The sequence below is a fragment of the Pelophylax lessonae genome, assembly GCF_965119305.1.
Source record: "Pelophylax lessonae genome assembly, chromosome: 3".
Taxonomy (NCBI): domain Eukaryota; kingdom Metazoa; phylum Chordata; class Amphibia; order Anura; family Ranidae; genus Pelophylax; species Pelophylax lessonae.
The window spans coordinates 135111214-135183302 of NC_138770.1; positions in this window are offsets into that span (position 1 = coordinate 135111214).

The following is a 72089-nucleotide window of genomic DNA, read 5'->3' on the forward strand; positions in this document are numbered from 1 at the left end:
TGTAATTTCTTCAGTGTTGTCACATGAAAAGGTATAATAAAATATTTACAAAAATGTGAGGGGTGTACTCACTTTTGTGGGATACTGTATAGATATAGATCAGATGGATATAGGGTATACGCAAGTGATCGATAAAATACTCAATGACCTGATATGATGTAATCAATAGCCCTATATATAGATAGAGATCTGATGGATATACGGTATACGCAAGTGACCAATAACAATCTCAATGACCCGATATGATGTAATCGATAGCCCTATATATAGATAGAGATCTGATGGATATAGGGTATACACAAGTGACCGATAAGATACTCAATGACCTGATATGATGTAATCGATAGCCCTATATATGGATAGAGATGTGATGGATATAGGGTATACGCAAGTGGCCGATAGAGATCTATGTATGGTATATGGTCTATGGTATGCACTACTGAATATACTTCACTATCTGATCTCTTAACTTGTAAAAAGCAAAAATCTCTCTCCCTGCCTAACTGCTAGCAATGTCTCACTGCACTGTCTGAAAAAACGCAAAACACTTTGCTCTCCCTGACTGAAAATCAGGATCCTCTCTCTCCCTATACTCACACTGCTACGAATGTCTCACTGCACTGTCTGACAAACTGAAAAAAAACGATTCTCTCCCTGTCTCAAACACGTTCCTCTCCCTGTCTCCTCGCCCGCACAATCACACTACACGCAGCCTTTATATAGTGTGGGGTGTGTACTTAGCCCCTGAGACATGATTGGCTATAGGCAGCCTGTCTTTTGTCCAATTATGGCAAAGATCATTTGATTGCCCAAAGCATGAGGTCAGGGTGCATGCTTTGGCCAATCACATAATGTGCTGTAAGCGCCGCGCGTGCGCAGTGCATTATGGGCACTCAAATTTCCCGCGAAGAAGCACATTTGTTCGTCATTCGACAAACGATCGAACGACCGATGTTCGACTCAAACTCGAAGCTCATCCCTAGTAGTCATATCTCAAAAAATTCTAAGAAGTATCTTTTTTTCTTACTGTATCTCATGGACGAAATGTGAGAAATAACGTATATATCATACAATCATTCCATAAACACATACCATATACACCGCATATATCATTTGAGGAAAATGCTTATAAAATAGTTTACCATTTGCCAATAAAAAATGTCCCTGGATTAATTTTGAAAATTTGGTCACCTTATGCTAGGACTTAACTGAATTCCCACAAGTGCCTTTATCTGCTCTTCTGGATAGCACCAACTTTGTTCAGGCATCATCCAGGGTCAGCATTTACTTCTTGCACTGAGATGCTGACTCAGAGGTTACACAATCATATAAACTTGTGCCTGTGCAGGTCTTGACTAACAAATATTTGACACACAGGATTGAGATCAGCGTAGCGCCTGGGCAGGAAACTCAGTAACACCAAGCCTGTAGTTTCACCAGTCTCAGCATTACTGAGCTGCACTGAGGATGGAGTGGCCTCAGTACTGCCCTCCACCATGCCTCTATGTCCTAGACAACACCTCAATTGTCCCCATGGGCTGCTCTGCTGACACAGTTTAGCCTCTGCTGTAACCTCTTAAGCCTCGTACACACGCATTGATTGTTGGCCGACCGATCGGCCGTCTTTTGTCCAGTGTTGTTGTGTTGGTTGAAATGTGCTCTAGACTGCACACAAATTTTGTCGGCCAACAACAACCAACTGCAGAAGTGATGTCATGTGCTGGTTTGCTTTCCGTGTGTTTTTTCTTCTCTGAGCATGCCCAGTCTTGCTCATCACATTTTTGTCTGCCGAAATATGTACTAACTGAAGAACAATCGGCTGTTCTGGTGACGGCCAACAAAAATTTTATAGCCTGCACACCAGATTTTGTAGGGCCGAAAAGTCGCAGTCGGTTGTCGGAAGCATCATACTAACAAGCCGACAATTGGCCGCAAATTCACGGCCAACAATCGGTGCGTGTGTACGAGGCTTTATTTTGTGGCTTGCCTTGTTACAATGTTGCAGTCTAAACACTTGAACAAAGTAGACTAAGGAAAGGGTTCCTCTTGCTTGCAGCAGACTGATGACATCATAACTTGACTGGAGCTCATGGGCTGTTTTTGATAGCAAAAGGTAGAGCTTTTGCTTAATTGCTCAGTCACTGTACACGTGAGGAATGTATTCTTGCAGATTTATTGTTGGAGGGTCCACTTTAGAATACATATTACTCAGAAATCCACTTTCCAGCAAATTTAAGTCAGCCCAGATCTTCATGATCCAAAATGTTCTAGATGCTCTCAAAAGAAAGCAATGAAGCCCAAGCAGTAACTTGAGAAAAAAGTGATGTAATTACCGAGACTATAATGTTTTAATTATGGAAACGATTGAACAGAAGGTTTGAATTTAGAGCTGATTTTTCTTCATGCGGCATGAATGCTTGTTCTCCAATGAGAGGAAACTGTCAAATGTAACTATTTCAGAATGTTAATCCAAAACATGGGACTACTGAGAGCCCCGGAATGACCCTTTAACAATGCTTAGTTTATTCTGGGTGGCTGAGGAATTGCCTTGACTCTTGCTCATTTCCCAATAATTAGTGATAATTGTTCCATTCAAACCCAGAGAAGGAACAACAGGCTCTTTGAAAGGACTGGGAAAAAACTTTGCTCAGCCACAGTCCTTTCCGCTGTGAGGTGAGAGGAAGTGTGCTCAGAATTACTGTAGTTGGACCTTGTGGCTTCATTTTAATTGGCTTTCATACTGAAGGGAAGGAGGAGGCATAGATTGTCTCTACCTAACAAATAGCGATACATACAATTAAAGGCGTAACTACAGGTGCCTACCAGGATTAGACATCGACTGGATCGGGGAATGGAAGTCTGTAGGCACCTCCAGGATCCTGGTCAATGCACATTGATCTGGACAGATCCTTTCAGCCATTTATTATTTACGATTACTTTTACGAGATGACTCTCTGCAGTGCTTCCTTGTCCTTCGTTAATAGGTACAAAGATGGATGTTCACCCAATGAAAATACTGTGATGGCCCTATGCTGCGTTGGACTTAAAGCGGAGTTCCACCCATTTTTAATACGTTGGATTACATAGATGTATGTAATCCCCTTTAAAACAACTTTTACCAATGGAAACTTTTTTTTTTTTTTTTTGCTAGTAAATACCTTATTTTCTTGTTTATCCCTCCTCTCCTCACTTCTGGGTCCGATCGGCGATGACGTCATTCGGCAATTCGCAGTGTGTGCTGGGATGTATTCCATGCCAGAAATCTTGCAGTATTACCCAGGAGCTGAGCTGTACTGTGTGTATTGACGCCGTGACCTGCCCCGCCTCCGCCCCGCCTCCTCTCAGTGAGTTGTACTGTATGTATTGTATTCAGGCCGTTCTCTGCCCCGCCTCCGCCCCGCCTACTCTCAGTGAGCGAGGACTGAAAGCATTATATCCTCACTGAGCTCACTGAGAGGAGGCGGGGCGGAGGCGGGGCAGGTCACGGCCTCAATACACACAGTACAGCTCAGCTCCTGGGTAATACTGCGAGATTTCTGGCATGGAATACATCCCAGCACACACTGCGAATCGCCAAATGACGTCATCGCCGATCGGACCCGGACGTGAGGAGAGGAGGAATAAACAAGAAAATAAGGTATTTACTAGCAAAAAAAAAAAAGTTTCCATTGGTAAAAGTCGTTTTAAAGGGGATTACATACATCTAAAGTTACGAAAATGGGTGGAACTCCACTTTAAGAAACCAGTAGGATTCATTCCACCAGAAGCCACCTAAAACAAAAATGTAGTGTGGCAGGGCTTACAGCAGCAGCATTGCCCCTTTTGGTACTATTGTGGTCCAACATATGGTAACTTGTAGTTCTTGGTAATGTAGGGCCCCCTCGAATACCCACCAAGAATAGAGTGGAATATAGGTACATTTCCCTCCTTAAGGGACTCTGGGGATAATGCAGCCTGGCCTGGTCAAAGTACAGTTCCATCTCATGGCCATTTCTGCCCCTTACGGTGCCTGGCTTGCTGATTTCCTGCAAAGTGCCATGACCAGGAATAGTGCACCAGTGAAACAGATAAAATCAAGTCCACACAGAGAATAAAAGTTTTTCCTGTTTACCGACAAAATGAAGAAATACAAATGACCACTGAATGTACAGGTTTAAACAAGCTGGCAATAGCCACTAAATATAGAGATTAGGTGAAGGCCATAAAATGAAGAGAGCTGAGACCTGCGCCCAAGGAGGGGTGAAACCCAGTTTCCGCATTCCAAAAGCCAAGGAATGTCACAGTGCAGATTCCCATAAGGGAGAAGTTCATATTATTTTGCCCCTAAAGGGAAAGCCAACATGAGTTTGGTTGGCTACATCTGTCCCCAGGTTAAGTCCACAGAGAATAACTACAGAGAAGAACTACCCACAAACAAGGCCCCATTCCCAAGTCCAAGGGGAAGGCTGGCAAATAAGGGGCTCCTATCACTACCCAGGACACTATCCCCCATGAAACCCTGAAGAAGTCATGAGGAGGAGCCGGTGATGTCACTTCTGGTCATGTGCAAACAGTAAGTTTGGTTAGAGACCCTATGTTTTTGGCTGGAACACTGCTCTATGTTATTTTTATTTACGTGAGTGCATATTTAAGTTGGTAAAAAGTTTTAATTTATATTACGGGTGCAGGATGAGAATTCTCCTATTCCTTTTGAGCCACAACTACATTGAAGAAAGTCAGGACAGGTCTCTTAAAGGGACCCTGCACAAGAAGTAGCTGCTAAGAGCTAGAATCACACAAACCATAACTCCCAACTGTCCCTAAATTTGAGGGACTATCCCTGATTTGGAACAAAGTCCCTCTGTCCTTCTTTCCTCCTCATTAGTCCCTCATTTTGGTCTGATCCATATAGTTTTATATAAAACTCACTATTTATCTTTCGAAAAGTGTTTTACAGTGCTAAACCTTTCATCCAATTTCAAAATTGCTGCATTTGCAAATTACAAAACCCAATATAAAGGAATAGTAGAGGTTAAAAAAAAAAGCACTTGTGGCTTTAACTATTTTTTTTTTTTATATATAATTCTCCTTTAAGGGGGCGTGGCAGGGGATGTATCATATGCCTACATACTTTTGCTAATAAGTGTCCCTCATTCCCATTTCAAAAAGTTGGGAGGTACGCACAAACCACTTTTCAAAAGTGCTAATGACCTATTGAGTTTAGGTCAACTATCAAGGTGAGCTGACATTTCACTTAAAGGTGGAGTAGCAGCACTTGGGATTGGAGCACATTGTTTCTAAACACACTTTTTGGAAGATTGGTGTCATGGAATAAACACTTGAACTGTTTTACGGTATTTACGCCTGAAATCTGGATATTGCACATCACTATATCACATTGTGTTTGCTTTGAATTGTTAAATTGTATTAGGTTGTGATTCATTTTTCTTCCTTTTATTTATCTTGTACTGCATTATTGGTACTGTATATGCCATAGATATAGGAGCACGTGATAGTGTAATCTATTTTGTCTGATTTTTTTTTAAAGAAACTGGGTACCATTTATTTGTTTATACTTTACCTCCCATAATGGTAACATCTAGTGGAGGTCCAGTGGTATTACCACAGGAATTACTCATCCTAATATATCCTGCACTTCCCAACAGAAACAACAGATTTTTATGGAGCCCAGCATTTATTATAAGTTCAAATGACACTTTGCCGCTACAATAGTGTGCTCATTGCACATAGCATCTTCTCAAAAACCCTCTGAGGATGATATATTCATTATATATGATATACAATTCATCATCATTCATTTTCAGTGAAGTAAAATAAACTGGCTACTGGGGGCTACTAGTCAAATTTAGTTCTGCTTGATGGTAGACAACCTAGCTGATTTATAGTTTACTTGTTCATTTGGGTTTTCCTCTAAATTCTGAAGATGTTATTTTTCCTTCTCCAAGTAGGTTTTTCTGGTATCTTTGGTATTAGTAAAAGAAACTACAGAAAAACTGACTTGTGAATATTCATACTTCCTCTAGCCAACCAGTGGGAGGTTTATGGCCACTGGTGCATGCTAGGGAAAGTGTAAATATTTGGGGAGGGCCAAGTGATCACTCTCCCCCCCCCCCCCCGGGCTCTGGCCTGGGGTAGGTGTGTGAGGAGCAACTGAGTAATTAGGCCTGAAGCCTGATGTCTGGACATGTGCTTGGAGCAGAAGAAGTCTGCCTGTCAATTGCTGGTGCTCGAGGCTCTGTAGTCTGGGAGTCTGGCTGAAAACAGGAGCGGAGCAGATGATGTTTGAGATGAAGTACCAGAGGTCACTCTGCCATATGCGATCCTGGGTGATGAACTTATGGAGCACCTAGGAAAGCATCAAGATGTAAAAATTTGCTGACACTTGGAAAGATTTGGTTGCTAACAGAGACGGATGCTATTAGGAAGGTGCAGATATGAATATGCTAAAGGCTCTTATCTGTACTGGTGCCTCTTCTTTTTGTGCTATAAAATCTGCAGGCTAGTAAACTCCCTATCCCTCTCTCCCAGGAGCTTTGAATGAGAGTCAATAAACCACTTGTGTTGGGACCCTAATGTGATTGGCACCCATCTGTTCATTTCCCACTATTGCCTAGGTAATCTACGCACACCCTGAGATGAAATGTTAGCCAAACCCTGTCTCTGGTGCATACCACCATGCTTCCATGGGTCAGGGAGTGCTACATTGGTTTAAAATTTGCACCACTGAAATCCTGAGACATTTCAAGAGACAACATATTCAAAACCTTTGACGGTCATGAAAGTTGGGAACAGTTGTCCACAGTGTCTTCCACTTCCTTATTTATCAGCCCTCACAGAGTTGATAGTATTCCCCCAGACAGTACCTTCATCTGCTTTTCTCACCAAAAATACAGCACTGTTGTTTTAGGCATCACTCAGGGTCAAGAGCTACTTCCGCTTATTTGACCCAATTCTAATGCCTGCATTTACAAATGTGTGCCACAGATCTGCCCCTGCTCTCAGCTTGTGACGACAAAGTTGCATTCTGATCACTGGGGAGAGGGGACAGAGGAAATTCTTCCTACTGCCTGCAGCAGACTGAGGACATTGTTTCAGCCTAATTAACCACTTTAGGACTGCTCACTGTGCTGCTACTGCTGCGCAGTGGCAGCCCTGTGTCCAGTGACGTAGACCTAGCTGTCTCAGCGGCGCGCGTGCGCTGCCGGAGCCTCTTCCCGCTGTGCTTAGACACAGCGAGAGTCGGGCCGGAGGAGGAGAGGCGGTGATAACCGCCTCTCCTCCCCGATCATCGGGTAAAGAATAAGAAAATCCCCCCCAATTGTGTAAACAAAGTGGGCGGACCTTCTCTGTGACAGACAGGAGGAGATCATAGGATTCAGCATAGCTGAACCTGCGATTCTTGTCTCTGTCACAGAACCCCCTCCCCCCACACACGTCAGTAAGCATGAGGCATACATTTAACCCCTTGATCACCAACAGTGTTAACCCCTTCCCTGCCAGTGTCAATATTACAGTAACAGTGCATATTTTTAGCACTGATTACTGTAGTAATGTCACTGGTCCCCCAAAAGTGTCAAAAATGTCAGTTAGGGGTCCGATCTGTCCGCCGCAATGTCGTAGTCCCGCAAAAAAAATCGCAGATCGTAAAAAAAAAAACAATAAAAATGACAAATCTTTCCCGTAGTTAGTAAACGTGATAACTTTTGCGCAAACCAATCAAAACACACTTATTGTGATTTTTTTTTACCAAAAATATGTTGCATAAAAAAATTGGCCTAAAATGTTAAAAAATTGGCCTAAAATATTAAAAAATTTTGATTTATACATTTTTTTGGGGGGAATGTTATATATCAGAATGTGAAAAATATTGTTTTTTTTTTCAAAATTGTCTCTCCTTTTTCAAAAATTAAAATCGCACAGGTGATCAAATACTACCAAAAGAAAGCTCTATTTGTGGGGGGAAAAAGGGACAAAAAATTAATTTGGGTACAGCGTCGCACAACCACGCAATTGTCCGTTAAAGTAACGCAATGCCGAAACGCAAAATATGACCTGGTCAGGAAGGGGGGGTAAAATCTTCCGGTTTTAAAGTGGATACAAATATGCTCATTGAGAATTTTTTTGTCAAAGACATGTAGATAAATACATTTTGGCCTACATATATGACAAAAATTGAATATATTAGGTATTTGTTAACAGTCAAAGTAGAAATTTTTCTCACAATTTTTGCTCTTTTTTTATTAATATGGCAAAAATAAAAAGCGCAGAGGTGATCAAATCCCACCAAAAGAAAGCTCTGTTTGTGGGAAAAAAAAGGACGTAAATTTTGTTTGGTTACAGCATTGCATGACTGCGCAATTGTCAGTTTAAGTCGTGCAGTGCCAAGTTGAAAAAAGTGGCCTGGTCATTGAGCAGCCAAATCTTCCGGGGCTAAAGTGGTTAAAGAAGAACCTTAGGCAAAACATTTTTTTTTTTTTTTCATTTTGGATAGTGCAAGAAAGGGTTATAACCCCTGTCAGATTTTTTTCGCCATCTGTGTCCCATTGCAGAGATTTCCCTTCACTTCCTGTCCCATAGCCAAACAGGAAGTGAGAGGAATTCCAGGTCACCAGAACTAGTGTCCCATTTGGAAGATTTCCCTTCTATTACTTTTCTAGAGACAACCTACAATTTAGGACTTTCTGTTTCTTTAACTTTTAATGATAATGGTAAACAGGGCAAATAGAGAGGGTGAGTCTCCCTAACAGGGGGCACAGGCAGTAATAAAATCAGAAGCGTTCTAATCCCTCCCCACTCTATCCAAATTGTAGAAAAAAAAAAAAAACGTTTTGACTTTAGTTATACTTTAAGTCACTTGACTGGAGCTCAAGGAAAGCTTTTTATTGATAGAGGGTAGAACATTTTAGAAAAATTATACTATTGCTAAATATTGTGACATTTCAGGATTTTAGTCATACAGACTGGCAAAGTTACGGAAAGGTCTATTTTCAAAAGTTTTAATAAGTTAGAAGACAATCATATCAGTTTAGGAAATAAAAGGCTCCCAACATGGACAGAAAGAGTCTTTATCTCCAAATTTCGAGGTGTGTCAGTGTATGGGCAGCCTAACCGCAATGTAATAATGGGGAATATAAACAAAGGGCATTCAGCACAAAGTTTTGATTAGATGTTTATAGAAGACCCTCCTATCAGCAAATAAATGGCATTGCTTAAAGGCGGAATGCCAAACATTTGTACAATGCTGTCCAGGGCAAGAGGAGTGCGAGCAAAGTGCTGTTATGTTGATGTTAAAGCAAGCAGCATTTTAATCTGGGTTTACATTATAAGTGCATTATCTGTACCTTTATGTATCTATTTTCCAAGAAAACATTTTATAGCTCATATAGTAAGAATAAAGTTGAACATAAATAAAAATAAGGTATCAGAGTACCTAGAGAGCTATTTTTAAATATCAAAATCAAAATCAACTTTTAACTTGTATTTAAGTGAATGTATCTATTTAGAATGTTTTGCAGTTTGTAAAGCAGGATATGGATAACTGACTGATAATTACCACCTTATTTTGACAATGGATCTTTTTTTACAAATAATCTGGTGAAATCTCTTTGTTGTTAGATTTTGCACATTCCTCTTCAAAAACTGATTTCCACAAGCAGGAATCAGAGCCTCCAGAGCGATTTGAATACATTGATAACTAAAAGCTTCTTGTGGAATAATGTATTGTGATATGTGTAAATAAAAGTGTACCGCGCTAATGATAAATAAAATGTGTTTAACCCAAATGCTGCTGTTCAAAAATTAGGTAAACCAAATTTCTCAATATAAATACGTCTTTGATAACGCCCAAAGGGAAGGGCGAAACGCGTTGACGCAATTTCCGACTTACAGGCATCGTTACGTCACTTCCGGTGCGGTGGAACGCACGCCGGGACCAAGGACACATCCCGAGCGCACACCGCGGCCAGGAAGCGATACCAGATCAGCTCCTTATCTTTTACAAGCCTGATTTTATTCTACAAAATGTGAGTGTTACTCTATGTGCAATATAAATAAAAGTCATATTACGGAGTTACACTATTGTGAGTTTTTCCCTTTATATATGCATACCGGGCCATTATATCTATTGAGAACTACAGATATCAGACCTCCAAGGATTTTCCACCAGGTTCCTCACTGGGACACAAGCTCCTTTTGACCCTCTTAGCTATACAGCCCAGGGGTCATTTGAGTCCGGTAAGTTGAGCATCCAAAGGGGGAGGATTGGCACATCCCACTGCACTGGACTGCTGGCATGATTTTGCACTTCTCTCCTGGCACTTAAGCATTTTTGAATTTCTTTGGACACTTGTTGATAGCACTATCTATATATATTTATTGGACTATCACGTTGAACAATTTCACATTTTTATTATTATGATACCCTGACAAGGGGTATCCCAAATTTATTCTTTAGCAATTTTTGCACATGGTTTGCACATTGCACTTCATGATCATTTATATTTTTAATTATTTGGTGTGATTATTTGCTAGCATCGTAATGTATTGTGATAGAATAAGTGGCACCACCAAGAACACCTTCAGGGCTTCATGTTGACTGTCATGCTGTTCTGTTCTACCCCTAATGTAGAGGACCCATGAATCCACTGTTTGGAGTGGTCAATTTTCAAACAAAAATAAACTAAACAAAAAAAAAATGATTTCAGAAACTTTTTGCACCAGATTTTAACTTTAGCTGTAGCACTTATTTTTCTACCTAAAAAAAAAGTTTACATTTTTAATTAAGGATTGGCCCACCCTTTGCAGCTATAACAGCTTCAACTCCTCTGGGAAGGCTGTTCACAAGGTTTAGGAGTGTGTCTGTGAGAATGTTTGGCCATTCTTCCAGAAGCACATTTGTGAGTTCAAGCACTGATGTTGGATGAGGACTCCTGGCTCGTAGTCTTCACTCTAATTCATCCCAAAGGAGTTCTATCCGGTTGAGGTCAGGACTCTATGCAGGCCAGTCTAGTTCCTCCCCCCAAACTCGCTTATCCTTATCATGTCTTTATGGACCTTGCTTTGTGCACTGATGCACAGTCATGTTGGAACAGGAAAGGGCCATCCCCAAACTGTTCCCGCAAATTTGGGAACATGAAATTGTCAAACATGTCTTGGTATGCTGACGCCTTAAGAGTTCCCTTCACTGGAGCTAAGGGGCCAAGCCCAACCCTTGAAAAACAACCCCACACCATAATCCCCCCTACACCAAATGATTTGAACCACCAGTTTGTTTAGTGTGCCGCTCAGGCTCGATCACTGTGGGGAGTAGTATGGGTGATGTTGCGTCCGCTGCAAAAGTGCCAGCAAAGGATGGAGCTTGTTCCATCTCCTGTAGTCACTGGAAGGAAGAGAGGAAAGATCCATGCCACACATCCACAAAGTGTTATGGTGCTATTAGAGAGTCACTTAAGCACCATATGGGCCTATATACATTTGTCAGAATTCAAGTGGTTCATCCTGGAAGCAGTTTCCTATCTTTTGCACCAAAATTACTTTCTTTTCAACGCAAAATGGTACATACAGAAACAGGGGGCCTTCATGCGTCCTAGATTCTCACCCACCTATGCAAACTTATACATGGGTTGGTAGGAAGAATAATACAATGCAAATAACCCCCATAGTGACTATATCTTCTCATACTTCTGATACATTGATGATCTAATCTTCATCACTAAACAAGAGTTGTCAGCTACTGAGTTTTGAAAATAACTCAATATGAATGAATTGAACCTAAGATTCACACATTTTTTGGACCTCACTTTGTCTGGATCTATTCAAGTTAATACAGTAACAGTATGGGTATATAGGAAGATCACCTGAAAGAATGCCCTTTTACGCGCATCAAGTTGTCATGCTCCTCATATCATTAAAGCAATGCCTTGCGGTCAATTCATTAGTATAAGACAAAATTGCTCAAACTCCACAGATTATGACAAAGAAGCTCATCTATTGGAGCAGAGACTTTGTAAATGGGGTTATTGTATTGGGGTTATTGGGGTTATTGTAAATTACTAGTCAAAAAAGTCCTTTGTCAGGTTGGGAAATTAGACAGGACCAACCTCCTAACTGACCACCCCCTACAAAGAACTGGGCTGCTTGATCAACTTGTGTTCTCTACCAATTATCGTTCTCAATTCCAGAATATCAAAAACATAATCTCAAAGCACCTTCCTGCCCTACACAGTGATAACAGTTACCAGGCTATTCTGGAGTGAGGGGTCAGATATGGTGTGAGAAGAGCACCGACCATAGATGACATGACTTCCCCCAGTACGTATACCTCCAAACGTACTACATGAATTTGACTAAATATCACAGGACTCTTCAAGTGTGGCATCATGAGATGCTCCACTTGCAACAAACTAGGAGATCCTCACATCATAACCTCTTGCTCCAATGGCTTGTCTTTAACCACCAAACAATTGGTCAATTGTCACACCAGATACATAATATATGTGGTTACCTGTATGGCATGCAGTGTCCAATATATTGAAAGGACTACCAGACTACTGAGTGATAGGATCATCTCTCGGATATCAGGACTAATAAAAACACAAATTTAGCTGGACACTTCAATCATCAACGAAACACAGAAACCCTCAAAATAATTGAAAGAATAAACAATCTGATGTGCAGAGGGGACCTCTTCTCTCTCGTATGCAGAAGAGAGATCTATTGGATCTTTAAGATGGATGTCAGAATTCCAAAAGGACTCAGCCATGAGTGGGATATCACTCACTACTATGAATAACTCATGTTGGAGTCCATTCCTATATTTTCTCTTTACTTCATAGAAATTTATTTTTCTTTTTCCTTCTCATTTTTATATCAATACACAAATACAAACACTTAGAACAGCTCTACCTTATAGTTACAACTAAAGGTTTGAATCTCCTTGAGTGTTTTTTAGTATTGTGGAGATCCTTGCAAATGTACCTAATAGTAACATTTTTTATATTATACCAATAGACATCTTTAGTATATACAGGTGCATCTTATAAAATTAGAATATTATCAAAAAAATATTTTTTCAGTAATTCAATTCAAAAAGTGAAACTCATATATTTTATATAGATTCAAGAGTGATATATTTCCAGTATTTCTTATTTTTAATTTTGATTATTATGGCTTACAGCTAATGAAAAACCAAAATTCAGTATCTCAGAAAATTAGAAGATTACATAAGACCAAAAAAAAAGGATTTTTAATACAGAAATGTTAGCTTACTGAAAAGTATGTCCATGTACAGTATAGTATGCACACAATACTCGGTCAGGGGTTCCTTTTGCATGAATTACTGCATCAATGCGGCGTGGCATGAAGGCGATCAGACTGTGGCACTGCTGAGGTGTTATGGAAGCCCAGGTTTCTTTGATAGTGGCTTTCAGCTCATCTGCATTGTTGGGTCTGGTGTCTCTCATCTTCCTGCAATATTCTCCATGGGGTTTAGGTTAGGCAAGTTTGCTGGCCAATTAAACACAGTGATACCATGATCATAAACCAGATATTGGTACTTTTGGCAGTGTGGGTAGGTGCCAAGTCCTGCTGGAAAATGAAATCAGCATCTCCATAAAGCTGGTCAGCAGAGGGAAGCATGAAGGGCTTTAGAATTTCCTGGTAGAGGGCTGCCCTGACTTTGGACTTGATAAAACACAATGGACCAACACCAGTAGATGACATTGCTCCCTAAATCATCACAGACTGTGGAAAATCTTGCATTTCATTCGGAAATCAAGGTCCCAGAGTCTGGAGGAAGAGTGGAGAGGCACAGAATCCAAGTTACATGAGGCCCAGAGTGAAGATTCCTGAGTCAGTGATGATTTAGGGAGCCATATCATCTGCTGGTATTGTCCACTGTGTTTTATCAAGTCCAAAGTCAGCGCAGCCCTCTACCAGGAAATTCTATAACACTTCATGCTTCCCTCTGCTGACCAGCTTAATGGAGATGCTCACATTTTATGAAGAGTCCTGACCTCAACCAGATAGAACACCTTTGGGATGAATTAGAGTGCAGACTGCGAGCCAGACCTTCTCATCCAACAGTACCTAAACCTCACAAATGTGCTTCTGGAAGAATGGTCAAACATCCCCATAGACACACTACTAAACCTTGTGGACAGCCTTCCCAGAAGAGATGAAAATGTTAAAGCCGCAAAGAGTGGGCCAACTTAACATTGAACCTTACGGACTAAGACTGGAATGCCATTAAAGGTCATGTGAGTGTAAAGGCAGACGTCCCAAAACTTTTGACAATATAGCGTATGTGCAAAAAAAGAGCAATGTCAGACCACCTGACCCCCTTTTCCCAAAAGCAACCTGTGTGCCAAAATAAAAAGCAGCTCACACAGAAGCACCCTGGGAGCTGCAGGAGGCCATGCTGTTGAGCTGACTGCCTTGCTGTATAAAATGGGCATCCAGAATGGAAGAGGTGAGACATGTGGCATGACAACCATCAGTTATCTGATGGTTGAAAATGAAAATGAAAAGTCCAAACTAGTCTTTCTCAAGGGTTCCTCCAAAGGTTGCTAGGGGTTCCTTGAGCAATAAGCAATTTTGGCACTCTCTAGTGCTAACTGCTGACACAAGCTATCTTTTTAGCTGTCTATAAGGACAGGGAGGCACTTACTACTGACCAGGCAAAGAGAATTCTTCCCATTGACCATCACAGTAATCTACAATGAACTGTAAATATAATAATAATTAGCAAGGTTCCCTCAGACTAGAAAGTTCGTTTGACAGTTCCTCCATGTTAAAACGGTTGAGAGAGGCAGGTCTAAATTAATCTTATTAGTTAAAGTGGTTGTAAACTCTTACATATACCCAGTGAAGTGACTGGCTTCAGGTGATACACAGAGATTAAACAAATCCTCCTATATAAGTTGTACCTGTTTATCTGCAGTCTTCTCTTCTGTACATCTGTTCAAAAGTGCTGAATTTATAAAACCTGTCTGAGCTGTCAGAAAAAAGGGGACGGGGAGCTGAAATTACACACTGCAGAGCTTGGTGAGGAGAGCTCTTAGAGTTGATTGGAGGGAAGGGACTCACCCCTTCACACAGCACACAAGAACAGAGCTGAGACTGTCAATTACAGGCTGTGTGTTGTAGCTCAGTCCCCTTTCACCTTTTTTATTTTGGTGTCAGGAAAATGTGTCAGCAGATTGCAAAGGAACGAAGCAGCTGACAGAAATGACACTTAATGCTCATAATTGAGACAAGTACACACTATAATTGGATATGCTTTGTTCATATTTCATGTCTGAGGTTTACAACCGATTTAACTGCCAAAACAATAAAAAGCTGTATCCTGATAACAGTAAGAATGGTATGATTTATATGGAAATGCACTCGCTTCTGAACTGGTAATGCTAGGTTTTATGTTTTTTTTTTGTGTCTAACTTCTTTCATAAGTGAAAAGTAATATCATAAATTGACATAATTATGAAAAAGTAAAAACCTGTAATCTGGTGGTCAGTGAGAATGGCATAATTTATTTGGTGGGAGGACAGGCAGTCACTCGCCTTTGCATTTTTAATGCTTGAATATGGGATATTTAGGCCATCTTCTTCCACAAGTTAACCAGAAAAGCCTAAAGTATTCACAGCAAATGACTGAGTAAGAATTGAAAATCTATAATCTGGCCTGGGCCACAGTAAAAATGCTATAATTTATTTGGGGGTCAGTCTGTAGGCGGGGTAGGGCTGCAGATACATTTTTCCTCCATGTTTTCCCATTAACTCGTGGGGCGCAAAATTTGAGTCACATGACAGGACTACCATCCAGGTGGTTCTTCTGGGCTACGATAGGCACTTGGGATAGGATCAATGTATGTGATACCTTTGTTTTTTGCCATTTTTGTCAATGCCCTGGCACCAGGCTAAGGCGGCTGTGGAGGAATGCTCAACCTTAAGCAAGCCTCATCTTTTAGAGATGAACGTACACCATGTACAATTGCACCAAAACTGTTCTCCAGTTTACTCTCTGGTCCCTGTGACAATGTCCACCTTCTCTGTAACTTGCATTTAGGAGAGAAACGCTGAGCCTTGTCCACATCCATCTGTCCAACGTATCACCGCTACTTCACTCTCAGAAGAGGTATGGGTTCCTGTCGTGCACCCAGCGCAGACTCTACATGTGCACTAACCTTCACCTGACTCTTCAGTACCTGTATACAGGCTGGGGACCTCTGCGGCGTGAGTCGCTCCCCTTTCCATGGGAGACAGACAACGGAGAGAGTGTCAACAATAACAACGCCCTCCTGCAAGAGGCTATCCCACCTGCCTCAGGCACACAATGACAGGCTGCTTGGTAGACTTCCGCTACCATGGGTAACCACTTGTATCGACACACTGCATTAGCTTTGGTACTGACGTCTTCATAAACCAGTGTGTCTAGTGACCCAACCTACAGACCATGTGTAAAGCTCACTTGCATTACACCCCCTTGAGTAACTTCAGACCAGGCAGTCTGTTTCAAAGCTTTACTTAGAAAAATGAATATATCAAAGTCTAACATGCAAGAACAAGATTTTTTCTACATCCCTTCTTCTAACTCAGGCTGTGTTCTGCTCCAGCATACTTGCAAAGGTAGAGTCTATGTACAAAGAATAGGATCCATTGGTGGCATTTTCCAGTGCTAAAATCTTCGGGGATGCATGCCAGGTCTTGATGACCTTCTACATCACGGCAGTAGCAAGCAACTTTCCTTTGCTCTTCCCAGGTGTGGCTCTCTGATCTTCTCCCTTACGGGGTTCTCTTATGGGCACTGGGCCTCTTTGCTTAGGGGCTCTTTTACTCCATCCACACTGGCTCCGAACCACTGTCCCTCTTTTATATCACAGGACCAATGGGTCAGACCTAAAGATAATCCGCAAAACCAAAGAACTGGGGAAGTCATTAACATTTACTCTCCCATCCGGGGCAGCGTCTAACTAGCGCAACTTCAAACCACTTACAAGTCACTCAACTCTGAACTATTCATGCACTTAATTGAGAAAAAAACAGAGAAGTCTAAAGTAATGTCAATAACTGACTTACTAAAAATTTTAAAATTATATTGTTTGAGAATTGTAATGTCTGCATAATATATGTAATAATGTAAATAAAACAATAAATCGTGCTAGACAAGTGAGATTAGACCAAAATAAATAATGATAATTAAAAAAAAAAAAGAGTTAATGAATTCTTAGGTGCAAAAATAGTTGACATCGTGACACAGAGAAATCCACATCTGATAGGGAAACTGCTTACCAGAGATGAGTAAAATAATGACATATAACTCAATCCTCCTATTTCATTCAAGAAATGTAGAATCCAGTTCAGATATTATGGCGTCAGAAATCCCTCAATATGGAAAAGAAAGGAACGCCATAGCATAAAACCACAAAAAATTATGACATAAAAAATACTCTAGAGAGGTGACCCAGCAACTCCAAAGTGAATGAAAAAAATATATATATAAAAAACACCTCAATCTGAAAGAGGAGGGGTAGGAGTAGGTACTTCTTACCAGAAGAAAGAAAAGATGTGCATATATGAACCTCAATTGGATGAAAAAAAAACGGGAGGGCACACAGTGGGACTCTGATGGAAAATGGAGGAGAGAGGGAGAAGCACACAAATAATTCCGCACCCGGTAAAAGTGAATCCTTACCAAACCACAGTAAGGAAAGCGCTTCAAAGGGCACAGTTTATGTTGATTGAAGATTTAAGGGAGATCGAACGATCAGGCCAATCTTTCACATAAGGGCATTCATAAGTGATAACTCCACATTCATATAAAAAAAGAGGTGGACACAATAGCAATGGCACCACATGGAAGAGAAATGTCAGGCCTGAGAAAGAAAATAATTTCTTTACATAAGACAGGTAAAGGTTACAAGAACATCACCAAAGCTTTACTAAATCAGTCAGAATGCTGTAGCAAAAGTGATACAAAAATTTAACAAAAATGTAATTGCAACCGTCTCACAGAGACGTCCAGGCCATCCATGAAAGTTAACACCTCGACAGGAAAAACTAATTGAAAAGGATTAAGAGAGGTGCATGGAAGCCAGCCAGCCCCCAGTCTGATTTACTCACCCTCCAGTCTGCCACCAACCAAGTAGACCTGTCTCATGATATAAATAAAGAACAGGGGTTTAGTTGACACGCATTTGCAAACGCATGTGTAAGCTGCAGGGCCACTAAACGGCACCCTGTTTTACCTGCAGTCCTAACACTTTTAATTTGAGTGTCTCCACACTGGGAGCACATGGTTGCTAATGGATGGATAGGAGGCAGGTGGGAGGGAGCAGCCCAAACCTCCCCCAACCCACCCCCATCCATGACTGGTCTAGTCTCTCAAAACTCTAATAGCGATGATCTTGTGATGGTACAAACTGAAAACGACCAGCTAAGAAGCATACACCTCCAACCCCTTGGCGGATGCAGTGTAAAACACAGATTGGGACTTTATATGAGGCAATTGGCCTGTATAGCACAGTGCCTCCATCCCTAATTTCATAAAATATTTGGAACTTTACATGAGACAAGCAAGTCATGCTATGGTCTCCATCCCTATATATGAAAAAACTGGGGTCAAATCAGACTGCATCCACCAAAAAACGCACGAGAATCGCACGGTCGGACTTTAAATGAAGCACAGCCTGTAGGCAAGGTGCCTCCATCCCTGGTTACATAAACAATGTGGGCTATGTGGGACTTTAGGTGAGACACCAGCAGGTATGCCCAGTGTCTCCATCCCTGTATCAGAAAAAACGAATTGAAAAGGATTAAGAGAGGTGCATGGAAGCCAGCCAGCCCCCAGTCTGATGTACTCACCCTCCAGTCTGCCACCAACCAAGCAGACCTGTATCATGATATAAATAAAGAACAGGGGTTTAGTTGACATGCATTTGCAAATGCATGTGTAAGCTGCAGGGCCACTACCCGGCAACCTGTTTTACCTGCAGTCCTAACACTTTTAATTTGAGTGTCTCCACACTGGGAGCACATGGCCGCTAATGGATGGATATGAGGCAGGTGGGAGGGAGCAGCCCAAACCTCCCCCAACCCACCCCCATCCATGACTTGTCTAGTCTCTCAAAACTCTAATAGCGATGTTCTTGTGATGGTACAAACTGAAAACACCTTGACAGAAGCTTCTTTTGATGAGAAGTATTGAAGAAAATCACCATGCAAGTTCAATGCAGTTAGCTAAAGAAGTAGAAAGCCAAACTAGAGTGATTGTTTCCCGTAACACAATACAGCGTATACTGCAGAGGAATGGCATGCATGGGTGTCGTCCACAAAGGGAGCCTCTCCTTAAGCCCATGCACAAAAAAGCCCCCCTAGAATTTGCCAGGGCCCATGCTGAAAAAGAAGACTACTCTGGAGAGATGAAACCAAGATAATAATTTTTGGAACTGATGGCTTCAAAAATGTATGGCGTCACAAAGGTGAGGAGTATTAAGAAAATGCATGGTGCCTACAGTGAAACATGGTGGTGGCAGTGACCTTCTGTGGGACTACATAGGTGCTGCTGGTGTCAGGGAGCTGCACTTTATTGATGGTATCATAAATTCAAAGATGTACTGCTCTATATTGAAAGAGAAGCTGCTACCATCACTCTGAGTTCTTGGCCGTCGTGCACTTTTCCAACATGACAATGGTCCAAAACACACATCTAAGGCCACTGTTGCATTTCTGAAGAAGAAGCGGGTAAAAGTGATCTGAACCCAAGCGAACACCTATGGGGAATTCTGAAGAGACATGTTGAGCATCACTCTCCATCCAGCATCCAGGCTCTAAATTAGGTCTTTCTTAAAGAATGTAAAAAGATAGATGTTGCAATATGTCACCAACTTGCTCATTCCATGCCTAGAGGACTTGGCGCTGTCCTTACAAATCATGAAGGTCATACAAAATACTAGATGTGGTAGTTTTTGTTGCAGGGTGTATTCATGTTTGCATCAACTAATTTAAGTAAAAATTAAGATTATGTAATCCAAGTTATATTATTAACCTTACTTTCATGTAATGAGCGAAACAAATGTTCTATAAAACTCCGTTTTGTCAAAATTTTGGAAATTGTTCTGGTGTTCATTGAGATATTGTTTAAAATCTTACTTTTCAAAAGGGGTGAACTCATATGCTGAGCACTGTATATATATTCTGGATTGCTGTAATTTGTGGGATTTGGGAAGCCATTTTTTTGGTAAGTAAACCAGAAATTCCTAAACTGATCTGAATAATTAATAGCATGATATTAAAAAATGTATGTATGTATTATAAATTAATAATAATCAAAAATATATAATGTGTCACAGTAACGATGCTATAATTTATTTGGGGATCAAGCACTTACTTCTGGACTGGGTAAAGCTTAGATTTGTACTGTAGTATTTATACATATATAGACCCCTGATGGTTTAGCCATATCATACAAAGTGGCACTACTACATTAGCTTTAAAAATTATAGTGCAGTTGGCTGCCAATATAGTTCTACTTAGGGTTAAACTTTTTGGCTTCAAAGAAAATTATCCATTTCTATAAAGACCATGCCCCCTTCAAAATATATAAATGATGATTCAGCTGAGAAGGAAGAACTCATTGATGTCAAAGGTATAGCATATGAGAACTGTCTTACTTGTTGCTATAGAATTTTATACGATCATAACTTTCAGTCTGCTCCATATACAAACCTTTTGGCAGTACATAAAGTGCTGCTTACAAGTGTCCTGTGAAAGAATTTTTTCAAAGTAGAAAATTGAAAAAATACAGATGAATGACTTTATATGGACTGGATCTTCTAGAATTCCTTAGTTTAGTAAACATTGAAAGGGAGATCAGCTAAATATTAGTTTATGCTGACATCCTTGTTAAATTTGCTCTTTCTCCATCACTTTCACTAGAGAGACATGGCTGCATGTAAAAGGGCCCCCAAGTTGGAGGCTGTTAAGCCGATTCCTGTGCCAGCAGGCCGCCTGTGGAATCGTGCAACACAAGGGGTTTGGATTAGAAATCCATCTTACCTAGGGGGAACTCCTTGCCATCTTATGACCACAGGGCCACCATAAACACCTACCGGTCTCCTGTCCAAGTGATTTTTTAGGCCCATCTGGGTTTGCATATTGCATATCCCAGCTTACGCAATAATAGAATAATGGAATGTCCAGTCAGCACTTGCTTTTCTGAATGCTTTACTTAACATCCATCCCTTTTCAAAATCTAGCTAGTGGCATAACAGTTATCCAGATAGAAGGTCATGTTATCCTACACAGAAGGGTTGGCACCCAGTAATCTGAGTCTCTGCATGGCTACCCATCCAGTCTATCTCCTGCAGGGATATTTCAGAGGCCCAAGCTGGAGAAAAACATATGGTAACCACACTATCACAGTCTGGAGTCCTTCATGGAGGTTTCTTCCGATGCAACATCCTCCTACCTAGAGCTCCTTCCTTCCACTTTATATATCTTAGTCACAGAGAGGAAGTCCAGCTCAACAATGGCTGGATACTACACTAGTGGGACACTAAACCCCTGTTATATTTATAACTAATGTCAACCTTCAGGACTGAGAGATGCAATAGTTTCAGCTCTGTATCATTTGACCATCACCTTTATCATACTTTGTGACTCTGCCCTTATAAAACATAGGCCTCTTTCACACGGGCGTTCCATATGTCCGTATATCACCCCATCTGTTTGCGGGTGATATACGGACATAATGAATGTCAATGGGATTGCGGATGTCAGCGGATGACCATCCGCTGACATCCGATTTGCGTCCTTTCAGTTCTGTTCCGTTTTTTGGAACGGAACAGTACCCTATTTTTCTTCCGTTTAAAATACAGAAAGGACGCAAAATCCGATGTCAGTGGTGTCATCCGCTGACATCCGCAATGCCATAGACTAACATTATGTCCATATATCATCCGCAATCGGATGGGATGATATGCAGACATACGGACTGGATGACACAAGTGTCATCTGTGTCTGTAAAAAAAAAAAAAACAAAGTGCCGGAGCGGATCGAAATACGGTCCGCTCCGTGTGAAAGAGGCCTTAAAGAGTATACCGTACATGCTGTGCAGTCTTCCTAAGTATATGCCCTTGGCATGAAAAAGGAAACACCAGTTTTCAGGATGTATAGAACATAATACTGTAATATGTTGTACATTAATTAAAGACTTTTAGGGCTATTTACTTGTCAACTACTTTCACCTTGCATTATTAGTTGGTCTGCTGGTGTTAGAGAGACCTAAAGTGTGGTCTTATCTCTATCACTGGCTGACTTTCATCTTTTATAATTAACGTAGTGTCATTTTATTTTTTGCTGTTTTAAACTTTCATGATTACATGAGGGAAAAAATCAATAAGATAATAAAATAAATAGAAGTCAAATCTGTAAATATGCTGCCCTAGGCCAATGCATAATTGACTTCCATTTAAACTGTTCCTGATGTGTGCGTGTAAAACTGTTGTAGGAACATTAAATTAATGTTGTAAAGAGCTACACTGTATTAAACTAATAATAATTAAAGGGAAACTCAAGACAAAAATATTTATTTTCCTATTAATAGTATGTTAAATATATTTATCTTTGATATTATTCATTTTCTGGCTAGCTGCTTGTGTAGCTTAGAAAGTCTTATCTAAGGGGCGTGGCCTGGCGCAGCATGTGAGAGGACGTGTGTGAGAGGAGCTCCGCCGGACCGATATCCTTCACCGCTAATCCTGCAGCCCTTCGGGCACGATAATCCTTCCTTCACCTCCCGCACACCCGCGGCACCGACCTCCGCATGTCTCCGCCGAAGAAAGGCTCTGAAGCTGCGGCAAAACTGGCTGCATTCCGGAGGCTGGAGAAGGAGGCCCCGATCCAAGATGGCGCCGGCCCGTCGCTCGTGGTGGAGGAGCCTGAGAGCCCTGCTACATCCAAGGTTTTGGAAGCGATTGCTACTTGCCAGACCATGCTGACTACTAAAATCGAGGAGGTGAAGGTAGATATATCTTTGATGCGTCAGGATATGCAGAAGCTGAGGGACAGAGTTGGTGAGGCTGAACACAGAATTAGTGAGGTGGAAGACTCCCTCCCCCCATTGCAAAGCTCCTCAGACAGGCTGCAGCAACAAGTACACCTTATCCTCCAAAAACAAGATGACATGGAGAATAGGCTGCGCCGCTGTAACCTGCGGTTCATTGGCCTCCCGGAGGGCTCTGAAGGTGCTGACCCCTCATCATATTTGGAACAATTGCTCACTCAGACTTATGGCAGAGAATCCTTTTCACCCACTTTTGTTGTGGAACGTGCACATCGCCTCTCAGGGCGCCCCCCCCCTCAGGGTGCACCCCCCCGCACGTTCATCGCTAAATTCCTGAACTATCGGGACCGAGATGCCATATTGCGCCTGGCCAGGGTTAAGGGGAACATTCCATTTGGAAATCACAAAATAGCGATTTTCCCCGACTTCTCTGCTGAGGTCCAGAGGCGCCGCAAGAGCTTTTTGGAGGTCAAACGCAGACTGCGTATCAAGAATATCAAATACTCCATGTTGTATCCGGCCCGTCTTAGAGTGGAGGGCGAGGACCGAGCCCACTTCTTTGAGGATCCGGAGGCCGCCATCTCCTGGCTAGAAGGACTGGAAGCTAGAGCCTGACCACCTTGCCCTGGCGACTTCATGATACTTTCTCCCTGATGGCCTATACCTTAAGCTGCTGCAAGGGTGGAGGAGGGGTTTTGTAGATCCTGTGGAACTCAAGACTTTGCATCCCCCTTCCCCCCCCCTCCCCCCTCATTTTCCTGCACTATTGCTCCTGTGTTTGACCGGCGGAGCGCCCTAGCTCCACAGATGGAACTGATTTCTCTGTTCTCTTCCTATGGACTTCCACCTGCCCATAGGCTTTGCTACCCAGCGATACACCTGTTGGTTTTCGCCCCCTACACCCGCTAAGGCGTGTGTTTGTGCCCAACTCCCCTGTTGCCCCCTGCGACTTCTGCTGGACCTGGGCCCCCGGGCCCCCTTGTTTATTCTATTTGTATTTTGCTGTATTTTTGCTGCATACCTTGGGGGTCCCTGGCCTCCTGATCTTGCTCTTTCCCAGTCGCATGTGGGCCTGTTCTGGTTGAGGCACTTGTTTGGGAACATGCCCGCACAAGTTGGGGTTGGTGCAGGGCAGGGAGGGGGGATTGGGGTGTTACCATTGTTTATGGTTTATATTTGGTACAATCTCTATACTGTTTCTGTTTTATGCACATTGACCTCAAGTAATAATTATTTGCTCTTTTGCTGCCGTTTATCGCCGCTGGTGTGTGACCGTGGACTTGTTGGTTCCGCGGCCTTACTGCCTGAGATCCTGGGAGCCTCCGCTCCGCGCTCTGTACTACCCCTGCCATGGCCGCATTGAAATTGTTGACGTGGAATGTCAGGGGTATGCGTGATAAGATTAAACGAACGGCTGTCTTTAATGTCCTACGCCGTGTACGGGCTGATATTATAGTTCTGGTGGAGACACATTTGGAGGGCCGTGTACAACAGTCCCTTAAACGTCCCTGGGTTGGTTGGGTGCAGCACTCTGCTTATAGCTCACACTCCAGGGGTGTGGCGCTACTGGTGGCCAAATCGGTACATTTCCAGCTCCTAGGATCTCAGGTCGACCCAATGGGTAGATATGTTTTTCTCAAAACGTCAGTCTATGGGGAATTGATGCTACTGATGGCTTTCTATGTGCCCCCCCCTTACTCTGCTGTGATTATTATGGAGGGACTGGCGTTTATGGCACAGAGCCCAGGGGCCCCGGTGATCTGGCTGGGTGACTTTAACAATGTGATGGACTCGGGTCTGGATAGGTCCGGTGGCGCCTCCCAGGTGCCGCCGGGGTCGTCCCCGACCAGGTTCTCCCGATTGTTGGAGAGCTTTGGTTTGGCCGACTCTTGGCGCAGCAAATACCCCGCGCAGCGCGCGTACTCCTGTTTTTCGGCTGCGCACCACTCTATGTCACGCATTGATCTGATATTGCTGTCTCGAACCCTGCTCCCCAGGTTACTGACGGCAGGCTTCGCCCCACGGACTCTGTCTGATCACTGCCCTTATTGGATACTGTTGTCCTTGCCCTGCAATAGACCTCCCCCGGCCTGGCGCCTGAATCCCGCCTGGCTCCCCTTGGTGTCGGATGGGAACGACATTGAGGGGACCTGGACACAATTCTTTTCTGACAATGAGGGCACTGCCTCCCCGGCTGCGGTGTGGGAGGCGTTTAAACTGTTCGCCAGATCCACTATGATTTCCAAAATCAAGGCTGTTAGAGCGCGGGCTGCCGAGGAGATCTCCAGGGCAACGACAAATCTAATTGAAGCTGAACAGGCCTTTATGGGGGACCCGACTCCGGCACATGAATCTCAGTATAAATTGACCTCTAAAGTCCTTTCCCAACTTGACTACGAGAGGGCGAAATCTAAGATGTTTTTTCAGAAGCAGAATCTGTTTGCACATGGTGAGCGGGCGGGGAAACTCCTCGCATACTTAGTTCATTGTGAGGATAGGCCCCCGGTAGTTATTACTTTGAAGGATGACCTGGGTAATGAGATCGCTGATCCTGCTGCGGTGACACAGTGTTTCCGCTCATTTTTTAGTACTCTTTACACCTCTAGGGCTCCCGCTGACTGCACTGACATGCATGACTTTTTGGACTCTATTGACTTTCCCACTTTGACACCCGACCAGTTGGCGACCCTCGAGGCACCCATCTCTGTGGAAGAGATTGCAGCAGCCGTGTCCAAGTTCCCTAGGTCTAAGGCCCCCGGCCTGGACGGCCTCCCGATTGAATTTTTCTCCCAATATTCGGAACTCCTTTCTCCTAAATTATTGGCTTTGTTTCAATCTCTATTCAAAGATGCAACCCTACCCCCTTCTATGCGGGAGGCGCTAATTGTGCTCATTCCCAAGCCGGGCAAGGATGTACACGCCCCAGAGTCTTACCGTCCCATCTCTTTGCTCCCAGTAGACACTAAAATCCTTGCGAAAATTTTATCCCTCCGCCTTAACAAGGTGATCCTTTCACTCATACACTCGGACCAGGCCGGGTTCATGCCTGGGAGGAACACCTCATTTAACCTTCGCCGGTTATTTATGAATCTCCAGGCACGGCACGACGGAATGGGTGGCAGGGTGGTGGTCTCATTGGACACGGCTAAAGCATTTGACTCGGTAGAGTGGCCGTTTCTGTGGACCTGTCTGGACCGGTACGGCTTTGGACCTAATTTTATTAAGTGGGTCAAACTTCTATATAGCGCCCCGGTAGCTAGGGTCCTGGCAAATGGCTGGCAGTCGACCGCCTTCCCTTTATCCCGTGGCACTCGACAGGGGTGCCCCCTCTCCCCCCTGCTGTATGCCCTGGCTGCGGAACCTCTGGCGATGGCCATTAGAGCACATCCCGGGATTCGAGGCCTACGTAAGGGACCGTTGGAGGAGAAGATCAGCATGTATGCAGATGACACTTTGTTATATTTGGAAGACTCTCGGGAATCCCTACTCACGGCCCTTTCTTTAATTGAACGGTATGGTCGATTCTCCGGTTTTCAGATAAACTGGGATAAGTCACAAATTCTCCCGCTTGACGAGAGCCCACAGGCAATCACCCCCGCAAGCCCAGCCCTACAATGTGTATCCCGCATTAAATACTTAGGGATTCAAGTGACAGCTAACTCAGCAGATTATGTCCCGGATAACGTTCAACCCCTGTTCCCTCTGCTTAAGGCTAAAATTCAAGTATGGTCCAAATTACCTCTGGGAGTGATGGGCAGAGTCAATTTAATTAAAATGATTCTCCTTCCCAAAATACTTTATGTTGTATGGCACTCTCCTATTTACCTGCCACTCAAGCTGTTTAAGCAGATGGAATCACTCCTCAAGACCTTTGTTTGGGGTGCTAACCGGCACAAGATCTCCTGGCGCAAACTCAAGAATCCTACAAACCTAGGGGGATTGGCCCTGCCGGATTTTAATCTGTACTATCTGGCAGCTCAGTTGTCCCAGTTCTTTCACATAGATAAAACGGATAGAGAACGTTTTTTGACCCTGCTCTGCCCTGGGTGGGCTCATCCCCTCGGGGACCCCCTCCTAGTTATCCTTAGGGGTGTCAGGGGCTCGCCGGAGCCCTTGTGCCCCAGATCTCTTCTATACCACTATTGTCGGATCTGGGAGGTGGTAGCGTCCAGGCTTCGGTGCCCTCCATTTCACACATTCACCCCTCTGTGGCATAACAGCGCATTACGCGAGTTCCTTTCCATCCCTGACCTGTCGATATGGAGCGGGAGGGGTATTCTTCTCCTTAGCCATATCTCCACGACCACTGGTCTGCGGTCTTACGAGGCCTTGCAGGATCAGTTTGCGATCCAGGGCCCCATGCACTACAGATACTTACAGCTCTCCCATGCCTATAGATCTCAATTCCCTGATGGCCCTCCTGAGTTAGAATCGGTTACCACCCTTGAGATTGTTAAAAGTACAGCACCCAGTCACCTTATTTCCATGTTCTACTCTGAACTTCACACACCTTCCTCGACCACCTTGGCTTTTGCACTTAAGACCCGCTGGGAGCGCAGTGTGGGGGCCATGGAGGATGAGGAATGGGAGGATGCCCTGGAGACGTGCCGCAAAGTGTCGCCAAAACTGTCGGATCGCCTAACTCAGACCTTTATAATACACCAGGCTTATCTCACCCCACTTAGACTGTCCAAATATCACCCTGACTTGGTCCCTTCTTGTCCTATGTGTGGAGACCCTGACGCCTCCTTCTTTCATCTCTTGTGGAGCTGTCCCCAATTACAGACTCTATGGCAACAAGTAGTCACATTCCTCCATGACAAGATGGGGTCTCCTCTGCAACTCTCCCCTAAGGAGTGTCTCCTGGGGGTTTACCCAGATGGAGAGATGCCCAAATCCACTGTCATATTTCTTCAGGAAACTTTGTTTATAGTACGTAAACTGATAGCCAGGAGGTGGATGAGACCTACTCCTCCTACTCTAGGTTTGTGGATTAAGGAGGTTAATAGTGTCATCCCATTTCATAAACTTTTATATAAACATAGGGGGTGCCCTCAGAAGTTCAACAAGATTTGGGACAAATGGGTGCAGTGCCCTGATACGGCTCGGTAATGCAGTGGGTAACTATTCTATGTTGACCGCCCCTGGTAAATCAATATTTTCTGTTCGAGGGTTGGATCGACGGAGAGCCACTGACTACTGTTTTGTTTTTTACTATGTCTGTTCTGTCTCTCGGTGCTGATCATTTTGTATATTTGTATTTTTGTACCCCAATGTGTTATGAACCTGATTGCAGTTTCAATGCACGGTTTATTTTTGTATTGTACCAAAAATTTCAATAAACCTCACTGTTTTGAAAAAAAAGAAAGTCTTATCTAAACCAGACAAGCTTCTTCCTGTTCTTCACCGACAACGCTATCTCCCTTTATCTGAATTTGCTAAGCTGTCTTTCACTTCCTGAAAAGGTTGTCGATCTTTCATACACAGGTATGCCTAGACCTGCCCAGCCCCACCCCCATCCCTCCTATCCTTCACAGAACATGATCTCCTCCTGTCTTCATAGCCTCGTTTAGGCCAACACCTTCTCTTGAGAGAGAGAGGGGGAGGAGTGAGAAAGAGGGGGGGGTCACGTGACCGGTGCAATATATAAAAGAAATAAGGTACAAAGGAACATTTTTGAAAGTTTAGAAGGATACAGATCAATATCTATTGCTCATTACATGCGTGTTTTAGGCTCCATTTCCACTAGTGTGACTAGTCATGCGACTTTGGACATATAAAGTCGCATAACAAGTCACAGCCTATTGATTTCAATGGCACCCGTTCCCATCTTTGAAAATCAGCGACGTTGAAAAGGTGCCTGCACTACTTTAATGTGACTTTGATCCAGAAAGTGTAAAGTTGGATCAAAGCTGCACTCAAAGACTTACTTTAAATCGCACATCTTAAGAGTCCCACTAGTGGAAATGTAGCCACAAGGACAGAGTGCCACTTTGGAGTTTGACTTTGATGCGACTTTGAGTGCAGCTTTGGTCCAACTTTACACTCTCTGGATCAAAGTTGCATTAAAAGTTGCATCAAAGTAGTGCAGGTACCTTTTCAAAAGTTGCTGTTTTTCAAAATCGCATAGATGGGAACGGGTGCCATTGAAATCAATGGACTGTGACTTGCCATGAGACTTTGTGTGTCCAAAGTCACATGACAAGTCACACTAGTGGAAACTGATCTTTAGTCTACATTTCCAGGATTGCGATTTAGAGTGCGACTTTGATGCGACTTTACACTCTCTGGATCAAAGTTGCATCATAAGTTGCATCAAAGTAGTGAAGGTACCTTTTCAAAGTCGCTTAGATGGGAACGGATGTCATTGAAATCAATGGCCTGTGACTTGTCATGCGACTTTGTGTGTCCAAAGTCACACGCCAAGCCGCACTAGTGGAAACGTAGGCTTAGTGTGGTTGCCTGTACTATGATCATTGTAGACTGTGAGCTAAGACCCCAGAGCACTTCCAGCTACATCGACAGCCCCCCCCCCCCCCCCTGTGTCCAGCTTCCTTCTCTTGTGGTAGTCTACATTTAAAGCCCAGCACAGCTATACTATAGTCCCAGTCTTCTGAGAGCTAAAAGTGCACAAAGGTGAGGTGCACTCCAAATGTATACTGAGCTATTCTGAGCAAATGCTTTAGTGACCAAAAGGCAGGTAGCGCTGTCATCCAAACTCTTCAAAACCAGCACATCACATGCTCAATATACAGCCGTTTATTAGTCACAGATACAAAAGAAGACAGCAACAATTTGGACCCTAAAGCAGCCCCTTTATCAAGCAATTTTGATTCTTCTGCATGCAAGCGTTTAATTTTATTTTCTAAATCAGCAGTATAAAATGGGCATCTGTGGGTGAGTGAGTAAGAAGTACAATATTATAGAGAGAGATAGAAAAGATAAGCAAAGCATTCTCTTTCTTTGGTCAAATTGTTTAGATTGGGGTGATGTTCCTATAGAGGGTGCTCTGATCTTTGACACTAAAATAAATCGTTGGTAGGGGTGATCGAACGGTTCGGGTCGACCATCGGTTCGACCCGAACATTGGCTGTTCGAGGTTCGGCCGAATTTAGAACTTTTTGCTGAAAAAGTTCGAATTCGGCAACCAGAACCGACCAAAATCCAATGGTTCAGGAAATGGGCTTTAAAAGCCCGTGATTGGACCAGAACCATCAGTAAAAGCCAATTGAGGGGGCAGGAGAATGCTAGGAATGTGATTGGAGTGACTAGGGGGTCCATAGGCCAATCATTAGTGAATACGCCCCCCAGTATATAAGATAGCCCCCGCCAAATTCCTAGCATTGTTATACAGGGACATGGAAGAGAGTGGAAGCAGTTCTGTGACTTCTGTTACAAAGTGTCATTTAGCAATTTTTAGTGTGAGGAAAGGGATATCTAGTGTAGTTAGGGTGCTATTTTCCACTATAGTTAGCTTTAATTATTCAGTTTCTGTAGGGAAAGTGTTAAGTGTAAGGGGACCGTAGTGTAGTGTAGGGTTAACTGACTGTGACTGCTATGGAAGGGTGACAAAACCCTTCCATATCAGGGTGAACGCTATAGAGAAAAGATTGTTTCTCTTGTGTCACATTCAGTGCACTAATATGGCTTCGCTCCTGTCAGCATTCTTTTTGCTGCAGGCGTTGATAGTGCTTTTTTGAGGATATGTTTGGAGTCAGGCATGACATCTGAACATGTGTATAGGGGTATATATACACACACATGTATGTATATATACACCTGCACATATATAGGTGTGAAAGTAGCAGAACACTATACTTTCGCTAATGAAATAATTTGCACTAATATGGCTCCGCTCCTAACACACCTATATATGTGTAAGTGTAAAATACATATAAGTGTGTGTGTATATATATACCCCTATACAGAAGTTCAGATGTTTTGCCTGCCTTCAAAGAACCCAAAAAAATGCCCAAAAAAATGCCTGAAAGAACAAATCTGGGCATTTTTTTTTTTGGCGCTGGCATTTTTTTGGGCATTTTTTTGGGTTCTTTGGAGGCAGGCAAAACATCTGAACTTCTGTATAGGGGTATATATATACACACACACTTATATGTATTTTACACTTACACATATATAGGTGTGTTAGGAGCGGAGCCATATTAGTGCTAATTATTTCATTAGCAAAAGTATAGTGTTCTGCTACTTTCACACCTATATATGTGTATGGGTATATATACATATAAGTGTGTGTGTATATATACCCCTATACAGAAGTTCAGATGTTTTGCCTGCCTCCAAAGAACCCAAAAAAATGCCAAAAAAAATGCCAGCACCAAAAACAATGCCCAGGTTTGTTCTTGCAGGCGTTTTTTTGGCCATTTTTTTGGGTTCTTTGGAGGCAGGCATGACATCTTAACTTCTGTATAGGGGTATATATACACACCTACACATATATAGGTGTGAAAGTAGCAGAACACTATACTTGTGCTAATGAAATAATTAGCCCTAATATGGCTCCGCTCCTAACACACCTATATATGTGTAAGTGTAAAATACATATAAGTGTGTGTGTATATATATATATACCCCTATACAGAAGTTCAGATGTTTTGCCTGCCTCCAAAAAACCCAAAAAAATGCCCAAAAAAATGCCAGCGCCAAAAAAAAAATGCCCAGGGTTGTTTTTGCGGGCGTTTTTTTTGGGCACTTTTTTTGGGTTCTTTGGAGGCAGGCAAAACATCTGAACTTCTGTATAGGGGTATATATACACACACACTTATATGTATATATACCCATACACATATATAGGTGTGAAAGTAGCAGAACACTATACTTGCGCTAATTAAATAATTAACCCCAATATGGCTCCGCTCCTATCACACCTATATATGTGTAAGTGTAAAATACATATCAGTGTGTGTGTATATATATACCCCTATACAGAAGTTCAGATGTTTTGCCTGCCTCCAAAGAACCCAAAAAAATGCCAGCGCCAAAAAAAATGCCCAGGTTTGTTCTTGCAGGCATTTTTTGGGCATTTCTTTGGGTTCTTTGGAGGCAGGCAAAACATCTGAACTTCTGTATAGGGGTATATATATATATATACACACACACTTATATGTATTTTACACTTACACATATATAGGTGTGTTAGGAGCGGAGCCATATTAGTGCAAATTATTTCATTAGCAAAAGTATAGTGTTCTGCTACTTTCACACTTATATATGTGTATGGGTATATATACATACAAGTATGTGTGTGTATATACCCCTACACAGAAGTTCTGATGTTTTGCCTGCCTCCAATAACCCCCAAAAAATGCCAGCGCCAAAAAAAAATGCCCAGGTTTGTTCTTGCAGGCGTTTTTTTGGGCATTTTTTTGGGGTTCTTTGGAAGCAGGCAAAACATCTGAACTTCTGTATAGGGGTATATATATACACACACACTTATATGTATTTTACACTTACACATATATAGGTGTGTTAGGAGTGGAGCCATATTAGTGCAAATTATTTCATTAGCAAAAGTATAGTGTTCTGCTACATTCACACCTATATATGTGTATGGGTATATATACATATAAGTAGGTGTGTATATATACCTCTACACAGAAGTTCTGATGTTTTGCCTGCCTCCAATAACCCCCAGAAAAATGCTTGATACTAAACCGGCAAGGTGTGAAAAGAGCGGGGCCATATCCCTGTTCTATAAGTGACAAAATACAAACGATCTTGTTTTTCTGGTTCTGGACATGCTACAGAGCTGAAACTTCACAGGTACACTTTTTAGACCACTCAGACACTAAATCCAAAGTCAAAATAAAAAAAATCTCATTTTTTTTTTAAATTTTTTCAATAATTGGCTCTCTATCAAAAAATGACAATTTTTAAGAACTTTTTTTGTGTGATTCATAGTCCCTGGGGCATGACCCAGAACTCTAGGCACTTTTTAGGGGCATTTATTGGGTTCTAGGGCTTTAAAATGGTGTTCTTTGATTACCGAAGTTCGGGTCCCATTGATTTCAATGGGGTTCTGAAATCCGGGCCGAACTTTTGGGAAGTTCGGATGTTCTGGCCGAACCGAACTTTTGAAAAGTTCGATTATCCCTAGTCGTTGGAAATACATACTTAAAGTGATTGTAAACAATCACCTTGTAAAACAACCCATTCAGTTTAAAACCGAAATGAAAGGCAAAACATTTGTGTATAGATATATAAAAAAATATATTATAAATACCTTTTTTTTCCCCTTTTTTTTAATAAGTGATCACATTTCCTTTGTTCTCAGGTGCATAGTAGCTGGATGAGGGGAAGCAACAACACCCTGAGCTTCTCAGTGAGAGGCTATGCATAGGGGGCCTGTCAGGACAATTCTGATCATTGGAGGAGAACAGGCTGGGTTCCCAGCAGAAAACTGACCACAGTGTGCTCTCCTGCTTAGTGTGGTCAGTTTTTAATAAGAAAGCAGAGGGACTGATAGGAACACCATGGATTTCACACAAAGGAAGCAATACAAATAGAGCAGAAGATTTTTCATACAAGTACATGGTACAGCAGGCACATATCAGGAATATGAAATGCTTGGGTAACAAACACTTTAAAGCGCAACTCCACTTTTGTTGAGGAAAAAAAAACATTCTCCTCTGGGTGATCTCTGTACATTGCAGGGATTATAACAAACTTTGTTGCAGATTCCTACCTTTTGTTATTCTGAAGAAATCATTGTTTGTTTCTCTGTGCCTCTGTGCTGAGTGGGTCTAATGGGAGTGGTTTCATAATTACCTATCAGCTGTGGCAGCTGCAGGGCTCTAATGAGGAAAGATGCTGGGTCTGCATCCCTTTAGACGTGTTCCTATTGGGAGTATCTGACCAAAAATGACATTTTTGTTGCAGGGGATGCCAGAAATCTGACTTGTATCTTAGGCAGACTTCAGGGAAAATTGGTGAGCCAATCAAACAAGCAGGAAATTATGTTTCTGGGGTGTGGTCAGTTTACATTCTGTGTACAGAACAGCTCCAGGTAGCCATTTTGCATTGCATTTTCAGGAAATTACAACAGCTGCAGATTGAAAAGGAAAGGTCATTTTTTATAACATTCAATTACTATATGAGTTATGTCACAATTGTATACGCTATATTGTTTTTTAATTATTTACTGATTTTTTTTCCCCACAAAAGTGGAGTTGCCCTTTAAGTCAGGAGCCTGGATATGGTTGATGCTCTGGGTTGAAGGAAGTAGGGCCATGTGGGTTTAAGGGTCTGCAAGGTAGGGGAGGGTAAAAATGACATCCAGAGAAAGTATTTTGTGCAGTGTAGCCACAGAGGGAACACACAATTGCCTAACACAGGGGTTAGTAAGCCTACATACAATGATTTATAGTATATTGCGATTAAGGTGTTTTGAGGCATTTCGGTATATCTTGGGTTTTTGGGCAGTTTGAGTGTTTTACGCAAGGAAGAGACATATTCTAATTCTGTCTATAGCTTATGTTGGCTGTTAGTAAACATGTCATTTACATGTCCCAATACCCTTGTCAAGGTTTTTACTGACATGTAGATTTTCTCTTACTTAGACCCTTTTCACATGGGGCAGATTGCTTTCTGATCAGCAGGGGATCAGCTCACAGGAGAACAACTGGTCAACAAGGACAAATTGGTAACCCCATAACAGAAAGTGCTTGAATAAGGACCTTCATGGTGGGATCACCAGGCATATTTAAAAATATTTAAATGTGAACCTACTTTAGCATGTTAAAGCTTGCATAAGATTTTAGTGATTAGGTTTACATATACTTTAACCGTTTTTCTATTCTTCCCACATGGAGCAGCAGAGACCTATCACTCCTGTCCTGTAGCATTGGATGTAAAGCGCTGCGGAAACTGTTGGCGTTATACGGTATAAATATTGTATAACAATAGGATATTTTGCCCCACATGGAGCTCTAATAATATATGCACACATACATTCACACATATGCACACAACATATTCAGTGCTGGACCGTGTAACATTATATCAATGCACTGGGCTTATTCCTAAGCCCTTTGTATTTAGAGAAAGTCTGTTTCATAATGCAGCCATCTGTTCTGCATTCCAATAGAATGCACAAGAATCATTGTTCCACAGGGCAGGCACAAAGTATGTGAATCATTTGTTGATGATTATGTATTGATTATCACAAAGTCCAGTCCAGTGCTGGGACCTAACATGACCCCTCTGTGTCCTTCCTCAGGATTTCTGAGTAGAAGTCATGGCCTTTGTGCGGGAAGTCATCACACAGCTCGAACATTTAAGAAGTTTGAAATTGGAGCCTCTCAAGCATTAATCCTCAAAGCTTTGCCAGCAATGAGAAACTTAAATCGAGTATCTTTGTATATTGATTGTACAATCAACTGTGTCATTTCTGGGAAAGGCTGGTGTATTATATCCCTTAGTTGAGTTATTTGATTAATTTATGTAAAAAAAATATTTCTGTTATTAGTATCTGATAGTTGCATTTGCTTTTTAAATGATTCTTTGCTATTAATTCAAATTATTATTAGATTTATATCTCCATCTTTCATAAACCCAAAACGCTCCATAGGAGTTTATAGAAATCATTGAACTATTGTTACCATTCCATGCCTTTTGTATTCTAATTTCTCTATCATATGACTATCAAGTCATACACATAAGTTAGTTAGTCTAGGTAGAATTTGTTTTAAAGCCAAAACTTTATTTTAGTTTTGGATAGGGTGGATGAGATGAACAACCCTGTTAAGTTTTTTGAGCGTTTTTTTGTTTTTTTTTTTGTTTTTTTGTTTTTTTGAGGGGGGGGGGGGGGGTTGTTGTTAGGTAGATTCTCCTTCTCTACTTGTCCTAGGACTTAAAGTATAACTAAACGCGACATTTTTTTCAGTTTTGGATAGAGTGGACAGAGATTAGAACACCTGTTAGTTTTTATTGCTCTCTGTGCCCCCGTTAAGGAGATTCACTCTCTCTATTTTTCCTGTTTACCATTATCATTGAAAGTAAAAGTAAAAGAAAATCCCAAATTTTGAGTTGTACCGAGGAAAGTAATAGAGGGGAAATCTTCCAATGGGGACACTATTTCTGGTGAGCTGAGGGTCAACCAAGGAATTCCTTGAATTTGCAGGGATTTCCTCTAACTTCCTGTTTGGCTATTGGACAGGAAATGAAGGGAGATCGCCGCAATGGCACACAAAAATCTGACAGGGGTTATAACCCTCCCTTGCTCTATACAAAATGAGAAAAGCAAATTTTCCCACAAAGATGGCAAAAAATACCCATTTTGGGTGTTAACCATTCCCTACTGTATTCAAAACTAAAAAAAAATTGGGGTTTTAAATATGCTTAAAGATATTTACTAACAGGGGAGTTGTACAATCTTCTTCCATATAGTGTCCTTATTGGGAATCAAAGAGAGGACCCTAGCAATGCCAGGCCATAGTAATATTGTTGTTAAAGTGGAGTTCCACCCATTTTTGGAACTTTAGATCTATGTAATCTCCTTTAAAACGGCTTTTACCAATGGAAACTTTTTTTTTTTTTGCTAGTAAATACCTTAATTTCTGCTTTATTCCTCCTCACCTCACTTCTGGGTCCGATCGGCGATGACGTCATTTGGCGATTCGCAGTGTCTGCTGGGATGTATTCTATTCCAGAAATCTCGCAGTAGCTGAGCTGTAGTGAGCCGTGCCTGCCCCGCCTTCGCCCCGCCTCCTCTCATTAAGTTGTATTGTATGAATGTATTAAGGCCGTTCTCTGCCCCGCCTCCGCCCCGCCTCCTCTCATTGGTTGTATTGTATGAATGTATTAAGGCCGTTCTCTGCCCCGCCTCCGCCTCCTCTCATTGGTTGTATTGTATGAATGTATTAAGGCCGTTCTCTGCCCCGCCTCTGCCCCGCCTCCTCTCTTTGAGTTGTATTGTATGAATACAACTCAATGAGAGGAGGCGGGCAGAGGAGGCGGGGCGGAGGCGGGGCAGAGAACGGCCTTAATACATTCATACAATACAACCAATGAGAGGAGGCGGGGCGGAGGCGGGGCAGAGAACGGCCTTAATACATTCATACAATACAACTTAATGAGAGGAGGCGGGGCGGAGGCGGGGCAGGCACGGCTCACTACAGCTCAGCTACTGCGAGATTTCTGGAATAGAATACATCCCAGCAGACACTGCGAAGCGCCGAATGACGTCATCGCCGATCGGACCCGGAAGTGAGGAGAGGAGGAATAAAGCAGAAATTAAGGTATTTACTAGCAAAAAAAAGTTTCCATTGGTAAAAGCCGTTTTAAAGGGGATTACATACAGCTATGTATTCCAACCTATTAAAAATGTATGGAACTCCGCTTTAAGTTTAGCAGATGTTTCCTGGCTCTTCAGAATTGCCTACAAATGCAGAAATTGTGTAAATGAATTGGAGTAAAACACAGGGAGACTTTATTCAAATAAGTAATTTAATTATTCAATAAAACAGCCCTGATACATCTTAAACTAAGGTGCTTATTCATAAGGCTCTTTATTCAACAAACACCTGATAAACATCTTATTCTCCAACCTCTTTTGTGTAATTGGGAAGTAATCTACTTCAATAGATCAGGTACATCAAAAATTTCAGAGAAATTGACTCATAATCTCCTGTTCCCCTGTAAGCTTGTAATTGTGGATCCCTTAGGGGAGGTCAGAGAATTAGTAGAAATGTTGATGCTTCCACGGGAAAAGTGGCTTTGAGATCTGTGCTGATGTGGTTTACATTATCGGATCCATTGACCAGGCGATAGAAACATGCTTGTTCTGACGGCTGTTTAATTCATTCGCATCTGGTAAGAGGCTGTATGTTTGGCTTCCCTTGGTGGTGGACCTATCGATCTCTTCCCACACTGTCAGTCGTATCTCACTGGAGGCAGTGGCGTACCAACAGGGGGGGCAGGGGGGCGGTCCGGGTACCACACATTAGGGGGTGTCAGACAGGCTGGTGCTGCGTATATAGCATGTCTGTCCACAGTCTAAGACACCTTCATTCCTGGACAAAGCAGTGTCCCAGAATAAAACGCACACACAGCAGCCAGCCGCCCTATCAGCTATACTGCCTATGTGATTCCCGAACTGGTTGCTATCTGCCTGCCGCCTGGCGTATAGCAACCAGTGACGTCAGGCACACACAGACAGGCAGAGGCCCCAGCATTCACAGCGGAGGAGGATTTAACTTCCTCCTTCTCCGCGCCGAGAAATTAGCTCCACCCACCTCCTCCTCGCTGGTCCAGTCGAATGCTCTGCACTGCAGCTAAGTGGATCGTTGTGTAATGGATCATCTTCTTCTGTTTAAAAGGTTTGGAATCAAACCCCCGAAGCCCGCGCCTGACTTCTCCTACCTGCCCAGGTCCCGACTGAGGGAAATGAGAGAGAGAGAACATGATCGCCGCATCACAGGGTGGGGGGGGGGGGGGGAACGTCATCACATGCCCACCTCTTCATCTTTATATTTAATGCAGGTTAATAGCTTGTTCTATGTTGGTGACCTAGAGTAGTTTAACCACTACAGCCCCAGAAGTTTTTACCCCCTAATGACCAGGCCATTTTTTTGCGATTCGGCACTGTGTTACTTTAACTGACAATTGCATGGTCAAAACAAATGATGTCCTTTTCTTCCCACAAATAGAGCTTTATTTTGGTGGTATTTGATCACCTGTGTGGTTTTTATTTTTTTTGCGCTATAAACAAAAAAAGACATACAATTTTGAAAAAAAAAAAAAACTTTCTGCTATAAAACATTTCAAATAAAAAAATGTTTAAAAAATTGAATTTCTTTATTAGTTTAGGCCAATATGTATTCTGCTACATATTTTTGGTAAAAAAAAATATCCCAAAAGTGTATATTAATTGGTTTGCACAAAAGTTATAGCATTTACAAACTATGGGATAGATTTATGGACTTTTTATTTTTTATAATTGTTTTTACTAGTAATGGCGGCGATCAGGGTTTTTTAGTGGGACTGCAACATTGCGGTGGACAAATCTGACACGAGTGACACTTTTTGGGGACCAGTGACATTAATACAGTGATCAGTGCTAAAAAAATGATACAAACTTTTTGCGGGCATTTTTACATTTTAAAGTGGGGGGGTGCCAGATATAAGATCCGCCCCGGGTGCCAAATGCTCTAGGTACGCCCCTGACTTGAGGACAACTTTTGAACTAATTTACTCCGAGCGCTGCTGTTTATTTGAATACACTGTACTGTCCCCTACCAATAGGATGTTGTGCTAGCAGCTCACAAACTGTTTTTTTGGATTTTGATTTATTCTTATCTTCTGATTTGTTCTAGCGCAATATTTTGGATTTTTATCTTTATTCAAATACCTACCTTACAGCAGTAAGAAAGCCTTGAGACATTGCATGTAACAGCACTTAGTTACAAGGCTTGTGAAATGCATCAAGGTTTTTTTGCTGCTGTAGGGTGGTTGCTTCAATAAAATCTTCCATTAATATAATTTCTGGGCTCTATTTGTGTGTTTGTATTTGAGAATTGTAAATGCAAGCTGATCCCTTAGTGTTAGTTACAGTGTACATATTCCTCAATAATGCCCACTGACTTCTGGATTTTACCATTCCCTGAACCTCATTTGTAACCTTTATCTCGAAGTGTCCAAACACATTAGACCCCTGTTTGATAAATCTGATTTTGTCAGGAGTTAGGGCTTGTTCATACTAGGTGTGTTGAGCTTTTTTGTTCAGCATTGATCAACACAGGCTCAATACAAGGACACTTGTAAAACAATTGTTATCTTTGTGCCTGTTCAAATAAATGCCTTTTTGTGACATTTCAATAAGGTTAAAATAGGAAACAAAACACTGCAATGTGACAACACATAGAACCACCCCTACCCACACCAACACCAGCGCATATGTGTTTATAAGCACAATATTGACCAGATGAGTCGAATAATCTCTTAGGAGAGCTTCACTGAGCAAAGCAGGTTTTAATAGTTTTGGGTAATAATTTACTATTCTCCTAAGTAATACATTTTGGGTTGAGTGAAGATTTAATTTTGGCAGCAAATTTCAATTTAGTTTTAGTCTTAGGACTAAAATGGCATTTTAGTTTTAGTCCCATTTTAGTCTTCTGCAAGTGTTTTAGTTTTAGTCGTATTTAGTCGACTAAAACTCCAGTTTATTTTAGTCGACTAAAACATCTTACATTTTAGTCGACTAAAACGTCCTACATTTTAGTCGACTAAAACTCATTTTAGTCATCTAAATGGTCATGGTCAGGTCAGAGAGGAGGCCTGTAATGCTGCTGCCTGCAGTCAGTGCAGTGAGTGCACACAGTGCTGCTCAGAGTGCTGGATGGTGGTCTCAGGTTTAAGGGTGGTCTCTGGTCTGACTCTGAACTGAAGTTGTTGAACAGGATGGGCCGGGCGGGCCTCAGTGGCCTATATGCACGCACACAGTCCTGGATGAATGGCGGAATCGGAGGCCAGTGGTGACTGGTGAGTGGTCTGAGGGGACTCAGGGAGGCAGTAATAGCTGGCCTGGCTGTTAACTCACAGTGGGTGCTCTGCTCTGGATGTGGTGGTGGCCGGGTGCCAGTGCCGTGTGATGAGTCGGGCCTGGCGCGTCTGGCTGTAGTGCTGCAGTACTCTGGTGAGGTCAGGTGACTGGTCTCGAGTTGACTCTCTTGTAGTAGTCCACTCCTCACGTCGGACGTCACGGGGCACGCCACACCAGACGCCACACAGGCGGAGCTCCGTGAAAACCGGAAGTTGGGTAAACGTCCCTGCCTCACATTCTCGTTTAGTTTTCGTTCGGATTTGATTTTCGTCATAGTTGTCGTCATTTGACGAAAATGTGCTATACTTTGCATCTCGTTTTTGTCAGTTGAAAACTGCCGGTGACGAAAGCGGTGACGAAAATGTTTTCGTTGACGAAATTAACACTGCTGTAAACTCCATTGGCTGTAATGTCATTGCACATATTACCTGAATATATTACCAACATTAAATATTAGGGAAAAATATAAGAAAGGCCTTTTTCTTAATTGTTTAGTTTTCAGCAGCTTAGTAGATGCTCCTTACTTATGCGCATGTGGTGGTGCAATACATGTTTAAACTTTATTGTGCTATTATTACATGCTCTGGATGGAATTGTGTTGCCAATATAGAAATGGACAGCAGAGGAGTGTTAATTTTGATGATGTCAATTTTTTATTTAGTTTTAGTTATAGTCTTATGACTAAAATGCCATTTTAGTTTTAGTCGTATTTTAGTCTTAAGACTAAAATGCCATTTTAGTTTTAGTCGTATTTTAGTCATCTGAATTGTTTTAGTTTTAGTCATATTTTAGTCAACTAAAATTGTGTTAATTTAGTCGACGAAAACGTTTTAGTCGGTTTTAGTCTACGAAATTAACACTGGTGGAGAAGTGTTAGAACATTTGTCATTTTGGGTTTTTACATTTTTTGTTTAGGGTTTTTAGCTGACAGTGTCCCACTGAGCAGATTTATTTTCACCTTTTCCCTAGAGACACAACAGAAAGAAAATCTTCCTCCAGATGAGGCAAAATCTGCAGTTGCTACTAGAAAAGGTGTTCTCATTGGAAGATGTACCCCTCACCTGTAACTGTTGCAGTTACAACTAAAAAAAGTTTGGATTTCCCAACACTTTCTGTCCCTGTGATAATAGTCACCAGGACAAATAGAAAGAGGGTAACTCTTCCCAGAAGGGACACAAGCAGCAATAAAAAGCTTTGGGAAGTGTGTTAGTAGCACTGGGAACCTGGGGTTATCTTTCAATAGTATGACAGTGGTGAACGTATGGAGACTCTAAATTTTGGGCTAACAGCTTCTACAAACCAAAGAATGTCCATGATCACCTTGGGTTCTAATAGCGATGAATAAAGCAAGAATTAAAGCACCACCCTAAATTATTCAAGTCCAGATACAGTTTATTCTAATTACAAAATGTTTATAAAACCAGCATGGCTGTAACGCCACCTCTTCAGAAAATTATGAAAATTAAACAATGTATGTGGACTCAATAATCAATGCATTCTTGGGTGATATGACAGTGAGTGGGTTTGTACAGAGTCTATCAGCAGAAGATATAGCGATATATATATATATATATATATATATATATATATATATATATATACAGTACTGTACTGTTTTAGGCAGGTATGAAGAATTGCTGTTAAGTAAGAATACTTTCAAAATATATATTCAAATTTTTTATCAATTTCCAAATTGCAAAGTGAGCAAATAGAAGAAAAATCTAAATCTAATCAATATTGGGTGTGACTACCCTTTGGCTGTATCCACTTAACTGCAGGGCACTTTCACCTCCTTCCTGCCCAGTCCAATTTTCAGCTTTTAGCACTGTTGCATTTTGAATGACATTTGCGCGGTCATGCAACACTCTACCTAAACCAAATTTATGTATTTTTTTCCCACAAATAGAGCTTTCTTTTGGAGATATTTGATCATCACAAGGTTTTTTCTTTTTTGCTAAACAAATAAAAAAAGACTGATAAGTTTGAAAAAAAAAAGGCTTTTTGTTTATGTTATAAAATTTTGTAAATAAATACGTTTTTTCCTGCACTAATTAGCACTGATGAGGCTGCACTGGCAGGCACTGATTAGGAGGCACTGATGGGGTGGCACTGATGGGGTGGCACCGATGATGAGACACTAATATTCAGCACTGATGGGCACTGATATGCAGCACTGATGGGCACTGATATGTGGCACTGATAGGTAGAACTGATATGCAGCATTGATAGGCGGCACTGATGGGCACCAATAGACGGCACTGATAGGCACTGATGGGCACTGATATGCGGCACTTATGGGCACTAATAGGTGGCACTGATGGGCACTGATAGGCTTCACTGATGGGCACTGATATACAACACTGATGGTTACTGATAGGTGGCACTGATGGGCACTGATAGGCGGTACTGATGGGCAATGATGGACACTGGTGGGTGGCACTGATAGATGGCAATGATGGGCACTGGTGGATGTCATGGATAGATGGCAATGATGGGCAGCACTGATGAGGAGGGCACTGACAGGCTCCCTGAGCACTGATTGGCATCCCTGGTGGCATGAGTGGGCATCCCTGGTGGCCATGGGTGGGCAATCCCCGGTGGCTCTAGTGGCATCCCCCAAGGGTCTGCACTGGTAATCAATGCTCTGATTGCCAGCACAGACCCCCCCCCCTTTCAGGAGAGTCGCCGATCGGCTCTCCTCTACTCGCGCCTGTCAGGCAAGAACTGAGGAAAGCTGATAAATGGCACTTCCTATTTACTATGTGACCAGCTGTGATTGGACACAGCTGATCACATGGTAAAGAGCCTACGTCATAGGCTCTTTACCGGGATTGGAGATGCGGTGTGTCAGAGTGGCACACCGCACCACCGATCGCCCCAGGGGCGCGCAGTGCGGCCTATCCCGCAGGACATCATATGACGCCCAGCCGGGATGGGCCATCATTTTACTATATGACGGGTGGAAAGTGGTTAAACTAGCAAGAATTCTTCTAGATATGCTTGAACAGCGTATGAAGGAACTCAGCAGGTAGGTTGTTCCAAACATCTTGGAGAACTAACCACAGATTGTCTGTGGATGTAGGCTGTCTCAAATCTTTCTGTCTCTTTATGTAATCCAAGACAGACTCAATGATAATGAGATCAGGGATCTGTGGGGGCCAAACCATTACCTTTAGGACTCCTTGTTTTTCTTTACGCTGAAGATAGTTCTTAGTGACATTGGCTGTATCTTTGGGGCTATTGTCATGCTGCAGAATAATTTTGAGTCACACGCCTCCCATGATGGATAAGTATCTGCCTGTATTTCCCAGCATTGAGGACACCAATTATCGGGCAACTTGAGGACCATAAACACAGTGGTCAGCCAAGGAAACATAATGCAGTAGATGAAAGACACATCTTGCTTACTTCCCTTTGACATTGGAAGATGTCCAAAAGTGCCATCAGCACAGAACTGGCGGAAACCAGTGGGACCCAGGTACAACTATCTATTGTCTGGAGAAGCATGGTCAGAAGAGGTCTCCATGGAAGGACTGTGGCCAAAAACCCATACCTCTGACTCCGCATCAGAGGTATGGGCTTTTGGCCGCAGTCCTTCCATGGAGACCACTCCTGGCCAGACTAAGCAAGGCTAAACGATACAAAAACATAGGAACTGGGGTGCAGAAAAATGGCAGCAGGTGCTCTGGACTAATGAGTCAAAATTTGAAATATTTGACTGTAGCAGGAGTTTGCTCACTGAAGGATGGGAGAGAGGTAAAATAATGGGTGTCTGCAGGCAACAGTGAAGTATGGTGGTGGTTCCTTGCAATTTTGGGGCTGCATTTCTGCAAATGGAGTTGGAGATTTGGTCAGGATCAATAGTGTCCTCAATGCTGAGAAATACTGGCAGACACTTTTTGGTCATGCCATACCATCAGGGAGGTATGTAATTGGCCCCAAATGTATTCTGCAGCAGGACAATGACCCCAAACATACAGCAAATGTTATTAAGAACTATCTTCTGCGTAAAGAAGAACAAGGAGAACTGGAAGTGATGGTCTAGCCCCCACAGAGCCATGATCTCAATATCATTCAGTCTGTCTGGGACTACATGAAGAACAAAAGAGAGAGGGCTCCACAGGGATTTTTTAGGCATAGGACAACCAGATAGGAGTAATGAAAAAAGTAAGAGGTACAGTATATAAAATCAACAATTTTTATTAAAAAATCTAACATGAATAGAATGGTGAGTCATATCACCAAATTGTAGTATATACAGTGCCTTGCAAAAGTATTTGGCCCCCTTGAACTTTGCGACCTTTTGCCACATTTCAGGCTTCAAACATAAAGATATAAAACTGTAATTTTTTGTGAAGAATCAACAACAAGTGGGACACAATCATGAAGTGGAACGAAATTTATTGCATATTTCAAACTTTTTTAACAAATAAAAAACTGAAAAATTGGGCGTGCAAAATTATTCAGCCCCTTTACTTCCAGTGCAGCAAACTCTCTCCAGAAGTTCAGTGAGGATCTCTGAATGATCCAATGTTGACCTAAATGACTAATGATGATAAATTGAATCCACCTGTGTGTAATCAAGTCTCCGTATAAATGCACCTGCACTGTGATAGTCTTAGATGTCCGTTTAAAGCACAGAGAGCATCATGAAGAACAAGGAACACACCAGGCAGGTCCGAGATACTGTTGTGGAGAGGTTTAAAGCCGGATTTGGATACAAAAAGATTTCCCAAGCTTTAAACAACCCAAGGAGCACTGTACAAGCAATAATATTGAAATGGAAGGAGTATCAGACCACTACAAATCTACGAAGACCTGGCCGTCCCTCTAAACTTTCAGCTCATACAAGGAGAAGACTGATCAGAGATGCAGCCAAGAGGCCCATGATCACTCTGGATAAACTGCAGAGATCTACAGTTGAGGTGGGAGACTCTGTCCATAGGACAACAATCAGTCGTATACTGCACAAATCTGGCCTTTATGGAAGAGTTGCAAGAAGAAAGCCATTTCTTAAAGATATCCATAAAAATTGTTGTTTAAAGTTTGCCACAAGCCACCTGGGAGACACACCAAACATGTGGAAGAAGGTGCTCTGGTCAGATGAAACCAATATCAAACTTTTTGGCAACAATGTAAAACGTTATGTTTGGAGTAAAAGCAACACAGCTCATCACTCTGAACACACAATCCCCACTGTCAAACATGGTGGTGGCAGCATCATGGTTGGGCCTGCTTTTCTTCAGCAGGGACAGGGAAGATGGTTAAAATTGATGGGAAGATGGATGGAGCCAAATACAGGACCATTCTGGAAGAAAACCTGATGGAGTCTGCAAAAGACCTGAGACTGGGACAGAGATTTGTCTTCCAAAAAGACAATGATCCAAAACATAAAGCAAAATCTACAATGGAATGGTTCACAAATAAATATATCCAGGTGTTAGAATGGCCAAGTCAAAGTCCCGACCTGAATCCAATCGAGAATCTGTGGAAAGAACTGAAAACTGCTGTTCACAAACGCTCTCCATCCAACCTCACTGAGCTCGAGCTGTTTTGCAAGGAGGAATGGGCAAAAATTTCAGTCTCTCGATGTGCAAAACTGATAGAGACATACCCCAAGCGACTTACAGCTGTAATCGCAGCAAAAAGTGGCGCTACAAAGTATTAACTTAAGGGGGCTGAATAATTTTGCACGCCCAATTTTTCAGTTTTTTATTTGTTAAAAAAGTTTGAAATATCCAATAAATTTCGTTCCACTTCATGATTGTGTCCCACTTCTTCACAAAAAATTACAGTTTTATATCTTTATGTTTGAAGCCTGAAATGTGGCAAAAAGTTCAAGGGGGCCGAATACTTTCGCAAGGCACTGTAAAAAAACAAAAATAGTAGAGACACAATACCAAACATCTTAGTAACAGGATATGCACATAGTCTGTAACATAGAGTTGGTCTCATACAGTGGGAGGCCAAGACAAGTCATCCTTCTCAAAGACATCCCGACATGTTTCGAATTCTAGAATAATATAATAATAATATAATGTGTACATATTAGTTTTGTATAGAAGTAAAATACATATATAAAGCATCCACCTACTGTATAATATAAGAAGACATAGAAACAGTCTGCCATACTCACAGTGTGTGAATGTGTCAATACATAGGTGCAGATGGTAGCCTGAAGCTCCTGAATCTGCCCTTCCCAAGGGAGGTGAAGGTAGTCCAAAAATTTGAAGTGCGCAATGTGTTATTTGGCAAATGAGGCATAAGGCATAAAAAAGAAAGAAAGATGTTTTCCTATGGTCCCATTGCTCATGAGGATCACCACGAAGAAAGAGCTATCCTGAAAGCAAAAAATAAAAAAAAAAATATATATATATATATATAATAGACACTGCTCAAAAAAATTAAAGGAACACTTTGAAAACACAAGGGGAAAAATATCTCAATGGGGAAAAATATCATGCTGGATATCTATACTTATCTGGACTGGGTAATGTGTTAGGAATGAAAGGATGCCACATCGTTTGATAATAAGGAAATGATCACCCTACAGAGGGCTGAATTCAAAGACAACCAAAAAATCAAAGTGAAGCAATGATGCAGCAAGCTAATCCATTTTGCTGAAATTTCATTGCAGCAACTCAGAATGGTTCTCAGTAGTTTATATGGTCCCCATGTGCTTGTATGCATGCCTGACAACGTCGACTCGGGTCATGCTTCTTTTGGGACAACGGATGGAGTGCTGGGTAGGGTTGAGCGGACACCTAGATGTCCGTGTTCGACGGGTTCGGCCGAACTTTAAAAAAAAGTCCGGGTCCGTGTCCCGGACTTTTACCGAACTTTTCCCGGACACCGAACCCCATTGAAGTCAATGGGGACCCGAACTTTAAGGCACTAAAATGGCTCTAAAACACCAAAGGAAAGGGCTAGAGTGCTGCAAATGGCAGCAAAACGTAATTAAGAGCATGGCAAGTGCTCTGCAAACAAATGTGGATAGGGAAATAACTTAAAACAACAAAAAAAAACAGAAAAATAAAACAATGTTCTTCTTCATCTCTGAAGGACGAGGCCCATATGGAGTAGGAGGGAGGTTGAGGTGGTGGTGGATGTGGCGGTGACATAGGCGTGCGCACAGGGTGTGCTGGGTGTGCCTGGGCACACCCTAATCACCTAGGGCACATAGCATTGCCAGTGAGGAGATGGGAAAGATCTCCCTGGGACCTGCTCTGCTCTATTTCTCCTTGCCTACAGGTACATGGCCCCGATACATTACTCTCCCTGCTGGCAAACACATGCATGTGTATTTCAACTTTGGGGTGCACACCTTAATGCAATAGGCTGCGCACACCTATGGGCGGTGTAGGTGGAAGCGGCGGTGGAGGAGGACCAGGGCCGGATTAACAGCATCATGGGCTTGGTGCTGAGGATTTTGAAGGGCCTTAAGGGCCGTGCCTTGCCATGCACCCAGAGGAGGAAGGGTGCAGCCATGCATGCCTAATTCAACATGGGATGCTGTCTCTGAAGCCCATAAACACATCCATGCATCGCCAACTGTCCCTCCTTGTCCGGCCTTCACGCTGTGTGGGGAGGTTCTGAGGGTGCTGCCTGGGGAAGCGAGCATAGAAGCCAGACTTCTGTGTTTACAAGTGACAGAAGAGCGGTAACAGTGAATATGGCCAACCCGGGGCCTATATAAAAGGTAGGGGCCTGGAGCTGCAGCTCCAATAGCCCCTACATTAATCTGGCCCTGAGGAGGAGGACGAGGTAGCCAACACTGCTTCTTTTCAAAAATTTTAAATGAGGGTACACCCCAAAAGAGTGAGAAAGAGCAAAAATGGAACAATGGGTGGGTAAGGTCGGTATCCATTGCTATTCTGCATAAGGTACGGAAAAGTCCCGTGGGATCCATGCCTGGTTCATTTTAATGAACGTGAGCTTGTCCACATTGTCTCTGGACAGGCGGCTGCGCTTGTCTGTTATAACGCCCCCAGCCGTGCTAAATACCCGTTCAGATAATACACTGGCTGCAGGGCACGCCAGCACCTCCAAGGCGTAAAGGGCAAGCTAAGGCCATGTGCCCAATTTGGAGACCCAGAAGTTGAAGGGGGCAGACCCGTCATTCACTACATGTAGGCGTGTGCACACATACTGCTCCACCATGTTGGTAAAATGCTGCCTCCTGCTAAGACGTTCCATCTGAGCTGCTGGTGCTGCTGTTTGTTGTGGCGTGCTGACAAAGCTTTTCCACATTTCGGCCATGCTAACCCTGCCTTCTGAGGTGCTGGCGGTGCCCTGGTTGCGTTGGCGACCTCCTCCTCCTCTGCCTTGTGCTTCCACTGTGGCCCCGCTGTCAGATGGGAATGCCAGCAGCATGGCGTCTACCAGCGTGCGCTTGTACTCGCGCATCTTGCGATCGCGATCCAGTGAGTGAGTTAAGGACGGTACGTTGTCCTTGTAACGGGGATCCAGCAGCGTGGCCACCCAGTAATCAGCACAAGTTAGAATGTGGGCAACTCGGCGGTCGTTGTGGAGACACTGCAGCATGTAATCGCTCATGTGTGCCAGGCTGCCCAGAGGCAACGAAAGGCTGTCCTCTGTGGGAGGTGTATCGTCCGTGTCCTCTGTATCCCCCCAGCCACGCACCAGTGATGGCCATGAGCTGGCCTGGGTGCCACCCTGCTGTGAACATGGTTCCATCTCCTCCTCCAGCTCCTCCTCCTCCTCATCCTCCTCATCCTCCAGAACTGTGCCCCTGCTGGACAATTGCGTCCCTGGCGTTTGCGTGTGCAGGAACCCACCCTCGGAGCCCCTTGCGAATGACTGCCCTGAAAGCCTTGGAAATGTTACCTCTTCATCCTCCTCCTCCTCCTCATCCTGTGCCACATCCTCTTCCATCATCGCCCGAATTGTTTTTTCAAGGAGGCATAGAAGTGGGATAGTTAAGCTGAGAACGGCGTCATTGCCACTGGCCATGTTGGTGGAGTACTCAAAACAGCGCAACAAGGCACACAGGTCTCGCATGGAGGCCCAGTTATTGGTGGTGAAGTGGTGCTGTTCCGCAGAGCGACTCACGCGTGCGTGCTGCAGCTGAAACTCCACTATGGCCTGCTGCTGCTCGCACAGTCTTTCCAGCATGTGCAAGGTGGAGTTCCACCTTGTGGGCACGTCACATATGAGGCGGTGAGCGGGAAGGCCGAAGTTACGCTGCAGCGCTGCCAGGCGAGCAGCAGCAGGGTGAGAACGCCGAAAGTGCGCACAAACGGCCCGCACTTTCTGCAGCAGCTCTGACATATCGGGGTAGTTTTTAAGGAACCTCTGCACCACCAAATTCAGCACATGCGCCAGGCAAGGGATGTGCGTCAAACCGGCTAGGCCCAGAGCTGCTATGAGATTTCGCCCGTTATCGCACACCACCAGGCCGGGCTTGAGGCTCGCTGGCAGCAACCACTCATTTGTCTGCTGTTCCATGCTCCTCCACAACTCCTGCGCGGTGTGTGGTTTGTCCCCCAAACAGGCAAGTTGTAAAACTGCCTGCTGTCGTTTACCCCTGGCCGTGCTGAAGTTGGTGGTGAAGGTGTTACGCTGTCCGGATGAGGAGGCGGTAGAGGATGAGGAAGCGGAGTAGGAGGAGTTAGGAACAGGAGGCAAACTGAAGCGCCCTGCAATCCTCGGTGGTGGAAGGACATGCGCCAAATTGCTATCCGCCTCAGGCCCATCCGCCACTGCATTTACCCAGTGTGCCGTTAGGGAGATATAACGCCCCTGACCGTGCTTACTGGTCCACGTATCCGTAGTTAGGTGGACCTTGGCACAGATGGCGTTGCGCAGTGCACACCTGATATTTTCCCCCACTTGGTTGTGCAGGGAAGGGATGGCTTGCCTGGAAAAGTAGTGGCGGCTGGGCACGACGTACTGTGGGACAGCCACCGACATAAGGTTTTTAAAACTGTGCGTCTCCACCAGACGGAATGACAGCATTTCAAAGGCCAATAATTTTGAAATGCTGGCATTCAGGGCCAGGGATCGCGGGTGGGTAGGGGGGTACTTCCTCTTCCTCTCAAGTGTTTGGGAGATGGAAAGCTGAACGCTTCCACGGGACATTGTGGAGATGGTTGTTGGTGACCCAGGTGGTGGTGTTGCTGACAGATCGTCTGTTTGCGGGGTGGCAGGTGCCGGTATCACTACAGATGTGGCTGGAGCGGCCGAGACTGCAGCAGAAGAGGAAGCAGGATGAGCCAGAGACGTTTCTTGGTTTTGAAGGTGTGTACTCCACTGCAGCTCGTGCTTTGCACTTAGATGCCTGATCATGCAGGTTGTGCTCAGGTTGAGAAGGTTTATGCCTCGCTTCAAGCTCTGATTGCACAGGGTGCAAACCACTCGTGTCCTGTCATCAGCACATTTTCTAAAGAACTTCCACGCTAGAGAACTCCTTTGAGCTGACTTTGGTGCGCTCGTTCCCTTGCTGCGTTGGGCAGTAGCGGGCGTAGTGTCTAGGGCACGGCCGCTCCGCTTCTGCACCCTGCTCCCTCTTCTGCTGTGCTGGTGGCTCTGTGCGACCACCGCCTCTTCCTCCAAACTACTCAGGTCACCTGCATGACGTTCATTCCATGTGGGGTCGAGGACCTCATCGTCCTCCACATCATCTTCCACCCAGTCTTCACCCCTGCCCTCCTTGTCGGTCTCCACAATGCTGAACGCCGCAGCAGTTGGCACCTGCGTTTCGTCATCATCGGAGACGTGCTGCGATGATCCTTGCATGTACTCATCTTGAGAAATAAGTGGTTGGGCATCGCTGCACTCAATCTCTTCCACTTCTGGGGCAGGGCTAGGTGGATGGCCCTGGGAAACCCTGCTGACAGAGTCCTCAAAAAGAATAAGAGACTGCTGTATGGCTTGGGGCTCAGACTGCTGGCCTGATTTGCAAGGGGGTGAGGTGAAAGACGGTTGGACATTGGCTGCAGGTGCCAACTCTGACCTTTCTGCAGTAGACTGGGTGGAAGACAATGTGAAGGAACTGGAGGCACTGTCAGCAGCAAACCAATCTACTATCGCCTCAACTTGTTCTGGCCTCATCACTTCTAGGGGCGTTTGATGCCCTACCAAATACTGATGCAGGTTCTGTCGCCTACTCACACTTGAGGAAGGTGTTTCACTTGTGCGTGTAGCTGGCACAGATCGACCACGTCCTCTCCTTGCAACAGGAGCTCTACCAGCAGCACCACGACCCAGGCCAAGGCCCTTATTTGACGGTCTCCTCATATTTCTGTAATTTAAGATCTTGCCCTAGAAAGGTTTTTATTGAATAGCGGAATAGGAAATATGATCCAAAAAAGTGTATGTATCTCGCACGTACAAAACCACACTAGGCCCCAATTACTATTGTTTCTACCCCTAAAAGGATGGATGAGGAGTAGGAGGAGTATGGAACAGACAGCACCCTCAAATCTTCAGAAGTATGAGATGAACCCCAAAAACTTGGAAAGGTGGATCTCACACGTACCGACACAGACTATCCCGCAATTCAATTGATCCTCAAAGGTTTTTATTGAATAGCGGAATAGGAGATATGATAAAAAAAAGTGTATGTATCTCGCACGTACACAACCACACTAGGCCCCAATTACTATTGTTTGTACCCCTAAAAGGATGGATGAGGAGTAGGAGGAGGAGTATGGAACAGGCAGCACCCTCAAATCTTCAGAAGTATGAGATGAACCCCAAAAACTTGGAAAGGTGGATCTCACACGTACCGACACAGACTATCCCGCAATTCAATTGATCCTCAAAGGTTTTTATTGAATAGCGGAATAGGAAATATGATCAAAAAAAGTGTATGTATCTCGCACGTACACAACCACACTAGGCCCCAATTACTATTGTTTGTACCCCTAAAAGGATGGTTGAGCAGTAGGAGCAGGAGTATGGAACAGGCAGCACCCTCAAATCTTCAGAAGTATGAGATGAACCCCAACAACTTGGAAAGGTGGATCTCACACGTACCGACACAGACTATCTCGCAATTGAATTGATCCCCAAAGGTTTTAATTGAATAGCGGAATAGAAAATATGATCAAAAAGAAAGTGTATGTATCTCGCACGTACACCACCACACTAGGCCCCAACTACTATTGTTTGTACCCCTAAAAGGATGGTTGAGCAGTAGGAGGAGGAGTATGGAACAGGCAGCACCCTCAAATCTTCAGAAGTATGAGATGAACCCCAAAAACTTGGAAAGGTGGATCTCACACGTACCGACACAGACTATCTCGCAATTGAATTGATCCCCAAAGGTTTTAATTGAATAGCGGAATAGAAAATATGATCAAAAAGAAAGTGTATGTATCTCGCACGTACACCACCACACTAGGCCCCAACTACTATTGTTTGTACCCCTAAAAGGATGGTTGAGCAGTAGGAGGAGGAGTATGGAACAGGCAGCACCCTCAAATCTTCAGAAGTATGAGATGAACCCCAAAAACTTGGAAAGGTGGATCTCTCTCACACGTACCAACACAGACTATCCCCCAATTTAACTGATCCCCAAAGGTTTTTGATTAAATAGCGGAATAGAAAATATGATCCAAAAAAAGTGTATGTATATCACACGTACACAACCACACTAGGCCCCAATTACTATTGTTTGTACCCCTAAAAGGCTAGATGAGGAGTAGGGGGGGTATGGAACAGGCAGCACCCTCAAACCTTCAGAAGTATGAGATGAACCCCAACAACTTGGAAAGGTGGATCTCTCTCACACGTACCAACACAGACTATCCCCCAATTTAACTGATCCCCAAAGGTTTTTGATTAAATAGCGGAATAGAAAATATGATCCAAAAAAAGTGTATGTATATCACACGTACACAACCACACTAGGCCCCAATTACTATTGTTTGTACCCCTAAAAGGCTAGATGAGGAGTAGGGGGGGTATGGAACAGGCAGCACCCTCAAACCTTCAGAAGTATGAGATGAACCCCAACAACTTGGAAAGGTGGATCTCTCTCACACGTACCAACACAGACTATCCCCCAATTTAACTGATCCCCAAAGGTTTTTGATTAAATAGCGGAATAGAAAATATGATCCAAAAAAAGTGTATGTATATCACACGTACACAACCACACTGGGCCCCAATTACTATTGTTTGTACCCCTAAAAGGCTAGATGAGGAGTAGGGGGAGTATGGAACAGGCAGCACCCTCAAACCTTCAGAAGTATGAGATGAACCCCAACAACTTGGAAAGGTGGATCTCTCTCACACGTACCAACACAGACTATCCCCCAATTTAACTGATCCCCAAAGGTTTTTGATTAAATAGCGGAATAGAAAATATGATCCAAAAAAAGTGTATGTATATCACACGTACACAACCACACTGGGCCCCAATTACTATTGTTTGTACCCCTAAAAGGCTAGATGAGGAGTAGGGGGAGTATGGAACAGGCAGCACCCTCAAACCTTCAGAAGTATGAGATGAACCCCAACAACTTGGAAAGGTGGATCTCTCTCACACGTACCAACACAGACTATCCCCCAAATTTAACTGATCCCCAAAGGTTTTTGATTAAATAGCGGAATAGAAAATATGATCCAAAAAAAGTGTATGTATATCACACGTACACAACCACACTAGGCCCCAATTACTATTGTTTGTACCCCTAAAAGGCTAGATGAGGAGTAGGGGGGGTATGGAACAGGCAGCACCCTCAAACCTTCAGAAGTATGAGATGAACCCCAACAACTTGGAAAGGTGGATCTCTCTCACACGTACCAACACAGACTATCCCCCAATTTAACTGATCCCCAAAGGTTTTTGATTAAATAGCGGAATAGAAAATATGATCCAAAAAAAGTGTATGTATATCACACGTACACAACCACACTAGGCCCCAATTACTATTGTTTGTACCCCTAAAAGGCTAGGAGTAGGGGGAGTATGGAACAGGCAGCACCCTCAAACCTTCAGAAGTATGAGATGAACCCCAACAACTTGGAAAGGTGGATCTCTCTCACACGTACCAACACAGACTATCCCCCAATTTAACTGATCCCCAAAGGTTTTTGATTAAATAGCGGAATAGAAAATATGATCCAAAAAAAGTGTATGTATATCACACGTACACAACCACACTAGGCCCCAATTACTATTGTTTGTACCCCTAAAAGGCTAGATGAGGAGTAGGGGGAGTATGGAACAGGCAGCACCCTCAAACCTTCAGAAGTATGAGATGAACCCCAACAACTTGGAAAGGTGGATCTCTCTCACACGTACCAACACAGACTATCCCCCAATTTAACTGATCCCCAAAGGTTTTTGATTAAATAGCGGAATAGAAAATATGATCCAAAAAAAGTGTATGTATATCACACGTACACAACCACACTAGGCCCCAAATACTATTGTTTGTACCCCTAAAAGGCTAGATGAGGAGTAGGGGGGGTATGGAACAGGCAGCACCCTCAAACCTTCAGAAGTATGAGATGAACCCCAACAACTTGGAAAGGTGGATCTCTCTCACACGTACCAACACAGACTATCCCCCAATTTAACTGATCCCCAAAGGTTTTTGATTAAATAGCGGAATAGAAAATATGATCCAAAAAAAGTGTATGTATATCACACGTACACAACCACACTAGGCCCAAATTACTATTGTTTGTACCCCTAAAAGGCTAGATGAGGAGTAGGGGGGGTATGGAACAGGCAGCACCCTCAAATCTTCAGAAGTATGAGATGAACCCCAAAAACTTGGAAAGGTGGATCTCTCTCACACGTACCAACACAGACTATCCCCCAATTTAACTGATCCCCAAAGGTTTTTGATTAAATAGCGGAATAGAAAATATGATCCAAAAAAAGTGTATGTATATCACACGTACACAACCACACTAGGCCCCAATTACTATTGTTTGTACCCCTAAAAGGCTAGATGAGGAGTAGGGGGGGTATGGAACAGGCAGCACCCTCAAACCTTCAGAAGTATGAGATGAACCCCAACAACTTGGAAAGGTGGATCTCTCTCACACGTACCAACACAGACTATCCCCCAATTTAACTGATCCCCAAAGGTTTTTGATTAAATAGCGGAATAGAAAATATGATCCAAAAAAAGTGTATGTATATCACACGTACACAACCACACTAGGCCCCAATTACTATTGTTTGTACCCCTAAAAGGCTAGATGAGGAGTAGGGGGGGTATGGAACAGGCAGCACCCTCAAACCTTCAGAAGTATGAGATGAACCCCAACAACTTGGAAAGGTGGATCTCTCTCACACGTACCAACACAGACTATCCCCCAATTTAACTGATCCCCAAAGGTTTTTGATTAAATAGCGGAATAGAAAATATGATCCAAAAAAAAGTGTATGTATATCACACGTACACAACCACACTAGGCCCCAATTACTATTGTTTGTACCCCTAAAAGGCTAGATGAGGAGTAGGGGGGGTATGGAACAGGCAGCACCCTCAAATCTTCAGAAGTATGAGATGAACCCCAAAAACTTGGAAAGGTGGATCTCTCTCACACGTACCAACACAGACTATCCCCCAATTTAACTGATCCCCAAAGGTTTTTGATTAAATAGCGGAATAGAAAATATGATCCAAAAAAAGTGTATGTATATCACACGTACACAACCACACTAGGCCCCAATTACTATTGTTTGTACCCCTAAAAGGCTAGATGAGGAGTAGGGGGGGTATGGAACAGGCAGCACCCTCAAACCTTCAGAAGTATGAGATGAACCCCAACAACTTGGAAAGGTGGATCTCTCTCACACGTACCAACACAGACTATCCCCCAATTTAACTGATCCCCAAAGGTTTTTGATTAAATAGCGGAATAGAAAATATGATCCAAAAAAAGTGTATGTATATCACACGTACACAACCACACTAGGCCCCAATTACTATTGTTTGTACCCCTAAAAGGCTAGGAGTAGGGGGAGTATGGAACAGGCAGCACCCTCAAACCTTCAGAAGTATGAGATGAACCCCAACAACTTGGAAAGGTGGATCTCTCTCACACGTACCAACACAGACTATCCCCCAATTTAACTGATCCCCAAAGGTTTTTGATTAAATAGCGGAATAGGAAATATGATCCAAAAAAAGTGTATGTATATCACACGTACACAACCACACTAGGCCCCAATTACTATTGTTTGTACCCCTAAAAGGCTAGATGAGGAGTAGGGGGAGTATGGAACAGGCAGCACCCTCAAACCTTCAGAAGTATGAGATGAACCCCAACAACTTGGAAAGGTGGATCTCTCTCACACGTACCAACACAGACTATCCCCCAATTTAACTGATCCCCAAAGGTTTTTGATTAAATAGCGGAATAGAAAATATGATCCAAAAAAAGTGTATGTATATCACACGTACACAACCACACTAGGCCCCAATTACTATTGTTTGTACCCCTAAAAGGCTAGATGAGGAGTAGGGGGGGTATGGAACAGGCAGCACCCTCAAACCTTCAGAAGTATGAGATGAACCCCAACAACTTGGAAAGGTGGATCTCTCTCACACGTACCAACACAGACTATCCCCCAATTTAACTGATCCCCAAAGGTTTTTGATTAAATAGCGGAATAGAAAATATGATCCAAAAAAAGTGTATGTATATCACACGTACACAACCACACTAGGCCCCAATTACTATTGTTTGTACCCCTAAAAGGCTAGATGAGGAGTAGGGGGGGTATGGAACAGGCAGCACCCTCAAATCTTCAGAAGTATGAGATGAACCCCAAAAACTTGGAAAGGTGGATCTCTCTCACACGTACCAACACAGACTATCCCCCAATTTAACTGATCCCCAAAGGTTTTTGATTAAATAGCGGAATAGAAAATATGATCCAAAAAAAGTGTATGTATATCACACGTACACAACCACACTAGGCCCCAATTACTATTGTTTGTACCCCTAAAAGGCTAGATGAGGAGTAGGGGGGGTATGGAACAGGCAGCACCCTCAAACCTTCAGAAGTATGAGATGAACCCCAACAACTTGGAAAGGTGGATCTCTCTCACACGTACCAACACAGACTATCCCCCAATTTAACTGATCCCCAAAGGTTTTTGATTAAATAGCGGAATAGAAAATATGATCCAAAAAAAGTGTATGTATATCACACGTACACAACCACACTAGGCCCCAATTACTATTGTTTGTACCCCTAAAAGGCTAGATGAGGAGTAGGGGGGGTATGGAACAGGCAGCACCCTCAAACCTTCAGAAGTATGAGATGAACCCCAACAACTTGGAAAGGTGGATCTCTCTCACACGTACCAACACAGACTATCCCCCAATTTAACTGATCCCCAAAGGTTTTTGATTAAATAGCGGAATAGAAAATATGATCCAAAAAAAGTGTATGTATATCACACGTACACAACCACACTAGGCCCCAATTACTATTGTTTGTACCCCTAAAAGGCTAGATGAGGAGTAGGGGGGGTATGGAACAGGCAGCACCCTCAAATCTTCAGAAGTATGAGATGAACCCCAAAAACTTGGAAAGGTGGATCTCTCTCACACGTACCAACACAGACTATCCCCCAATTTAACTGATCCCCAAAGGTTTTTGATTAAATAGCGGAATAGAAAATATGATCCAAAAAAAGTGTATGTATATCACACGTACACAACCACACTAGGCCCCAATTACTATTGTTTGTACCCCTAAAAGGCTAGATGAGGAGTAGGGGGGGTATGGAACAGGCAGCACCCTCAAACCTTCAGAAGTATGAGATGAACCCCAACAACTTGGAAAGGTGGATCTCTCTCACACGTACCAACACAGACTATCCCCCAATTTAACTGATCCCCAAAGGTTTTTGATTAAATAGCGGAATAGAAAATATGATCCAAAAAAAGTGTATGTATATCACACGTACACAACCACACTAGGCCCCAATTACTATTGTTTGTACCCCTAAAAGGCTAGATGAGGAGTAGGGGGGGTATGGAACAGGCAGCACCCTCAAATCTTCAGAAGTATGAGATGAACCCCAAAAACTTGGAAAGGTGGATCTCTCTCACACGTACCAACACAGACTATCCCCCAATTTAACTGATCCCCAAAGGTTTTTGATTAAATAGCGGAATAGAAAATATGATCCAAAAAAAGTGTATGTATATCACACGTACACAACCACACTAGGCCCCAATTACTATTGTTTGTACCCCTAAAAGGCTAGATGAGGAGTAGGGGGGGTATGGAACAGGCAGCACCCTCAAACCTTCAGAAGTATGAGATGAACCCCAACAACTTGGAAAGGTGGATCTCTCTCACACGTACCAACACAGACTATCCCCCAATTTAACTGATCCCCAAAGGTTTTTGATTAAATAGCGGAATAGAAAATATGATCCAAAAAAAGTGTATGTATATCACACGTACACAACCACACTAGGCCCCAATTACTATTGTTTGTACCCCTAAAAGGCTAGGAGTAGGGGGAGTATGGAACAGGCAGCACCCTCAAACCTTCAGAAGTATGAGATGAACCCCAACAACTTGGAAAGGTGGATCTCTCTCACACGTACCAACACAGACTATCCCCCAATTTAACTGATCCCCAAAGGTTTTTGATTAAATAGCGGAATAGGAAATATGATCCAAAAAAAGTGTATGTATATCACACGTACACAACCACACTAGGCCCCAATTACTATTGTTTGTACCCCTAAAAGGCTAGATGAGGAGTAGGGGGAGTATGGAACAGGCAGCACCCTCAAACCTTCAGAAGTATGAGATGAACCCCAACAACTTGGAAAGGTGGATCTCTCTCACACGTACCAACACAGACTATCCCCCAATTTAACTGATCCCCAAAGGTTTTTGATTAAATAGCGGAATAGAAAATATGATCCAAAAAAAGTGTATGTATATCACACGTACACAACCACACTAGGCCCCAATTACTATTGTTTGTACCCCTAAAAGGCTAGATGAGGAGTAGGGGGGGTATGGAACAGGCAGCACCCTCAAACCTTCAGAAGTATGAGATGAACCCCAACAACTTGGAAAGGTGGATCTCTCTCACACGTACCAACACAGACTATCCCCCAATTTAACTGATCCCCAAAGGTTTTTGATTAAATAGCGGAATAGAAAATATGATCCAAAAAAAGTGTATGTATATCACACGTACACAACCACACTAGGCCCCAATTACTATTGTTTGTACCCCTAAAAGGCTAGATGAGGAGTAGGGGGGGTATGGAACAGGCAGCACCCTCAAATCTTCAGAAGTATGAGATGAACCCCAAAAACTTGGAAAGGTGGATCTCTCTCACACGTACCAACACAGACTATCCCCCAATTTAACTGATCCCCAAAGGTTTTTGATTAAATAGCGGAATAGAAAATATGATCCAAAAAAAGTGTATGTATATCACACGTACACAACCACACTAGGCCCCAATTACTATTGTTTGTACCCCTAAAAGGCTAGATGAGGAGTAGGGGGGGTATGGAACAGGCAGCACCCTCAAACCTTCAGAAGTATGAGATGAACCCCAACAACTTGGAAAGGTGGATCTCTCTCACACGTACCAACACAGACTATCCCCCAATTTAACTGATCCCCAAAGGTTTTTGATTAAATAGCGGAATAGAAAATATGATCCAAAAAAAGTGTATGTATATCACACGTACACAACCACACTAGGCCCCAATTACTATTGTTTGTACCCCTAAAAGGCTAGATGAGGAGTAGGGGGGGTATGGAACAGGCAGCACCCTCAAACCTTCAGAAGTATGAGATGAACCCCAACAACTTGGAAAGGTGGATCTCTCTCACACGTACCAACACAGACTATCCCCCAATTTAACTGATCCCCAAAGGTTTTTGATTAAATAGCGGAATAGAAAATATGATCCAAAAAAAGTGTATGTATATCACACGTACACAACCACACTAGGCCCCAATTACTATTGTTTGTACCCCTAAAAGGCTAGATGAGGAGTAGGGGGGGTATGGAACAGGCAGCACCCTCAAATCTTCAGAAGTATGAGATGAACCCCAAAAACTTGGAAAGGTGGATCTCTCTCACACGTACCAACACAGACTATCCCCCAATTTAACTGATCCCCAAAGGTTTTTGATTAAATAGCGGAATAGAAAATATGATCCAAAAAAAGTGTATGTATATCACACGTACACAACCACACTAGGCCCCAATTACTATTGTTTGTACCCCTAAAAGGCTAGATGAGGAGTAGGGGGGGTATGGAACAGGCAGCACCCTCAAACCTTCAGAAGTATGAGATGAACCCCAACAACTTGGAAAGGTGGATCTCTCTCACACGTACCAACACAGACTATCCCCCAATTTAACTGATCCCCAAAGGTTTTTGATTAAATAGCGGAATAGAAAATATGATCCAAAAAAAGTGTATGTATATCACACGTACACAACCACACTAGGCCCCAATTACTATTGTTTGTACCCCTAAAAGGCTAGGAGTAGGGGGAGTATGGAACAGGCAGCACCCTCAAACCTTCAGAAGTATGAGATGAACCCCAACAACTTGGAAAGGTGGATCTCTCTCACACGTACCAACACAGACTATCCCCCAATTTAACTGATCCCCAAAGGTTTTTGATTAAATAGCGGAATAGAAAATATGATCCAAAAAAAGTGTATGTATATCACACGTACACAACCACACTAGGCCCCAATTACTATTGTTTGTACCCCTAAAAGGCTAGATGAGGAGTAGGGGGGGTATGGAACAGGCAGCACCCTCAAACCTTCAGAAGTATGAGATGAACCCCAACAACTTGGAAAGGTGGATCTCTCTCACACGTACCAACACAGACTATCCCCCAATTTAACTGATCCCCAAAGGTTTTTGATTAAATAGCGGAATAGAAAATATGATCCAAAAAAAGTGTATGTATATCACACGTACACAACCACACTAGGCCCCAATTACTATTGTTTGTACCCCTAAAAGGCTAGATGAGGAGTAGGGGGGGTATGGAACAGGCAGCACCCTCAAACCTTCAGAAGTATGAGATGAACCCCAACAACTTGGAAAGGTGGATCTCTCTCACACGTACCAACACAGACTATCCCCCAATTTAACTGATCCCCAAAGGTTTTTGATTAAATAGCGGAATAGAAAATATGATCCAAAAAAAGTGTATGTATATCACACGTACACAACCACACTAGGCCCCAATTACTATTGTTTGTACCCCTAAAAGGCTAGGAGTAGGGGGAGTATGGAACAGGCAGCACCCTCAAACCTTCAGAAGTATGAGATGAACCCCAACAACTTGGAAAGGTGGATCTCTCTCACACGTACCAACACAGACTATCCCCCAATTTAACTGATCCCCAAAGGTTTTTGATTAAATAGCGGAATAGAAAATATGATCCAAAAAAAGTGTATGTATATCACACGTACACAACCACACTAGGCCCCAATTACTATTGTTTGTACCCCTAAAAGGCTAGATGAGGAGTAGGGGGAGTATGGAACAGGCAGCACCCTCAAACCTTCAGAAGTATGAGATGAACCCCAACAACTTGGAAAGGTGGATCTCTCTCACACGTACCAACACAGACTATCCCCCAATTTAACTGATCCCCAAAGGTTTTTGATTAAATAGCGGAATAGAAAATATGATCCAAAAAAAGTGTATGTATATCACACGTACACAACCACACTAGGCCCCAATTACTATTGTTTGTACCCCTAAAAGGCTAGATGAGGAGTAGGGGGGGTATGGAACAGGCAGCACCCTCAAACCTTCAGAAGTATGAGATGAACCCCAACAACTTGGAAAGGTGGATCTCTCTCACACGTACCAACACAGACTATCCCCCAATTTAACTGATCCCCAAAGGTTTTTGATTAAATAGCGGAATAGAAAATATGATCCAAAAAAAAGTGTATGTATATCACACGTACACAACCACACTAGGCCCCAATTACTATTGTTTGTACCCCTAAAAGGCTAGATGAGGAGTAGGGGGGGTATGGAACAGGCAGCACCCTCAAATCTTCAGAAGTATGAGATGAACCCCAAAAACTTGGAAAGGTGGATCTCTCTCACACGTACCAACACAGACTATCCCCCAATTTAACTGATCCCCAAAGGTTTTTGATTAAATAGCGGAATAGAAAATATGATCCAAAAAAAGTGTATGTATATCACACGTACACAACCACACTAGGCCCCAATTACTATTGTTTGTACCCCTAAAAGGCTAGATGAGGAGTAGGGGGGGTATGGAACAGGCAGCACCCTCAAACCTTCAGAAGTATGAGATGAACCCCAACAACTTGGAAAGGTGGATCTCTCTCACACGTACCAACACAGACTATCCCCCAATTTAACTGATCCCCAAAGGTTTTTGATTAAATAGCGGAATAGAAAATATGATCCAAAAAAAGTGTATGTATATCACACGTACACAACCACACTAGGCCCCAATTACTATTGTTTGTACCCCTAAAAGGCTAGGAGTAGGGGGAGTATGGAACAGGCAGCACCCTCAAACCTTCAGAAGTATGAGATGAACCCCAACAACTTGGAAAGGTGGATCTCTCTCACACGTACCAACACAGACTATCCCCCAATTTAACTGATCCCCAAAGGTTTTTGATTAAATAGCGGAATAGAAAATATGATCCAAAAAAAGTGTATGTATATCACACGTACACAACCACACTAGGCCCCAATTACTATTGTTTGTACCCCTAAAAGGCTAGATGAGGAGTAGGGGGAGTATGGAACAGGCAGCACCCTCAAACCTTCAGAAGTATGAGATGAACCCCAACAACTTGGAAAGGTGGATCTCTCTCACACGTACCAACACAGACTATCCCCCAATTTAACTGATCCCCAAAGGTTTTTGATTAAATAGCGGAATAGAAAATATGATCCAAAAAAAGTGTATGTATATCACACGTACACAACCACACTAGGCCCCAATTACTATTGTTTGTACCCCTAAAAGGCTAGATGAGGAGTAGGGGGGGTATGGAACAGGCAGCACCCTCAAACCTTCAGAAGTATGAGATGAACCCCAACAACTTGGAAAGGTGGATCTCTCTCACACGTACCAACACAGACTATCCCCCAATTTAACTGATCCCCAAAGGTTTTTGATTAAATAGCGGAATAGAAAATATGATCCAAAAAAAGTGTATGTATATCACACGTACACAACCACACTAGGCCCCAATTACTATTGTTTGTACCCCTAAAAGGCTAGATGAGGAGTAGGGGGGGTATGGAACAGGCAGCACCCTCAAATCTTCAGAAGTATGAGATGAACCCCAAAAACTTGGAAAGGTGGATCTCTCTCACACGTACCAACACAGACTATCCCCCAATTTAACTGATCCCCAAAGGTTTTTGATTAAATAGCGGAATAGAAAATATGATCCAAAAAAAGTGTATGTATATCACACGTACACAACCACACTAGGCCCCAATTACTATTGTTTGTACCCCTAAAAGGCTAGATGAGGAGTAGGGGGGGTATGGAACAGGCAGCACCCTCAAACCTTCAGAAGTATGAGATGAACCCCAACAACTTGGAAAGGTGGATCTCTCTCACACGTACCAACACAGACTATCCCCCAATTTAACTGATCCCCAAAGGTTTTTGATTAAATAGCGGAATAGAAAATATGATCCAAAAAAAGTGTATGTATATCACACGTACACAACCACACTAGGCCCCAATTACTATTGTTTGTACCCCTAAAAGGCTAGATGAGGAGTAGGGGGGGTATGGAACAGGCAGCACCCTCAAATCTTCAGAAGTATGAGATGAACCCCAAAAACTTGGAAAGGTGGATCTCTCTCACACGTACCAACACAGACTATCCCCCAATTTAACTGATCCCCAAAGGTTTTTGATTAAATAGCGGAATAGAAAATATGATCCAAAAAAAGTGTATGTATATCACACGTACACAACCACACTAGGCCCCAATTACTATTGTTTGTACCCCTAAAAGGCTAGATGAGGAGTAGGGGGGGTATGGAACAGGCAGCACCTTCAAACCTTCAGAAGTATGAGATGAACCCCAACAACTTGGAAAGGTGGATCTCTCTCACACGTACCAACACAGACTATCCCCCAATTTAACTGATCCCCAAAGGTTTTTGATTAAATAGCGGAATAGAAAATATGATCCAAAAAAAGTGTATGTATATCACACGTACACAACCACACTAGGCCCCAATTACTATTGTTTGTACCCCTAAAAGGCTAGATGAGGAGTAGGGGGGGTATGGAACAGGCAGCACCCTCAAACCTTCAGAAGTATGAGATGAACCCCAACAACTTGGAAAGGTGGATCTCTCTCACACGTACCAACACAGACTATCCCCCAATTTAACTGATCCCCAAAGGTTTTTGATTAAATAGCGGAATAGAAAATATGATCCAAAAAAAGTGTATGTATATCACACGTACACAACCACACTAGGCCCCAATTACTATTGTTTGTACCCCTAAAAGGCTAGATGAGGAGTAGGGGGGGTATGGAACAGGCAGCACCCTCAAATCTTCAGAAGTATGAGATGAACCCCAAAAACTTGGAAAGGTGGATCTCTCTCACACGTACCAACACAGACTATCCCCCAATTTAACTGATCCCCAAAGGTTTTTGATTAAATAGCGGAATAGAAAATATGATCCAAAAAAAGTGTATGTATATCACACGTACACAACCACACTAGGCCCCAATTACTATTGTTTGTACCCCTAAAAGGCTAGATGAGGAGTAGGGGGGGTATGGAACAGGCAGCACCCTCAAACCTTCAGAAGTATGAGATGAACCCCAACAACTTGGAAAGGTGGATCTCTCTCACACGTACCAACACAGACTATCCCCCAATTTAACTGATCCCCAAAGGTTTTTGATTAAATAGCGGAATAGAAAATATGATCCAAAAAAAGTGTATGTATATCACACGTACACAACCACACTAGGCCCCAATTACTATTGTTTGTACCCCTAAAAGGCTAGATGAGGAGTAGGGGGGGTATGGAACAGGCAGCACCCTCAAACCTTCAGAAGTATGAGATGAACCCCAACAACTTGGAAAGGTGGATCTCTCTCACACGTACCAACACAGACTATCCCCCAATTTAACTGATCCCCAAAGGTTTTTGATTAAATAGCGGAATAGAAAATATGATCCAAAAAAAGTGTATGTATATCACACGTACACAACCACACTGGGCCCCAATTACTATTGTTTGTACCTCTAAAAGGCTAGATGAGGAGTAGGGGGAGTATGGAACAGGCAGCACCCTCAAACCTTCAGAAGTATGAGATGAACCCCAACAACTTGGAAAGGTGGATCTCTCTCACACGTACCAACACAGACTATCCCCCAATTTAACTGATCCCCAAAGGTTTTTGATTAAATAGCGGAATAGAAAATATGATCCAAAAAAAGTGTATGTATATCACACGTACACAACCACACTGGGCCCCAATTACTATTGTTTGTACCCCTAAAAGGCTAGATGAGGAGTAGGGGGAGTATGGAACAGGCAGCACCCTCAAACCTTCAGAAGTATGAGATGAACCCCAACAACTTGGAAAGGTGGATCTCTCTCACACGTACCAACACAGACTATCCCCCAATTTAACTGATCCCCAAAGGTTTTTGATTAAATAGCGGAATAGAAAATATGATCCAAAAAAAGTGTATGTATATCACACGTACACAACCACACTAGGCCCCAATTACTATTGTTTGTACCCCTAAAAGGCTAGGAGTAGGGGGAGTATGGAACAGGCAGCACCCTCAAACCTTCAGAAGTATGAGATGAACCCCAACAACTTGGAAAGGTGGATCTCTCTCACACGTACCAACACAGACTATCCCCCAATTTAACTGATCCCCAAAGGTTTTTGATTAAATAGCGGAATAGAAAATATGATCCAAATAAGTGTATGTATATCACACGTACACAACCACACTAGGCCCCAATTACTATTGTTTGTACCCCTAAAAGGCTAGATGAGGAGTAGGGGGAGTATGGAACAGGCAGCACCCTCAAATCTTCAGAAGTATGAGATTGTGTTCACTGTACCCCACAAAGATTGAGTTCACTGCACCCCACAATGATTGTGTTCACTGCACCCCACAAAGATTGTGTTCACTGCACCTCACAAAGATTGTGTTCACTGTACCCCCCAAAGATTGTGTTCACTGCACCCCACAAAGATTCTGTTCACTGTACCCCACAAAGATTGTGTTCCCCTTCACCCTAAAAGGATGTTGTTCACTGCACCCCACAAAGATTGTGTTCACTGCACCCTAAAAGGATGTTGTTCACTGCACCCCAAAAAGATTGTGTTCACTGTACCCCCCCAAAGATTGTGTTCACTGCACCCCACAAAGATTGTGTTCACTGCACCCCAAAAAGATTGTGTTCACTGTACCCCCCAAAGATTGTGTTCACTGCACCCCAAAAAGATTGTGTTCACTGTACCCCCCAAAGATTGTGTTCACTGCACCCCACAAAGATTCTGTTCACTGTACCCCACAAAGATTGTGTTCACTGCACCCCAAAAAGATTGTGTTCACTGTACCCCCCCAAAGATTGTGTTCACTGCACCCCACAAAGATTCTGTTCACTGCACCCCACAAAGGATTTTGTTCACTGCACCCCAAAAAGATTGTGTTCACTGCACCCCAAAAAGGATTTTGATCACTGCACCCCAAAAAGGATGTTGTTCACTGCACCCCAAAAATGATTTTGTTCACTCCACCCCAAAAAGATTGTGTTCACTGCACCCCACAAAGATTGTGTTCACTGCACCCCAAAAAGATTGTGTTCACTGTACCCCCCAAAGATTGTGTTCACTGCACCCCACAAAGATTCTGTTCACTGTACCCCACAAAGATTGTGTTCACTGCACCCCAAAAAGATTGTGTTCACTGCACCCCAAAAAGGATGTTGTTCACTGCACCCCAAAAAGGATGTTGTTCACTCCACCCCAAAAAGATTGTGTTCACTGCACCCCACAAAGATTGTGTTCACTGCACCCCAAAAAGATTGTGTTCACTGCACCCCAAAAATGATTTTGTTCACTGCACCCCAAAAAGGATTTTGTTCACTGCACCCCAAAAAGGATGTTGTTCACTCCACCCCAAAAAGATTGTGTTCACTGCACCCCAAAAAGATTGTGTTCACTGCACCCCACAAAGGATTTTGTTCACTGCACCCCAAAAAGATTGTGTTCACTGCACCCCAAAAAGGATGTTGTTCACTGCACCCCAAAAAGGATTTTGTTCACTGCACCCCAAAAAGATTGTGTTCACTGCACCCCACAAAGGATTTTGTTCACTGCACCCCACAAAGATTGTGTTCACTGCACACCAAAAAGGATTGTGTTCACTGCACCCCAAAAAGATTTTGTTCACTGCACCCCAAAAAGATTGTGTTCACTGCAGCCCAAAAAGATTGTGTTCACTGCAGCCCAAAAAGATTGTGTTCACTGCAGCCCAAAAAGATTGTGTTCACTGCAGCTCACACACAGAAAAATGGATGTGGATCACTGACACCTGCCTATCTCCAATCCCACTCCACACAGCAATATCGATTGTAGTTTGTAGAACACAGTTTCCCTAAAATTCAGCAGACTCTGTCCCTAACAGGATTGAGAAGAGATCGTAGATCAGGATTGAGTGCAGATTCACCCCACCCCCCACACAGCAATATCGATTGTAGTTTGTAGAAGACACTGACCCTATAATTCAGCAGACTCTATCCCTAAAATGCCTACAACTCGCCCTGCCTAAACACTCCGACCTGTCCCTCAATTCTATCCGGACACAAATGGTTTTTTCCTGCCTATCTTTCCCTAATCAGCAGCCAGCACATTGATGTGTGCTCTGTCCCTTAGCTAAGCAGCAGAATGACGCTGCTGCGGCGGCTGCCTCGAACTTATAAAGACTTGGTCACATGCTTCAGACGGCCAATCACAGCTACTAAGACATTTGCAGGCATGGCTGGGATGGCTTAAGGCACACCAGTTAAACGATTGTTGATTGGCTGTTGAAAGCCCGCCATGAAAAGAGCGCCAAAGCATGCAAAACCCGGAAATAAAACGACCGAACACGGATTTTTACCCGAACATACAGTAAAGTGTCCGTGTCCGTGTTCGGGTAAAAAAAATCCAATTATTCGGTACGAACACGAATAATACAGTCCGTGTTCGCTCAACACTAGTGCTGGGATATTTCCTCCCAGGTCTGGATCAGGGCATCATTGAGCTCCTGAACAGACTGATGTGCAACCTGGTGGCATCAGATGGACCAAAACATAATGTTCCAGATTTTTTCTATTGGATTTAGGTCAGGCGAGTGTGGGGGCCATTCAATGGTATTAATTCCTTCATTCTCCAGGAACTGGCTGCATACACTCGTCACATGAGGCCAGGCATTGTTGTGCACCAGGAGGAACCCAGGACCCACTGCACCAGCGAAAGGTCTGACAATGGGTCCAAAGATTTCATCCCAATACCTAATGGCAGTCAAGGTGCCATTGTCTAGCCTGTAGAGGTCTGTGCATCCCTCTATGGATATGCTTCCCTAGACTATCACTTACTCACCACCAAACCGGTCATGCTGAACAATGTTACAGGCAGCATCAAATTCTCCATGGCTTCTCCAGACGCTTTCACGTCTGTCACATGTGCTCAGGGTAAACCTGCTCCCATCTGTGAACAGCACAGGGTGCCAGTGGTGGACCTGCCAATTCTGGTGTTCAATGGCAAATGCCAATCGAGCTGCACGGTGCTGGGCAGTGAGCACATCTGGCCCTCAGGCCACCCTCATGAAGTCTGTTTCTGATTGTTTGGTCAGAGACATTCCCACCAGTGGAGGTCATTATGTAGGGCTCTGGCAGTGCTCATCCTGTTCCTCTTTGCACAAAGGAGCAGACACCGGTCCTGCTGATGGGTTAAGGACCTACTACGACCCTGTCCAGCTCTCCTAGAGTTACTGCCTGTCTTCTGGAATCTCCTTCATGCTCTTGAGACTTTGGTGGGAGACACATCAAACCTTCTGGCAATGGTACGTATTGATGTGCCATCCTGGAGGAGTTAGACTGCCTGTGCAACCTCTATAGGGCTCAGGTATCGCCTCTTGTTACCAGTAGTGACACTGACCCTAGCCAAATGCAAAACTAGGGAAAAACAGTCAGAAAAGATAAGCAGGGAAAACAATTTCAGTAGACTCTACCTGTAAAAACATGCTGTTTTGGAGGTCATCTGATTGCTGCACATGTAGTGCCCCTGTTGTTAATGTCATTAACACCAAAGCAGCTGAAACTGATTAACAACCCCCTCTGCTACTTCACTGACCATAGTAAAATCCCAGGTGTTTAATTAACTTGATGCTATATTCTGATTAAAAGTGTTCCTTTAATTTTTTTGTGAGCAGTGTATATTTATATAGTCTTATGGTGAAAGCTGTGTGCAAAAACCCCTATGGAGTGTAGTCTATCATAAAGGAAACTTACATGTATGGCCGGACCAGCAATCATGTAACACCAGATCAATTAAAGGAGCGACAAGGAACTGCCCATCAGTGTGGGAAAAAATGTCCCTCCAAGCCAATAAGGAGTAAGACATAGCCAGTGGGGTCTCTCTGTGTGATCTTTACGTGTGGAGAAGTCTCCACATCTCCATTACGATCCCCTGGCCTTCATGGCATCCAGCTTCACCGCATATGCGCTGGGCAGCAACGTCAAATGCCAAGGGGCCACCGACACGTGTAAGAGAGCCGTGCTCCAAACAGGAAATCTGGAGTCTGTGCGCCCAATGCAGGCCGGCACCCAGAGATGACGCCGGCTGATGATGTGTGGGACTATAAGAAGAGGATTTGAAGCAGCCTACATCAACAGAAAATAGGTTAATAGTTATCCAAGATGTTTGGAACAACCTACCTGCCAAGTTCTTACAAAAACTGTGTGCAAGAGTATCTAGAAGAATTAATGCTGTTTTGAAGGCAAAGGATTGTCACACCAAATATTGATTTGATTTGCATTTCTCTTCTGCTCATTTTTTTCCATTTTAATTTTCAGCAATTTTTCTGCACCTACCTAAAACGTTTGTGTGGTTCAATCACAGTCCAGGTGCAACACAGGAATTAGTCAGGGTCAAATCTGTAGTCAAAAGGCAAGCAGTGTTCTGAACGTATTCAATATCTGATCCGAGGTCATCAACAAGGGAATCTAAACTAGCAAACAAGGCAGACAAACAGGAATATTGGAGCACGTGTTAAACATACTATCACAAACATGAGACTTCAGGCTTGGTTGGCTTAAATCAGGTTTGGTCTCCCCCCAGAGACTGGCTACATCAATTACCTTGCAGGTGAACAAGCAGACAGTGAGAATTCATCACAGCCAAAACCAGGATGCTCCTTTCTGACCAAATGCATGTACCTTTCCATGAACGAGTTAAGCAGCCATTTCTCTTTTTAGGCCCAGTATAGCTATATAAGATACAGAGAGGAAGGATTAAGTATTTAGATGCCATTTTAATTTAAGAATATACAGGAAAATATTATTTAATGCTGTACGAATTTTAACAGCAAGTCTCAGATTTTCTTTGCCAACTTTACAATGTTGCTGTCGGATTCATTGAAGATTCTGCCTTGATGTCTATAGATGTCACTTCCCAGACTGTCACAGAAAATCTCATGCAATATAAACAGCTTTATTATCACAAAGACACATTACAGGCAGGCAAGTTATTTATTCAACTTATCCCTAAATGAACATTTTGTTAATAATTTAATAATATTTCCATTTATTTTATTATAGTCCGTAGATTAACTTTTGCATTACAGTACTAACATATTGTGAATTTTAAGAATAAGCAAATAACCTATGTAAGCAGTTCAGAAGTGTCACATTGTGCTGAAGTTTGCAGAATTCACCACCCTAGGGCAGCATGTTTAACAAAGCAGTAAAATAGGAAATGACAGCTGATAAAGGTAATCTGTCACTTTGCCCATTTAAGGCCAGGGCCAAACTCTGTCACATAAAGAAGGAAAGAAGCTCATTAACCCCGTGTAAGCTCTGACACGGGCCATCACAGAGTTTACACAAGGTATATACTGCAGGCAAAATGAGTGTTAATTAAGAGCATTATAATGTGGGGGTGCCATTTCAAGAAAAACCGTCACTTTAGTTTGAGTGGGCAAATTGACTGCTTCTCTTTAGGACAGTGGTCTCCAAACTGGGGCCTTGGCACCAGATGTGACCCTTCAAGTCCCTGCATTTTGCCCTTGGGGCACTATTCCTTCCAAAAACATGAGGCACTCTGCCACTAACAACATAGGGCTATATTCCTCCTATTGATGCAAAATGTGGGACACTAATTCTCCTACTGACAATATTCAATGGGCAATGGGCAGTATTCATCCCACTGACACCAAAG